Below are 72,089 nucleotides of genomic sequence, written 5' to 3'. Positions count from 1 at the left end.
GACCCTTGGTGCTCGCTGGTTTCTCCCTGAAAACTTTGTTTAACGTGGGCTGGATCTTGGGCCAAGTAGGACGTCTTTATGTGATTTAATTGTTTGTATTGGCCTAATTAATTTAAAAAGCTTAATTATAAAGCCGCATGCGTCCTGTGCAAACTCTGTAAAGTACCATTCAATGACGGCCAGATGAGCCATGCAGAAGTGGCTTTTTTTTTTTTTAACCTAATTAACAAGATAAACCAGAGAGATCCAGAGTACCAAGTGTGGACCCTAAATAAAATAGCTCCTTTCGTCCTAAATTTCCATGGAAATGGTAATAGGAGTTTTATGTTCGTTTCTAAAAATTGTGTTCCTACATAAACATGAGGAAGTTATCATATGTCTAGTTTTCTATTGATTTACGAAAAGTCAGCACCAAGCTTAGTGGCTCAGAACAGTATCAACCATTTTATTTTCCCCTCTCATAGTTCTCAAGTTGACTGGGCTCAGTGGGGCAGTTCCCGCTCGGGGTTTTACGTGTGTGCAGCCATGCGGGGCAGGGCTGGGCTCCACCGACGGCGCTCGCATACGTGCATTTGGCACTTGAGCTGGGAAGACCCAGTTGGCTCCTTAAGCTGGAAAGCTGGGGCCGCTCAGAGCCTCTCCCACCTGCGTGTTGTTCTCACATGGTCTCCTCAGGGCAGCAGCTCTGGGGTAGCTGGGCTGCCACGTGGTGCTCACGGCTCCAAAGGCTGATACCCCAACAGAGAGAGAGCCTGGCAGACACTGCATCACCTTTATGACCCGTCCTCATGTGTTACAGACTCATTTCCACCCCCATTTTACTCGTGGAACAATGACATAAGCCCGTCCAGATTCACTGGGAGGGAAACAGACTGCCCCTCTTTCAGGGGGTCACCAGGACTCCGGACGGGCTTGTGAAGTGGAGGAAAATGTGCGGCCACTCTTGGTAAACGCCACCTACCAGAGCGTCCTCGTGTCGGAATTGTCACGTCCAAATCTCAGGCAAGTGCAGGCAAGACGAGATGGAGGGGGAGCCTACCAACTTGTGATTCACCACCGAGAAAGAAAGAACCCGTCCAGAGTGTCAGGGAGGGACCCCAGCTAACACCAGCCCCCCTCCCCTGCTGAGACCCCGAACCTCTGTAGGAGAGAAAGGAAACGACGGGGTCTGCAGGAGACGGAGGAGGAGGAGGAGGGAAAGAAGGAGGGCACGAAACAAAAAAGGGAAGACGAACAAGAGAGAAGCGAAAGGGGGCCAAAACTGTATTTTAAAAAGAAGCAGAAAACTAGTGGCCTCTAAAAGGTCACAAATCGGGTTGCAGTCAGACTCCTCCTCCAGACGTTAGAGAAAAATCTCACTGATTAAAAAAAACAAAAAAAAAAAAACTAGACAGCCTGAAAGAGAAAGAAAAATAGCATATGATGTCACCTATATGTGAAATCTGAAAAAAAAAAATGAAACAAATGAACTTATTTTCAAAACAAAAACAGACTCACAGACACAGTTTACCCAGGTGGGAAAGGGGAACGTAGGGGGATAAATTGGGAGCTCAGGATTTGCAGACACTGACCACCATATATAAAATAGATAAACAGCAAGGTCCTCCTGTACAGCACAGGGAACTATAGTCAATACCTTGTAATAGCCTATAATGAAAAAGATTATGAAAAGAAATATATATATGTATTTATAGCAGAACCACTGTGCTGTACACCAGAAACTGACACAATATTGTAAACTGACTATATTTCAATAAATATATATATATATATACACACACACAAAAAAAGTGTTATAATAAAAAAGAAAAAAGAAAGTCTATGTGGGCAAAATAAATTCACAATAAAAAATATATATATTTATTATCAAAGAGGCCTAGGGACGGATCTGGGCCCTGCAATTTTCTATCTGTGTGAGAACAAGGAAGTCACTAAGCCTCTCGCAGCTTTTCTCCTGAGCTGCACGTTGTAAATAGCATTCCTACTTGAACTTTATCATCATTGTGAAGATAAGGTGAGACAATACAGAGAAATTGCCAGTGGCTGAGCACAGGGCCAAAATGATGCTCACTGTTCCAGCAAGAGAAGCCAGGTATCAAAAATTCATTTTACCGTTGCAGACTCCGCATGCTAACTTCGACATATGTTAAATTCATACATTCCTTGGGTTTGTTTCTTGGCCATTCGTTATGTTTTCATAACTTTCTGTCTATGTGTCAGTGTCATGCATACTGTTCACAGAATGGTGACCATTATAAACTGTGTGTGCCCCTGTCAGTACAAGACCTTCCACATTTGTTTTCAAAATAATTTCAGTCTATTTTTAGATCACCAAATGTCCAGAATGTGGAAGGGTAAATTCTACTATTGAATCAGTCATTAAAGTAAAATGAAGTTTTAGACCATTTCCCTGTTACCCCCCCACCCCCACTCCCCAGCATTCTACGATTCTAGAAAGAAGTGAAAGTTTGATTCAGTTTCTCTTTGGACAGCGAGAGGCCACATGACAAAATTTAAACTTCACAAGGTTAGACACAAACAGATTACACATCAAATTGACAAAGCATTCATACAACTCAGTTTCAAAGTTAGGAAAATGGAAAAGCAATACGGACACCAGCATATGACTATTATGAATCGGATGAAATTTCTGCAAAATTCCAAGTATGGAGTCCCGAATAGATGCAGATGTCCACCTTCAATGACAGATCAGCCCCGGCTTCAGTGTCAGCATGACCACTACTAATTGCTCGGGCAGTTCGTGAAATTATCTGGCGGGTGGAGTTATTTGGAGTTTTATTTATGAATAAATGACATCCATCAGCTCTTAACTTCTATGAAACAAATTTTCAGAGTACTTAAATTGTGTGATGTGTTTAACCATGCTCGGTATCTCTATAGGCAGCTATGAGGTCCTGGAGAGTGGCCAAGACTGACCAAAAACAAGAGGTAGGAGAGTGTGATGAGGAAAGGGGACCACATTTGAAGAGAATCTTTTCTATGCCAGGCAAGCTTCATAAAACACCCGCGCGTGAACTCTTGTTATTCTCATAATAAAGGTGAAAGAAACATATTTCTTTTTTTACATGACGCGTTCATTTTATTTTTTATTTTCTTTTCTTTTATTGAGTTACAGTCAGTTGACACTGCTGTGTCAAATTCCAGTGTAGAACACAATTCCTCAGTTACACGTGAACATGCATATAGTCATTGTCACATTCTTTTTCCCCGTGAGCTGCCACAAGATCTTGTATACATCTCCCTGTGCTATAAAGTATAATCTTGTTTATCTATTCTGCATATGCCTGTCAGTATCTACAAATCTCAAACTCCCAGTCTGTCCCTTCCCACCCCCCGCCCCTCTGGCAACCACAAGTTTGTATTCTATGTCTGTGAGTCTGACAAAGAGGAAATATTGTATAAAAGGAAACATACACAATCTGCACACGTGTGAACACACACACACCTTAAAGTTACACTTCTTCTCAAGAAGATTAATTACATTTCAGCCCTGAGACGGGCAAGCGAGCTCGTGGGCTTGTTCTGTCGCTGTTCCGGCCGCAAGGAGAGGCTCAGCTAATAATTCTGGGGCACAGTCAACGAGCCACAGCCCAGCTGCTCAGCAGGCAGGGCCGCTCAGTAGGTTTCCTCCCTGCTTCCAGGTCACCAGCAAAGACAGCGTGACAACAGCTCCCTTCTCAGAGCCTCTTGATTACGCCTGTCATTCACGCAGCCATGGTGACAGCGCCCGTGCCCAGGGCCGGGCCTCAGCTGGGCTCCAGCTGAACAGGGCTGGTGAAAAAGTCCACACCAGGGACACCGTTTTTCACCCCCACCCCTCCACCTGCAGGGCGAGGTGCACCAGGAGGACAGAAGTTCCCACAGCGATGTGCAGCGGCCGGATTTAACAAACGCTCCCAACGCTCCACCGCCCTGATTCCAAACGCTGTGTTCCAGCCTGTGTCATGGCTCAGTCACAGGCTGCAGGCTTTCCACCGACTTAAGAGACCAAAATAAATTCTTCCCTTCTGAATGTAAAGGGTTTATTCAAAATTGAAGAGGCACTGATTTAAAAACTGGTCATTATTTAAAACCGAGAGGTCATAAAACCAAGGATGCATTCCTGATATCCATGGTGACTTCTTTGAATTGCTAAGCCTCAGAATTTAATCACCGTAGGTGACTGCTCTGTTCACCATACACGGTGCAAGTTCGGTGGTTTTCCTTTCATTGGCTTGTCTTTTACGTATTAGCACCTAACTTAAAACTACCTTTATAACTTGTATCACACATGAAGTTAAGAAAGTTCATTTTGTTTTTTAAGGCTGAAAAATATTCCATTGCATAGATTCACCATTTGCAAATAGATGAAACTGGACTACATTATGCTAAGTGAAATAAGCCAAAAAGAAAGAAAAAAACTGCATGATCTCATGTGTATAGAATCTAAAAATGTCAAATACATAGAGGCAGAGAGTAGAATGGCAGTTACGGGGGTGGAGAGCTGGGGGAAATGGGGAGATGCTGGTCAAAGGGCAGAAAGGTCTGGAGATATAAAGTATAACAAGACGTCCGTAGTCAATGATTCTGCACGGGGTGTGGAAATTCGCCGAGAGAGTAGATTTCAGGTGCTCTCATTGAAAAAAAAGGTAAGGAGTTGGCTATGTTAGCTTGACGGTAGTAATTATTTCAATCTGTGTATCTATGTATCATGTTATCCAACTTAAATATATACAATTTTTATTAAAATAAAATTTTAAGATGCATTTTCAGTACATTTAATAATCTGCTGTATTTCCTAATAGAGATTTACACAAGTCTAGGGGTTCAGATCTCCTCTATAAGCCATTTTATTTTCATACACAGAATCAAGCTGGAAAACTTTTTTTTTTTTAATTTCATACAGGCTAGTGCATCACCTGTCTAGTGAGTACTCCTGGGCTGATTGACAGTTACCAAAAGAGACATCAGTGTTTTTTCCTTCTTGTTAGTATGTGAAAGTCTCCAAAAGGCATCAGTTGCTAAATGTGCCCGTGTGCACCTGATTCATGCGTAAAACCGATGCCAGTGGAACACTGGTGCGTAATCTGTACGTGCCCAAGCACCGCTCCTCTGAGTTCCTATTTCCTATTTGTTCTATTCAAGTAATTTCATACAAATATGTTCCCACAAAATATAACAGCATTATGTTGGCTTCAAAACGTTCAAAGGCTTTGTTGCTGTTTTTCTTAAAAACATAAGCGATTAAGTATAACACAGGTTTATTTCCACCATCTTACATAATATATGCAAGAGGAATGCCAAACTACGGCACCTGGAGTTTTATTGATTGCTTCTATTCACAATTGGCTCAATCAAGGGAATGCAGAGAGTGAAAAATGACCAAAACAAAAAAGTGATAAACAATCAAACAGCCAGAAACCGTCATTAGTCCCATCTCTTGCTGTTGACTGAAGATCTTACTCTCGTTAACGAGGATACAGATGAATGATACACCAGCAGCTCATCCTTTGTCATTTTTCCAACAAAGCTTTGAGGGAAAAATGCCAACCTAATTATAAAAACTGATGGAAACACATAAGTAGTTGGCCAATTTGTCTAAGCGTCTTTAAAACACCTCAGTTGTCTGGAGCCCGGATGAAATGGGAGTTGGGGGGACACAGCGCATCTCAGAGCCCTGGACGCCGCCTCCATGTTAATGATGACCTGAAACATCTCGGCATCTCTGATCAACCTGATATGTGATGTGAGGAACTGAAAACGAGGCTCTGCCCTGAGGTCAGACTTACTAATCTCTTACGAATTCTCGGGGCACCTCAAGATCAATAGAGCTCAACCCTTTGCATTTTTGTGTGACTATGGACTTGCTCATCCTGTTTTTTTCCTATTAAAAATGTCTCAGTGGTTATAGGTGCTGCTTCCAGGAAACAATTTTAAAAGTCTTCTTAAAGAAGAATTTCCTAAGATCATCTTAGCTTCTGAAAAATCTGGCTTTATGCAAATGAGAAAGCAAAATGCACACATACATACACGCACACATGCAGTCTTTCCCTGAAATTCCTTATATATAAAGAAGAAAAGCTAAAAGAAGCAGCCAGATTTCCTCCCGTCTGCCAGTGTCTTCTCGTCTCCACTAAACGAAGTGAGAGGGGCACACAAAGCCGTTGTCGGCCTGGCTTCGGCTCCCTGTGCCCCGCCAGCAGCACCCTCTCCACGCATCTCCCCCCGCTGGCGGGCAGCGGATGTACCATCCTTGCCCTTTTCTTCCTTTTTTTTCCTTTTTTTCCGCCAGGCTGTGAGAAGTCCCCTCCTCGGCCAGCAGTGTGTGCCCGTTCCAGGAACACTCTCTGCCTGCCTCTTCGAGTCCCGCGGCTTCCGCGTTTGCTGCTCCCTGGCTGCCTCGTGGTTCTACTCTGCTTCCCCAAATGCAGCCCCTTCTCTGTGAAGGGTCACTTCACTGAGCTCTTCTCAGTTAATTCTTTGACTGTGCCCTGTTTCTGCTGGGAATTTGACTGATTGCTTTTTGAAGTTTACTACAACTGTAAACTTCTAAATATCTGCCCAGTATGTTATTCATTCCCTTTATGATACTTTTTAGAACCTCCTTAAATCATCTCTTTACACATTGTTCCCCCACGTTAGACTCTGCGAGTTCCTGATGATCGAGCTCATGCTTTAATTGTCAATATACATTTAGGAACGTACACAACACAATAAATACCACTGTGGTGAATGAATGAATGAACAAATTTGTAACTCCATTCCACGGTGGTCCATTTTAGCTAAAAATTTAAGCCATGTCAGAAGCCTTTTTCGCTTGGTTTAAAATAACAGGGTCATCACTAGCACAAGCGACAATCAGTCCAGAGGAAAGCAGCTTGATACCTGCCTCTGCTAATATTAGAACGGAAATCTGCCCTCCAGGCATCCAGGCCAGCACCTGGGAGAGGCTCACAAAAGAGAGAGGTCAACGCCGGCGTGTAATAATGCTCCGTAGGCTGGGTGCGGTTTTTATCCTGAGCTACGTTCCAGTAAACCCCAAAATAATTATCGTGTAGCTGCTATGTGTCCTCTTCGTGGTGAAGCAATTTAGAGGACATCTTCTGTGTTGCTGGTGGGTTCCCGAGGAGAGGGGCCCTCCTTAAACCTAAGTCAATTCCCACCACACACACGCACAGAAGGACAGGCCGGCTCCAGGGCCGCCAAGCGATCCAGTTCGTTCAAGGTTCAGTGTTGATCCCAATGGTCCACAAGGGACCCCCAAACTCTCTGAAAAGTCTCCAGCTGCTGATGAATCACGGATGCTGAGAGTGATGCGTGGAAGACTGAGAAGAGCTCCACCTGTCCAGTCAGTAGGCGTTGTGGGCATAGCCCCGCCGAGCGGTCACGGCCAATGACGGAAATGAGATCTCTCCTGAGGAGAAAGTCTCCCTTCTATTTCAGGCACCCTCCTTTCCACCCACATCTCGTTCCTCAGAGACGTGTCCCTCCCACCGCCAGTAAGACGAGGGAGAGCAGCCCAGCTGGGCAGGGCCAGGCCTGCCCCGGACTGACCACCAGCAGTGCGGACGCAGGACTTGATTCATACACGAGGCTTTTGTTGTGGGTCACCTACAGGTCCCCTCCCCTTCCAGTTAATTCCTTAAATAACATTGCTTCAAAGAGAGCAGCCCTCTTTCCCGCACGCTGCTCCGTGCCACAGTGGAATTCTGGCTTTCCCTTCATTGCAGGGGCAATTTTATTAGGTCTAGAGTTATTGTCCCTTAAGAAGGGACGGCTTTGCCCTCAGGGACGTTTGACCATGTCTAGGGACCTTCTGGGTTGTCCGCATGGAGTGGGGGACGTGATATATTCTGGATAGCATCCAGGGATGTGGCCAAACCCCTTACCACACGTAGGGCAACTCCTCATAGAAAACAATTATCTGGCCCCCAATGTCAACAGCGTCAAGGTTGAGGAACCCTAGTTTAAAGGCATCCCCATCTTTCTTGCCAGGCGCTGGTTTAAGAATGAACACATGGCTGACGTCTGGCCAGTGGCCTAAGAGGAGACATTGAGGGCAATATTTAGGGACAGCTCTTCCTCACTGGAAGCAAGAACCACCAGAAACAGAGCAGCAGAGCGGAGAAAGATACCAAAGACCTGCATCCTTACAGACGTGCTTCGGTGCATGGCTCAGCCAGTTCTAAAATCTGCCTCACCTTTCAGCCCCTGTTGATGCGAGCTACAGACACCCGATTCCGTGCTTAGGTTTCTGGCAGGTGCATCCGCAAGCATCTGCCCTGTGTGGTGGTTCAGCGGGACTTGTGTTGGCGCCTGGGATCTGCGTGTTCATGTTGAGAAGGCAAGAGATGGGTATTAAGTCCAGAAGGAAGAACCCTATGAAGATACAGTGCTCCTTGGATTAGAATAAGAAGCTGGCGAGAAGGGGCAGCAACGGACTCTCGGGCTGGAGTAGATCTGCCGGTGCCTTTGGGAGGGAGACCGCCTATGTCTAGGATTTCACTTCAGTTACGTTCCCATTGTAAATGCCCAAAGAATCTTCAGAGCCGGCAGCACAGACACCACGGCAGCCCTGAACTATGATTTGCCTCAGGCCTCTTTTCATGGGGTCTTGTCTTATTTCTGTCTTCGGAAGCTGGAGCCTGCTTCCCGACCGGCCTGCTCTGTCCCAGCTTATTTCCAACGCAAGGCATTATTTCCTGTTGTCGCCATGATTTCGAAGGCTGCTGTATTAGAACTGCGGCCTTCTAGGTCATGGCCCCAACCGCTTCGGTTAATTTTAGCAAGTTGTAGCAATATTAGCCATCACCACTATTTCAACACCAGATGTTCCTCAAACGTGTGAGAATGCTCTAGTTAGAATGCTTCTGTAGCACACAGACGTACCTAACAGTTTATGTTCTTAGCTCCTACGGATCGACAATATTAATCAGAACTATGATACAAATTCCTCCACACTTAGGTTCCACAGTCAAAAGACAGCCCTAGCCTTCACCTTACACACACAGAACTTTTTCATAGGACAATCAAAACCGAAGTTCAGGTGTATATATATATGGCCATCTTGATGAAACAAACAATACAAAAGGACTAAAACCTGAAAATAGCACTAAAAACGTTGGAGCAATAATTCGCATTTTTTTTTTAAAAGACAGCACCATTCCTCACTAATAGTTACAAGAAGCACCAGATTCTGCAGTGAGGCCGGCACTGCCCGGGGAGCGATCATCTCAGGTCCTTGACTGAGTTTTACACAAGCTGGCAAATCAATTTGGGGGCTGGGAGGGGGTCAGGCACATCCTTGGCCTTGAGTTATGTCAGCTTCAGGGTTTGGGGTGGATCATTTCAAAGGCTGCATTAGTGATAGTGCAACGTCTTCATTGACGTAGCAGGCAAACTAATTGTGTGTGTGCACGTGTGTGTGTGTGTGACATGTGTACAATTTCCCTTACGTCTGAAACAGCAACTTCAGGGAACTGTACCACTGAGAAGGAGGGGCCTAGTTTCTGGAAAAAAAAGATAAATATATAGGATTTTGGAGGGAGAGTCTTTCCCCAATACTCTAAGATTCCCTTTTTGAGTAGCTAAACTCAGTTCATGTACCTCCTGCCCTTACTCTGTCCAGCTACTCTTTCCAATTCAGGAAGATGAGATGGTTTCTCTCATTGGCATATTTGATACCAATACTTGGAGATACTTGGGTCAATTTTTGCTCCTTTTGGGAGCAAGCTGCCTACAGATCTCCATCTTATAGTCGACTTTTCCACCAGTGGGGTCCTCTCGGGTCCAGCACTGCCTGCTCTGTACAAAGGGTCCAGCTCTGGCCCAACATTGCCCCTAACTGGTCAGTGATCCACTTCGGACCACGAGGGAGCACGCCAGGTACATAGATCCTGAGGGCGGCAGTGCGGAAAGACGTCAGCTGAGAGTCTGGGTTCTTGGTGATGCTGTGCAACCACCTATTTCAAGATGTCTCGAAAGTAAACAAGAGAGGTTGTTTTCATAGTTCCGTCTCCTGGACCTGACTGTGTCCTGTTTAATACAGAAGGACACAGAGTAGATCAGAGACGTCCACTAAAGCCCGTCACGGTGGTCTAAGACGAGTAAGTGGGAGCAGCAGATATTAAAGCAGCCTTCTGGTGGATATAGAGTACAGTCAGCTGCGCCCAAAATACAGGGAGAGAGACTAGGAACATTTCCTCCACGAAACATTCGAGCAAGAAGGACTAGGCTCCAGCCGAAAAAAGAAGAGCCTCCCTCACGGCTGTGAAGGGGAGTGGGGGGCATCGCTATACTGAGAGACTCAGCGTACATGCACGAGGGAAATAATTTAAGACAGTCATCCTCCCCAAGTGACTCTTTAGGGAAAAAATACATTTCAATGTTACACTTTCTTAAATCTTACTTCACAAGTTTGTAGTTCATTTGGAAGAATAAACAAGCCATCCGGAGTAGCTAAGCAAAATCTGTTAAGATTAATATTTTGGCTTTGCTCTGCAAGACATTTAAATTATTTATAAATTGACAATAAGAAGTATTTATAATTATAATATATAATATTATATTATATTATATTATATTATATTATATAATTGAAGGTATGTTATATATAGTACATATATTTATAATGTATTTATATTTCTATATAATATAGAATATAGTATAATATAGTTATAATAATATACATTATACATAATACATTACAAATACATATACATAATACATTATAAATACAAATGTATATTTATAATATACTTATAATAATACACATACATAGTGTTTTATCTATGATATTTGTGAGATATTTAGTAACTTAGTTAAAGACATTAAGTGTCCCAGTGACCCACAACTTTTACATGACACACCTAGATTTGAGCCTAGATAATCTTTTATATCTAAAAGAACCATAGAGTTTACAAGTGGTAAAATTGAAAATGAGACATCAGGGACTTATTTTATTTCATTTCTTTTAATTTTTTAAAGAGTTCCATGTAACAGGAAAGCAGACATGAATGTCAGTATATCTGATGGACATAATTATAATCAGATCCCTTAGGGCCATGGGTCCCCAAAGGTTAAGACCTTAAACGGACGGTGTCCGCATCCTTCCCCTGGCTGATGGCAGCGGACTGCCGACTGGCACTCTGGCCTCTGGCCCCTGGCCCCTCTTCCTGTTTTCTTTTCCCACCCTATTGTTGCCATTTGAACTCTCCACCCTCCCACGGTTCCATCCTCTTCTCTCTGTCTCTCTAAGATGAGATCAGAGCAGTTTGAGGTCAGGGCAACAACTACGCGTTGCCACACGAATGTGAGAGGCCAGTGAGAGCGTCTCCTCAGCCCTGGAGTCGGGGAACGCGCTGACTTGCAGTTTTGCTCTCATTTACAAACAGTCAGAGTTCTCTTCAGATGTTTGTTTCACACTGAAAAGATTTCAGATTGATTCAGAGAGCTTGAAATTTTTTTTTAAAATCCGACTTTAACATACAAAGTCCATTCCCTGTTGCCCGCGCTGTAATCTAATGCCTTTTTCCGGGTTTTACCCGCAGTGAGAGGGCAGTAACTTGCACAATCACAAAGGTGAACACTTTGCTGAAATAGTAAAGTAAACAAGATAAACACGACCCACTGCACATAATTGAGTCAAACATTCTAATCTTTGTAACAGCAAAGTTTTTGCCTACTTTACTTAGGATAAAATTACCCTCCCTCTTCAACTGGGGCTCAACTTAAAATGAACTATAAAATAAGCAATGTTCCTTTCTATTGATCAAGGGAGAAATTAAATATGTAAGGAGGTGTAAGGGACGAGTGGGGAAGAGAGGGAGATGTCATTGCCACAATTATGCAAATGCGTTTCTGTAAAATAATACTGTTGAGGTCATTTTGTTAAGGTCCTGAATACTGTTAATTCTAAATCCATATTACATTTTAATCAGCCTACCTACTTCCCACTCTGTGCTGAGAAATTTACATTCTGCCTGCGTTTCCAGGGCAGTTAGGATCCAGCCAAGTTCTCAAATATAATAAGCATCAGGAAACTGCCCTGAATTATTCATGCTAATTATGCTGAACTAAACATCTTGGACAGGAAAATGTATTTCCCACTGAAGTGTGTTTGCCTTACCTAGATTTCTAAACTGATCACAGTCTCCTTTTCTTGTGATTAGGCCTAAAAGCCCCCAGCATGGACAGAAATTCACATAATGAATTGAAATCCACCCACCTTTCTCAGCACAGTCGGCCTTATCTGAATCAATTCTGCGTTTTTTCCATCGCTTTCATAAATAATCATATCTTAGCCCCAGTCCAAGCCAATTATCAGTCACGGTGGCACACGTCTGCTCAGACTATATGGGAAAAAATATGTGTTTTGGTTCCATTCTGCTTTTGTACATACTGTCCATTCAATACAATAAACTTCAGAGCATATAAAACATATCATTCACTCATTTTTTTCATTTTTTTTATTCACAAATTCATTTATTCATTCAGTTGTTTTTGAGAAGCAAAGATTGAGCAACGGTTGTTCACCAAGTACTGTGTTGGGCAGTTGCCCCTTGTGCTGGTTACCTTTCGTGGGTTGCTTTTAATTATAGTGAGTCTGAAGGATTCCAGGGATTAAGAATCGTCATAATCATCATCCTTATTTAATGACACATTATCATTATTTGATCAACATATCACTCATCCTGCAACTGCACTCCTTTTCTTTTTTATTTTATTTTATTTTATTGAGTTATGGTCAATTTACAATGTTGTGTCAGTTTCCAGTGTAGAACACAATTTTTCAGTCATACATAAACATACATATATTCATTGTCACATTCTTTTTCACCATGAGCTACCCCAAGATCTTGTATATATTTCCCTGTGCTCCACAGTATAATCTTGTTTATCTATTCTGTATATAACTGTCAGTATACAAATTCTGAACTCCCAGTCTGTCCCTTCCCACCCCCCTCCCCCCTGGCAACCACAAGTTTTTACTCTATGTCTGTGAGTCTATTTCTGTTCTATATGTAAGTTCATTTGTCTTCTTCTTTTTTTTTTTTTTTTATATTCCACACATGAGTGACATCATATGGTATTTTTCTTTCTCTTTCTGGCTTACTTCACTTAGAATGACATTCTCCAGGTCCATCCACGTTGCAGCAAATGGCGTTATGTTGTCAGTTTTTATGACTGAGTAGTATTCCATTGTATAAATATACCACATCTTCTTTATCCAGTCATCTGTTGATGGACATTTGGGTTGTTTTCATGTCTTGGCTGCTGTAAATAGCGCTGCTATGAACATTGGGGTGCAGGTGTCTTTTTGTAGTAGTGTTCCTTCTGGATAAATGCCCAGGAGCGAGATTCCTGGGTCATATGGTAAGTCTATTTCTAGTCTTTTGAGGAATCTCCATACTGTTTTCCACAGTGGCTGCACCAAACTGCATTCCCACCCTGCAATCCCATTTCTAACCTCACCAGTTTCCTTACATAGACCCACTCTCTTTGTTTCTACATGTGTATTTTTAATCCGTGGAAATGCTGTACTTCATATTATTTTAGGTATACATATGCTTTAATGTAGTAATTGGTATTGTGCTATATGTCTCATTCTATACCCTACTTTTTCATTCTACATAAATGTTTAATGTGGATTTTTTTTGGTTGTTTCCAACAGCTGTGTGGTATTCCAGGAAAGGCACATTTCACTCAGTTTTTATTGATGTATGATTGAATGAATGGATAATAAACATATGGCATAGACACACAATGGAATATTATTCAGCCTTAAAAAAGAAGGACTCTTGTCCCTTGCTACAACATGGGTGAGCTTGGAAGACGTTACGCTAGGTGGAATGAGCCAGACACAGAATGACAAGTGCTATATGACCCCACTTCTATAAAAGATCTAAAATTAGTCAAAATGCATATTCTACATTTGATGTGATGGACACCAGGCTAACTTCAACTCTGTTAGAACAAACAAATCTGATATGAACACCCCATGGATGGCTCTGTGTGTCAATGTGAGGATTTCTTCGGGTTATACAGATAAGAGAGAACTACAGATACTATATTTCATTGTCTAGGAAGGGCTAGATTCCTTTACAAATTGACCACACTCATTAACAATCCCACCAACATTATGAGAGAATTTTTATTTCTCTGTTATCACCCCAGAAATTGACCATCCAATTTTTTTCCCAGTATAAAACTGAAATGACTTTCAAGTGTTTATCTAATTTGTATTTCTTTGATCACCAGTCAAGTAGCTTGTCTCTTTAGTTCATAGCCCAACTGGTATTCCCCTTACGGGGACTTACTCACTTATATATTGCTTTCAATTTCAATTTTGTCAGAGCTCTTGTATTTTTATTGTTGAATTTCCCATGTTTCTTGGTTATTTGTGGGCAATGCAAGCATCTATCCCAATCTGTCAGCTCACTTGTTTTATTCTTTTTAGGGAATTCGTGACCGGAGGAAACATCCTAGCAGTGTGGGGTTCAGGAGGGCATTCAGTGTCTGTTTCTTAGACTTTGAACCAGTCCTTCTGTTTTTTAACACAATTTTTGTCACCACTTCCAGAGGTCCTTCCGTATTATGACACATTAGAGGATATTAGATTGCTTACTAAACTTCCTTACTTCAAACTTTAGCATTCGGTTTTCTGATGTCTGCTCCTGAGAATGTCATTGCCACCAGGCATCCGTCTTCTAGTTTCTGACATTTTGTTGCTAGATTGTATTCACCAGTCTTTTTCAGTCCTTGAAGATAGACATCTTTTTAAAATACCTTGTCATTCAGTGAGTGTCAGAGGGGAAGAGAGTTCAAAATACTTGTGCAATCTGCCATCTTTAACTAGAACTCCCATCCTATTTCAACATTTTTTTTTAAATGTGTCTCCTGAACTCTTTCTAGTTTATTATCTGTTGGTAGGTTTACTCTCACATTTAAATTCTGCAGAAACTGGCTTCATAACAAAGTCTTTCCCTTAAAAATGTAAGAAATCATGGATTACTCTTTGTCTCACCAAATTCTGACATTTTACTATCCTACAGAGACTCTTCTAAGAATGATGGTGGATGCAAATAATATGACTATGAAAATTATTTCACATAACTCTGTAATGATAAATAAAATATACACAAATAACTACAGTGCAGAGTAGAACACGGCACAGACCCTGTGAGGTTTGGTAAGTTATTCACTCCTATCTCTACCCTTCACCTCACATTACCGGAGGGGATATATGCAAAAAAAAAAAATTTTTTCACAAAACCAAGATCCCTTATCATGTGAGATACATAGTAGATTGAAAAATATTTTTGTTTATTGAATGTACTGGTATCAAACTATTACACAGAAATAAAAGCCCCTAAAAATTATGTGCAATTCTTTAAAGAAGATCCAGCTAATTTTACTCTTTTCTGATTGAGTCTGAGCTTTGCCAATACGAGTGTATCTGGCAAAGTTTCTGAATTTTTCTTTCCTGGAAGTTCTAAATTCAACAAAAATAACCTCCCCTGAACACAATTTCAGCATCCAAAAAAAAAAAACAAAACAAGAAACACGTCCTGGTGCTCAGGGTTTACTGGTATACCCAAGTTTACTCTTCCCTAGGACTTCAATCTAATTAAGTGTTACCCTAAATGATTTAGTCATTAGAAGCAACACTCCTTCAAGACATTGCCAGTGACGTAGTAAAGGAATAAGGCTGGCGGAGGAACGCGTTTTCAGTTCCCAAAACCCAGCTGTGCTCTCCTTCTTGTCAATCTGTCAACATTTGATCAGATAAGAACAACATTTCAGCAAAGAAATCATCAGCTAATTCGTGTCCTGCTTTGCTCTGCAGAATCCCAACAGCTCGCTAGACCCCCATTATGACCATATCCTGGAGACCGTCTGACATAAAAGGGAATCACTACTGCTGTAGGAAGCAGCCGAATACACCTGCTGCCAGATGGAGAGTCTGGCTGCAGACCCTGTCATTTTGATCTGGGTGAACGTTCTGTCACTGAAATAGGCTGATATCTTGAGAAAGCTTAACCCAATGAACACGAGGAACGCCGATTAAAATGTCAAATCCTTACTTCTCATCTCAAAAGGTACAGTTTCCACATGTGAGCTGATAACTATTTTAGATAAATCAGCTCCCTCACATTCCCATCCCCGCAAATGAAGCGATTTTCTTTGATATTATGGGAATCCAAGCTGCTAAGACAGAAGTATCAGAGCGATTCCTTATAAAGAAGTATTTAAAAGCATCTCTGAGCAGCTGATCCCTCAGCAAAAGGAAAATAACAGCTTCAATATAAAAAGGGAAACCCCAACGTTTGAGATATTTGAATATGAAGGATGCAAACTAAGCAAGTGTTTCTCTCCACTGATGCTCACCTGGCCAATCTCTCATCTGTGTTTCCAAATTGAAAAAAAAAAAAAACAAAAAAAAAACGCTAAGTTGACAACCTTCCTCTGATCTTATAAGCCAATGAAGTTTAGGTCTTCCTTAAGTGGTAGGTTCAGTATAAAAGAGACTTTTAAGAGAAATTTTCTGAATTAACCACTAAGATATGGAAAGACACTGTAATGACACAGTTTCAAGCAGGATTCCCAGCCTGGTATGGTGAGAAGCCCACATGGAGCACTGGGCCGGGTAGGTGGAGTCCCGTGGGAGACCACAATCCTGCTGGGCCAGCTGCTTCCCATTTCCCTTAAACACAGAGCCAGTCCTCATGACCAGTGCCACTGACCAGAGCAGCTCAGTGGAACTGTCCACCCAGGGTCTAATTCTTGCTACCCTGTCGCCAAAGGGCAGTGGAGTTTAAGCAGAGTTGGATTTGCTAAGTGAAAGGATGCGTTTCCCACCAAGCCTGACTCCTGGAGAGCTTCGCACGTGACAGCTTCAGGTCCACTGGTTAATATGTTGCCATCACTATCCACGTGGGAAATGGTGACATGATCCTAAATCCTTGAACCAGAGGAGCAGAATAATGTTCTCAAAGGGGCCGTCTGAAGCCTGGGCCAGACGATTGGATGTAGGAGGGTAATGTTGTGCCATGAAACAGGCTCTACCCATTTGTCATCACAGAGGGGAACAGCGTCTCGAAGAACATGCCGGGCCCTTAAGCACCAGCGTCTTGCTCTTATGTTGAAGACGAAAGATGCTACAAAATGATAGTTGTCCTCAAATGTTACTCATGAAACAATTCGCTTATTCAGTGGGCATAACAAACGTTTTAAATAACCAAAATTCATCAAGCTCTACTGGGCGCTAAGTGTACAAATGAGACTAAAAGAAATTCCCCATCATTTTTATGGAGACATGGACTTGTATACAAAACAGTACTTTCTCTATAATACGAAAAGCATTAAATTAGAAATTAAACTCATTAGAAATTAGAGCATTTGTATAAATTTTGAGATGATTAATCCTAAATGTAAAATGTAAAAAGAAATCCCTACATGAAAAATGCAAAATCTAATTTTAGGAAAGACATTGAAAGCATCTGGTGTTGCTAGCTGGATTGTAAATTAATCCACCATAGAACACATGAGGTCAATGCTTCATACAATGCTGTATCATTAAGCCTGTTTCTTAACTTCATTTTTAATGGAGTCACAGTGTACGTGTCCCCCTTAGCCCATGTAACTATTTTGTGTGAATAGTAATGGTGGCAGCACATTTCAACCCATTCTGTTACACTGCACCCATGCTATGCCATCATTTCCTATCCCAACCTATTCTATCCCACTTTGTTACATTCTGGTCATGACACACTAAACTGACTAGACAGCCCCATGACATGCCACAACCTGTGCTCATCTGGAAAGTATTATCCATATCTCCAGTCTACTGACATATCTTTCTCCTGTCACAAGGTCATTTACATCATTCAAACAATCTCTGAAAAATGCAATTTGAGTTTTACAGGAAAGGTACAAGATTGGAGAAGATCAGAATCTGATGGATGCTGACGTCCGCCTTTAAGAGCTTCTTACAGTGCCAGCCATGAACCAAAGTTCCCTGAGGGTCATGAGTAGAGGTTATACTGGAGAGAGTGAAAGGGGGTGGAAAACTAGAAACAAAAGCTGAATTTTAGCAGCTAGTGAGCAAAAACACACAATTGCAAATAACGTCACTGTGAGGATTTCATCTAATGATAATTCAGCTCCGAGCAGGTGCCCTGCATTTTTTTTATATAATATGTTTATATTATGTGATATTATATTATTATTATATATATGCACCTAAACTATGCATAGCTTTGCCTCAGATGATGTATTGCAGTCTCCTAATTATCTGCTCCTAGGAAGTCTGCATTAAGCCTTCCTTTGACGCCAAGCCATTACATAAACAAACCATTACATAAACACTGCATTACAATATTTACTGAATTGTTGTCTTATTATTTGTTTATTAACATTTCACGGCCTTGCCGATGCTGTCCTAACTACACGTTAATTTCTTCAAGGGTAAGAAATGCATCTGTAAGTCCTCCCCTACAATACTGGTGTTCACACGGCAGAGCCTCCAAAAATATTTAATGACTTATTAAGCACATCAAATCATGCAGTTCCACCAACTGAAAGTCAATCTGAGTAATATGAGACAATCAGTAAGATGCAAGATTCTCATTCTATTCTTCTTTCATATCATTCTCACGTTTCTAGACCATGTAATAGTCACTTAACATCTCTTTGTGCACAAATTAACCTTCTCCTAAATTCATTATTTGCAAAATGGAATGCGTCATCTTTCTCTCTGTCTCGTCTCTGGCCCTGTTCCTAATCTCAGAAAAGAGATGTGTCGTCTATCCAGCCGTGCAAACCAAAACACCTGGGTTTCACCCTTGTCACTTCCCTTCCTTTTACGTCTCTTACCTAATTCCCCCAAGTTCTCTGCTTTAACATCTAAAATATCACCCAAAGTCATCCACTTCTCTTCGTCCCCACCAAAGCCACTCTAGTCCAAGCTAATGCTGTGTTTTGCCTCGATTGCTTCTTTAAACGTCCATCTTGTCCATTTCTCTCCATTTCAGCTCTCTTCTAAGCTTCCGTCACTCCGTAGCCATGTCGTTAGCAGAACGCACATTTGACCGTGATCACCGCAGCTTAACGCCCTTTCCTTTATTCTTGGGATGAAAGCCACAAGTCCCAGTGTTCCACGTGTGGCAACTTTGATACATGGAGGGCCACAAAGTCTCATCAAGAGCTGGAGCCATTATTTCCTGCTCCTGAATCTGGGGCTTCTGGGTACATTAGCAGTGACATTATATGTGGCTTCCAAGACTAAATCAGATAAGGTCATAGAGCTTTCTTGTTGGTAAACCTGCTTCTGGAGACTAAGCTAACAAGTAAGAAGATGGACAGCCCTAAGGTGGACATGCTACAGAGGCCACGTGGACGCACCGTTTGACAGCCCCAGCCAAGTCGTTCTTCAGCCGTCCAAGTTCAGTTGCTCCGTATGGGAATAAAGGAACAGTTTTGGGGGTGGATGTTCCAGGCCGAACCATTTCAGCCTCTGTCCATTCAGGTGGGAGGGAGGAGGGCCGTTCTCACTGTGGTTTTTGCATGTGACTGACACACACTCTCCTTGAGATTCATGAAGCCGGTATTAAATTACACCAGCTAACTGGCAGATTGCTGAGGCAACCTGAATGTCCCTGCTAGGTACGGCCCCTATCCAGCTGCTCTGCCCCACCTAACGCTCTAGACGTGAACACGATCTCTCTCTGGCTCTTGAAAGTGAAATGCCCCCTTTCGCCACAGAACGTATTTCTGCCTCTGCTTTCCCCTCTCCCCATTCCCTCGCTACATCTTCACAGCCTCAAATCTCAAGTGAAAAAGAGCGCATTCTCAGCAGAACGTGTTACCTTTCCTCCCTCACTAGCCCGCATCCCCAAACTGCAGTCTTTGTAATAAGCCGCGAACCTCTTTTTAGCACTTCTTAAAATTACAATTTTATACTTGTGTGTATGATTTCTAGGTTAAGTTTGTTCTCCTTTTCAACTCTTAGCTTCAAGAAGGAAGAGATTATGTCTGTGCTAAGCGCTGGGCATCCATTGCTCAAAATTACGTCGCCTGCGACTGTTGCAGAGCCAGACGGGTGAGGTGATCCGCAAAGGGTTCAGTCCTGGTATGTGAAGTGTCAAGCAATTTTCAGAGGAAAGTATGTGTTCCCCGGTTCTAGGAGGGAAATTTGGAAAGGAAAAGAAAACACTACATGTGTGAGTTCTTGCTCCTATTTGTCAGATTTGTTCTGCCAGGCTCTCTGAAAATCCAACACCCTAAGGCTGGGGAATAAAGGAGCACTGCTGATTGTTCTCTCCCAATTCCTTCCAACCGCTTTCGCACTGTAAGACAATGAACTGTCTCAGACGTTCAAGGATTCAAGAATGAAAATCCTTCCCGGGTTGCCTCTCAAGCAGCCTTTCTATCAGCCCCCCAAAGGGCTTAAACTTATTTCACAGATGAGTAGACAGACTCAGAAAAGGGGACAGCTTGCCCGTTGAAAGCTGACCAAGTGGCAGAGCTACAATCTTCCCAACAGCCAGTTTCTTTCTGCTACGTGAAATGTGCTCCAGACCAGGAGGCTGGCAAGGAAGAACAGAAGAGCGTTTCCATGCAGTTAGGAGGAACAGGTAGGGACGTTTGCCCCAGAGCCACCGTGCTGGTCTCTTCTGCCATAACTCTGCAAGAAAGCCAAAAAAAAAAAAAAAGGTTTTGAGGAAACAATGAAAAAAATACTGAAATCTGGTATTTACACAACACCGAATCCTTCCTTAAGTAAATATAAGGACAGAGGCATTCTATGAACACAATTGTAGCAAAGAAAAAGGGCCCTTTAATTTGAGTGTTGTTTAATGAAAAATGGTATCACTGACGTGTGTACAATAGATAAGAAGTTAAATTAAAAGTTCACTCTAGCGGACATACAATTACAAACAGTCAACACAAAAACAAATCTGATAAATAAGAGTCAATTAATTGAAGAAAATTTTGGTATAAAATGGCTTGGCCACATCAGGGAAGATTTTCTCAACATCCAGCTAACGTGCTTGGAAAACAGAGACAAAGAAGACGATTCACATTTAAAATGAAAACTAGAAATAACAGCGAACCTGTTTTCAGAGCCCAGGAAGAGCCTCAGTAACTGGAAAGCCAAAGGAACTTGGCTGCACAGCTCAACCCGTGACCACGTCACCAGAGAGGACGCAAAGCCAGCGCTTAGACGGCACCTAACGAGAACTTCGACGATCCCCCGCGTGTGTGAACCCGGGTTCCAAACCCCAAGAATCCGACAATAATATGCCTTCCCCGCTACTCTACTGCATCGCTGGTGATTGTTGAGGCAAAAAGGCTGTGTCCTTTACTCCAGTAACATCTCTTTTCATAAACAAGTGGACAGAAAACAAAGGAGAAGGCTGACGATGGTAGAGGGCCCACAATTAAAACAGCTCAGGCTCTGGAGACCAAAGGGATGAGTCCTGGCCAGCGCTGCAGGAGCAGAGTTAAGTTTGGTTTGGTTTGGTTTTGTCTGGAGGGCATTTGCTTTCATTAATGTCCTTTAACTGCCCAAAGTGTCATATATGTAATAAGAGGGTGAGAAAGAGAAGGTTCCATCCTGGGTCACTAAGATTATGCTAGATGGAGGCTAACCCTCTCTGCTTTTTCCTGGAAGTGGGAGGTTGGTTGAGAGGTGGGCTTAGATCCGTCTATTCCTAGATGTAATTCTGAGAAGGGGGTTAGAACAGCACCAGATGCACAGAGAGATGCCAAGTGCAAGTCACACGGCCTCTTACGGCTACTGTAGAAGCTGGTGGATCGATTTCTCGTTCTCTCTCTCTCTCTCTCTCTCTACCCTCTGCAGGATGAGCAACAGGAAACATTCACATGCAGAAAGACTCCATTACACGGGAAAGAAAAATAATTCTGAAGGTTAAGAGAAAAACTAGCTCTAAACATGATTTCAAAGAATTTTAATGAACAGTTTTATATTGAAAGCAGAATGCAAGAACATAAGGCCTCAAGAATATAGGGGGAAAAGTAAATTTAAAAAATTAGTATTAAAACAGTACAAAACAAAACCCAAGGACTGTTGATGGACTGTGGCGGCGAGGGGGCAGCCCATCCCCATTCAGCATCCTTTCAGAATTTGGGGGGGTTTCAGGTAGGGATGTCCCCTACTAATGTCCTTCAGGACACCTTCGGGATTCCTGGCAGGTTGCGGCCATGAGGCCCTGGAGTTAAGTGTAGGGCCCTCTCAGGACCTCCAGGGACAGAAGTAGGAGTGTCTCCTACTGGGTCACCAGAGCCCACGGTCCTGCTGGCAGACTAGCCGGCTGTGGCTGTGAGGAAGGAGGAGCTGCATGCAGGGCCTCTCAGGACTTCTGGGGGTGCAGATGGGGTACCTCCTCTGGGTCCTTGTGCCAGCATAACTGGTCACAGAGTGCCGCTGGGATAGGCGAGAGTCCAGCTAAAAGACACTTTCAGAATCTCCAGTCTGGGTTTTATGGTCCAGGGGCTCCCGGACCACAGCTAAGAGGGGCTGGAGCTGGTTCACGGGCCACCTTAGGGTCCACAGTCAGGACAAAGTTGTCTATGTCTGGTCCCCAATGCACGGTTGGACATGACTCTTCGTGGGTCCCTCGGGTATGGGGCTGGTGACAGAATCATTCCAAATGATGCTTGGCCAGGTCCTCGGGGTTACAGAGCTGTTTCCAGGCCTATAGCTGGGACCACAGGCAGTAAGTCAGCCACCTTGGAGTGAACTGCATTCTCAGAATAGCTCTCCTTGGTCCTGAGCTGCATTCAGGTTTAACAGCATCCTATCTGGACCCCATAGCATCCATGAATTCACTCTTATTCACCAATAGACGCCAAATTGTTGCTGTTTGGTGGGGGGAACACATGCAAAGTACGTATATTTTAGTCATTTTTCATCAAACTAATTTTACTTAAATTTTCTCTGTCTTTAAATTAGCACTTTTTGTGATTATTTTTACATAATTATGTATTCTTCAGTAACATCATTTGTTACAATAATTTCATATCTCATTGAACAGATGTCCATTATTACTTACTCAATTCATTTCAGCATTACTTGTTAAATGACCACTATTATTCAGGCACGTTTCTAGACATGAAACATAGCAGGGGGACGGGAATTAAAACAAACAGGCAGAGTATATGAAAACATTCATAAAAACTTAACAGAATAAATTCATTATAATTCAAACTGATATGATACGGAGAAAAATAAAACCGAACAATGAAAATAGTAGTAAGAGAAATGGTGTGGAGTTGATGTTCTCCAGGGAAGACCTTGCTGATGAAATGACGCTTACGATGAAATCTGAAAAAAGTGATGGAGTGAGCCATGTGGGTATCTTTCACGGGGCAATTTCAGGGAAATGGAGGTTCTTGAGATGGAAATGTCCTCAGCAAATCAGAAATGTGAGTAAGGAGCAGAGTGACAGAAAGCGAGTTCACAAAGCTACAAACAGGGTTTATCGCGCAGACTTTCAGAAGGACACTGCTCACTACGCAGTAGAAAAGTGGAAGCCGTCAGAGACGATTAGGCACAGGAGTGGCCTGACTCGACGCATTTTCAAGGAATATTTCAGCTGCTAGATTGAAACTAATTTGAGGCAGATAAAAACATTAAAAAAAAATAAAATAAAATAAAATAAAAGACCAGTTAAAATAATACAATACATTACAGGTAAAAGATAGTGGTAATTTAGACGGTGGAAGGAGGTGCAGAATAGCAAGATTTTGTGTCTGTTTTGAAGACAGAGCCAACAGACTATGCCAAAGGCTTGCAGATGGGGCTTGAGAGGAGGTAAGGGCTAAGAAAGATGAGGCAGGTCGAGGTTTGGAGGGTGTACGAGCTGGAGTGCAGACCACTGTGCTGGAATAAAGACACTGAAGAAACAGTAGTTTAACTAAGAGAGGCTTATTTCCATCTCACACAACATTCCAGCAGAAAGTCGGCTGAGGCTGGAAAGATGGTTCTGCTCCAGGAATCATTATGGGACCCAGGCTCCTTCTAGTCTTACTGCTGTACAGTTTTCCACGGGGTTTTCCTGTTGCTCATGCGCAGAGCTGGCTCACTTCTGTATGTCAAGGCCAGCTCACAGCAAAGGGACAAGGAAATTCCAGGGCATCTTTAAGGAGATGATCTGGAGGTTGAACACAACACGTCCATTGACATTTGAGGAGCCTTAGCTTTGTCTTATAGGAACAATTGGATAAAAGAAAAGGTGCGAATGTAAATAGAGCTCCTAACCACAGGAAATCTTGGGGGTTTCTGTCACAAAAGGCAGACAGGGAGAATGAACGCAGCAGACAAACAGTGGTGTCTATCACAGAACTGCGTAGTGATTTGGAGCACGTTAAGGTTGAGATGCTTGTTAGCTGCCTGGGGAATATAGTGTACAGAAAATTGAGAGAGGGCTAAGTTGAAGGTGTAAAATCAGGAGCTATAAGCTTATAGATAATATTAAAATCAGAACACTGAAATTATCTAAAAAGTGAGTAGAGAAAAAAAAAAAAAGAAGGAATCTGAAGTCTGAGTTCCAGGGCACTACAACATTCTCAGATCAGGAAGATGAGAAGGTAAAGAAAGCAGAAAGTGAAGAAAAAAAAAAGTGAGGAAGAAAGAGAATGAAAACAGTACACACTCAGCAGAAACGCCTTCACTTTTCGTCTGGTTGTGTACAAACTCCACACTGTCCAAATCGTGGTAGCTCTGTAGTAGGTTTTGCTAAATGGTAGAGCGCGCCCTCCTGTCGTGTTTGCGCTGCTCAAGATGGCCGTGGCTTTTCTTGCTTTTTGCATTTCTATATGCAAGATCTTCCTTCAGGCTTAGTTGAATCTGTATTTTAATTTGTAGAGCTGAGTACATCCTTTCTGCCACACCACACATATCAGTGCATCTTCAATCACCCAGCAAGATTATCGTCTCCAAACCACTGCATCACCTTCTTGTAAGGGTGCCGGTTTCCTCTGCCTTTCCGCGTTGATCTGAATGGCAGGCAGCACAGTCACTCCTTTAGAGAATCAAAGACACCAATTATCAGATCAACTAAAAATGTCGTATTTCTCCATAACTACTTTAACAACCTTATATCTGCTAAATAAAAAGGAAGGTCAGCCAAAACACTTAAATATAACCCTGTTGCCTATAATAAAACACTGGAACTGAACAGAGATTATTAATAATAAACCTCTAAAGACATAGTTAATTGCTTAATTTAACGACCCCCATTAATTATCAGACCATAAGCATAGCTGAAGTTGTAACCTGAGTTTGAATCTCCAGAGACAACTTTGACTTCATCTTATTTCAAGATTCCTAAATTAATGACGTGAGCCTTTCTTAATTGGAATATGGGCAAGATGGAAAGTTAGATAAATCAGCTCCTAAGATGGAACGTGGTAATAATTTCATGGGAATATATGAAAATATATTTTTTAACTTTTACTTTGAGATAATTGTGTAGTCACCTGCAGTTGTAGGAAATGCTACCGAGAGATTCTGTGAGCCCTTCACACATTTTTCCCTCATGGACAGCATTTTGCAAAACTCTAGCACAAAGTCACAATCAAGATCTCAACATTGACACAATCTTCTAGGATTGCTGGTGTTGTCTTTTTATATGGTCATAACTACATACCTTTTAGGTCCACCTGCCATGGCCTGAACCCCTGGAAGTTACTAGCATGTTCACCTTTTCTGCATTTTTCTCATTTGAAGAACATTATATTGGTGAAACTTAAAGTGTGTAACTATATATGCATATAGTACATACAGTGTGTAACGTTTAGATTGGCTTTTTTCATTCAACATAATTACCTCCAGATTTAGCCAAGCTGTTGCATGTAAGAATATTTCATCACATTTAACGCTACCAAAGTGGCTATACCATATTATATTCTCAACAGCAGAGTAAGAGTGATCCAGTTTCTCTGTGTTCTCACCAAATTTGATGTTGCCACTAATTGTTCAATTTTAGCCACGTTGATAGTGTGTAGTAATATACCATTGTGTTTTTAATCTACGTTTCCCTACCGGTTAATGATGCTAACCGTTTTCTCATGTGCTTATTTGCCATCTGTTTGTCCTTCTTAGTGAAGTGTTTGCTTTTGTCTTTTTTCCCATTTTGTAACTGGGATTGTTTTTGTTTGTTTGCTTTGCTGTTGATTTTTGAGAGTTCTTCACATATTTTAAATGCAAGTCCTTTGCCGAATATGTGATTTGCAACTATTGTCAGCCGATTTGTAGCTTGTCATTTTATCCTCTCCATAGGGTCCTTCACAGAGCAAACATTTTTAATTTTGTTCAAGTACATAATGTCCTTTAAAATGAGGAACATGGCAATATTCTAACTCTTGGAGATTTCCTGCAGTATTTTCTCAGGTTCTATGAGTTTCCATATTACACTTATTTCCTATGTTGGTATCATTACCAGTAAGCCAAGTCTCCAAGCTGAGGGACATGCAGTCGTCCTCATGGCTCATCCTTGGGGAAAGTCACCTGCAGCAGGTGATTATAAACTTGAATATATTGAATTAACCCTTTGCAGTATTTGGCCATAGCAGCCTGTAAGTTATGAATAGGAGACAAGATTCTCACACGTATAGGGTACCTGGTGATCAGCTTTCCCGTTTTCCATTGTGTACTGTCATGGCTTAGGTCATGCACTTGAGTCTGACAAAATTGGAGCTTAGCTCTAAGATCATGGCAGAAATGTGATACAGCACATCTCTAAAACATTAAGAAGTCCCTGTCCACATATATTGTTGATTCTCCACTATGTCTGTAAATACTGTGAGTCTAGGTGCATGGATACGCTAAGGAATGCTGACCAGGATGGGCAGCTTAATCTGTGGGGCCCAATGCAATTGAAAATGATGAGCCCCTTGTTCAAAAAGTATTTGAAAATTCAAGATGGTGCAGCAGCTGGAAACCAAGCACAAGGCCCTTCTCAGCAGGAGGACTCGTGCTGCTGCACAGATTGCTCGCTCATGACGCTGGCCCTAGTACTGAAAATAGATCCTCCACCGTAAGGTAAGCATCTGCCTGCAGAGCTGACAACAGGATGATGCCAGGGCTGGTACTGCAGGCAAGGAAAGTGTGAAATGTTACAGCAAAGTGTTACAGCAGAGTGTGACAGCAACCTGGATCCTAGCCAGAGACCAAGCAACTCTCGGAGGACTGGAGAACTCGGGTTTATTACGCCGGCGGTCCCAGAGGAGGTAACACTCCAAGCTCTGGACCCCGTTTGTAGGTTTACACAGGCTTTTATAGGCTACCAGTCAAGATTTTGCAGCATTTTACAACATCATATGCAACTGAGGTGTTAGAAATGGACCAATCAGGAGTGAGCTTTGGGAACCAATAGAATCTTAGGGGTAAGTTTCCTTTTCCTAGAAGCAAGCCGTTTTACAGAAGCACAAAAACGAGATAGTGGCAGGGGTCCTGCCAGTCTCTTCTTGGGGCTTCCCACCTCAAAAGAAGTACAAATCTATCAGTGCCTCAACAGCCTTGCACAAAGCAGTATCCTCACCCGTCGGCTTACTGGCCAGGCAGAAAGGAGTGTTAGGACAGATAACACAGGGGGTCAGAGTCCTTCCTGGGGGGAATGTGGGGATGATGGCTCACAGTGCTTTCAGTGACTAGGGGGCTAGTTTTCAGAAAAGCATATGATGGACTTGTGTACGTGTCCCACATCGGGGGCCACCTTTGCCTGACAGACGACATGGGTCAAACTTGCACTGTGACATTACCGTGGGGGAAGCATCAGAAAGCGGGTAGTCAGTCTCCAGTAACTCAGGGATTCTCTCCGTCTGGGTTTTCTAGAAGAAAACCATTCTGTTCACATTTCAGGGCAGCCCATATGCAGAACAAATCTCACCCTACCGGACTAATGAGGCCAAGAAGATGTTCTGACTACTTGAGCGGCTCAAGGAAACAGGAAATGATTGTGATGAGATGGGGTTTGAAGAATAATTAAAGTTGGTTCCACTGAGGCAGCATGATCTCTCCAAGGAAGAGGTGACAGAAGAGCGGTAGGATTAGTGGATTATTGCTCATCTGTCCACTAGGAAAAGGATCTTTTGTCCCTGTCATTGTACAGGAATTTTCCCTTTAGAAGATAGTGGTAGCTGTGGACACAGGACCCGTGACAGCTTTGCACAACCCTCACTTAGGAAAAGAGCCATCATCCTGTTTCCTTTTTCTGTGTCAGCGAGGAAGTTAATTTTCCAATAGTCCTTTCCCTTACAATACTGTCAAATACTCATCTCTTTTACAGTCAGGTGTTTTCACGTAGATTTTTAATTCATGAGCTATCTAACTGTTTAATTTGGAGGAACATTAGTTTTCCCTGAAGCTTTTGCTTTCTTTGATGACTGTCTCCAAACGTTCTGCTATCTCCGGCAACCTACTTAAAGAAGCAGAAAGCCAGGCAACGTTCTGTTTTCTAATGATTCCTTTTATTGAAAGTTCTTGACCATCTGTACAGAAATTGGAGAGGACAGTGGGAATGGCTTTTCCCTCTTCTGGTCTTGAATATTCCTTACAAGTTTAGGGCAGACCAGAGGGTCCCTCAAACCAAGAACAGATTCAGTTTTACTTTATTTATAAGATTAGATTTTGGACCAAGCAATATTAGCTGTTTAGACCCTAGGGATCACAGCAAGGAGGCATACCCTATTGCAATTTCCTTATAAATACATACGTATTTCTCAGTGAATGCTAGATCAAGTGGACTAAATCTTCTTGTGCAATTTAGAATGTGGATATTATGTGTAAGTGTCCCAGGTGTGCTTGTGGAAAAGGTAGAGTCTCTGATTTTTGTAGGATAAGGATTTCTGAATATATTAAATTAAGCCCAGTTACGCTGTGCACATCGTGTATGTGACGAGTGTGTATGTTTTCTTCTTCTTAACCTCTGAGTTGCTGAAAGAGAAGTGTGGCTGAGTGGTAGCTTTATTCATTTCACAATTATGTATTTTGAGTTTACTTTTTAGGTCCTCTAAATATAGAACTTTTATTTTGTTTTTTTTTTTTCCCCAGCTTTCCTGCAGGATGATTGACAAATTAAAATCGTATGTATTTAGACTGTAAATGTGATTTTCTAAAGCATACAGTGTGATGGTTTACTGTACAAATCCACTGGGAAATGATTACCACGATCGTCCATCACCTCCCACGGTTAGCGTGTGGTGGAAAGATAGCTCCTTTTGTGCCTCCTCTCTCTCTGGCTTTTTGTACACTTCATTTTCATTTCTATTTTTCTGACTTTCTGCTGAATTCACTAAGTCCCTATTTTCTTACTATAAATATTACTGCCACAGGTTTGAAAGTTACATACTTCTATATTTAGTCTGTTAGTCGTTACTTCTGAATGTTACCACATATACTTAGAAGGTTCCAAATAAATTAATGCTGTATAGCCTTTTGGGGGGAAAAAAAGATTAGAATATTTTAATTTGGATTGACCCACTCTCAGGACATAGAGACACTAGTAGGCTTGTCTGTATGTTTAACAGTTTCTTTATTCACTCTGGCATCTCCAAGCTTGCTGTCAGGTAGGAATCCCTTTTGGCTACTGGTAACAGTGGCCTGACTACCATGACTTGAACAAATCAGGAGTTTATTTTATCGCGTCAAAGAAGTCTGGAGCTGGGCAGTCTGGAGATGTGCCTCTGGTTCCACAAAGTCATTAGAGACTCTTAAAGAAAAGTAACACTGGACAAGCGGAGGAGACAGAAATGGATTTATTCCGATTCTGTTGCCAGCAATAAGGGGGGAAAGCACAGACCAGTATGGACAGGCAGTTCTGTGAAACGACGGGCAGGGAAGATTTTAAGAGCTGGGGTGGGGGATCATAGGCCACCTGTGTTTGTTAATTAGCGTCACCCACAGGAAAAGCAAACTTTTCCCACACTCCCTGCCAGGAGGTAGTTTAAAGCTTAGAGCAAGGCACCCACTGAAGTGAGGCCCCTGCCCTTCCCCAGAGACTAGTAGAAGGGTTCTATCTTCCTTTGATATTTGCATTTCAAAGAGATGGTTCCCAGGTGCTTGGGACAGATATCTCCTGGATCTTAAAATCTGACAGAGGCTTTTAAGGAAATTCATATACATTTCAAAAGCACAGAGTTAGGAGTTACAATGACATATTGTCTAAAATAAATGTGGTAAGAAAAGGAGGATCAAAAGTCAGGAAGAAACTTACCTAAAGTCTAGTCAATCTGATGGGAACATTAAGGATCCAGAACCTTCTCTTTTTTGCCAACCTGTTTTTGGTGTGTTGTGTCTAATTTCAAAGTCACAGAAGGGCTGCAGGACACCAGCCACAACACCTGCATTCCAGATTGGAAATAAATGGTAAAAGTAAAATGGTAGCCCTTGTGTCTGGGTGAGCCATCTTAAAGAGAATCAGTAAAGCCTTCGCCAGCAGCTTCTGTTTACATTCCTTATTCATTTTACCCTGAAAAAGAGGCTAGAAAATGTATACTTTAAGCAATTAACAAAACCATATCAGAGTAAAGTGAGAATTCTGTTTGAAAGACGAAGGTGAAGTGGGATATTTGGTAGCCATTGCAGGCTCTGTGACAGCCCCTGTGTGACCACCCACATTTTTACATGTCCTTCCTCCATTTGTAAATGTACTGATTTCCCTGCCAAAAGGTAACAAGCCAGTTCCTGCATCTGGGAACTGCATCCAGGTCAAAGTCCAGGTGATGGGCAGCCTTCTTTATCACGTCTCCATGTGCTCCCATGATCTGGTCAATTGTAAATTAAATAAATGTATCTGCTCCCCTACACCAGGGCACATAATATAAGAGGGAGAAAGTATAAGAAAAAATTAGTAGATACAATAAAAACTTCCATTTGGAAAGACAAAAAAAAGGGGGGACCCACACAACCACTGCTGGGCCAGAACAATCAGGCTATCCTGTTTGGCAGAAGTCGTGAGAACTCCTTTTCCCATCAGCAGAGCGCATCCCGTGACTGACTCACCTGCTAACCCTTGGTTCTGCCTCCCACTTCCCTGCACAGCTTCCGGCTCTTCCATCTAAAGGGCGCATATGGCCGTTTTTCCTCATGGTCAAAGCAAGGGGGCATTGGCAAGGTCGCCCTTCCTGGAGTCCACGTAGATGTAGCAGCCTCAGTCCTACGGGTGGAGGCTTGGAGGCAGGAGATTACCGTGGCAATCAGACAGCGAAAAGTGATTGCAAGCCCGCAGGCGGCGTAGACGGTCTTTAGAAACGTTATTTTTCAAAACTTGGTAGATCTTCTGTTTATGTGCTTCTGGTCAGACCACTGCTCAAGCAAATACAGCCAAAAGGGTTGACTAAAACTGTTTTGAACGCTAAGAACTTGTCTTTAACTTTCTGGCCTCTCTGCTGTCTGTTCCCCTAGCTCCTAATTAATGGTGGCTACTTTGAGACGATGTGAAGACAAGGCTCTGTGAGAAGGCAGCACTGTCAATCTGAGCAGCGCTCCTGTGCTGTGGTTATGCTATCAGCAGTCTCACTGCGTGCTCCGCTAGACTCTGAAGTCTTTCGCTTTTAATTATTCCTGTTACATTGTCAATGTTTGTGAGCTGCAGATCCTGGGGTACCTCACCTGTGAAATGCAGTAATCCCAAAATGCAGCCTAGGATGTTGTGTGCTTGGAGGTGACACACACACACACACACACAAAGAGATTATTTACTCTGAGATCCTGGACAGTTGAGAGAGCAGGGAGGAGAGAAAGAAGAAATGCAAACGATTTCCATTTCTAAAAACAATAAAATGTTCTCTTAGAAATCTCTCTTTCATTTGTGGTCCTCTAGGGAATAAGTGAAAAGCACAAAGTTGAATTTAGGTGCTCGGCAAAAAACGATTTCTAATGTGATGATGATGATGATGATGATGACAATAATGACCAAGACAAGCCTCAGAGCCGAGCCTGGTGCTAAGAGTCTACATGGAATGTATCGCTCATTTCTCACGACAACCTGCTGTCTCGTGTTTTGGGGGGTGGCTATCAAACCTCTGATGTGGTTCAGGAATAAAAGATTTAAATTATTTAATTCTGGCACAGTTCTATGCATTTACATGAAAGCCAGGTCTACAGTAGAGAAACACAAGTCATGAAATTAAACATTTGACACATCCTGAAAGGTTTATCATCTATGTCCGTTGTTTGTTGTTATTTTAATTTTAGGCACCCCAGGCAGCACCTTGAGACCTCAGCATTCTCTAAGGGCTTTTTATTAAGACCCATCTAGTGTTGATCCTTTTATAATGGACAACACTGCCTGCTCCGGCTGTCAACGCGGCAACGAGATGTGTATTAACCATGACTTTCAAGCCGGAAAGTTTCACATTTGTTTTGACAGACGACAGTGAATTCTCTACCAAAAGCAATTTCTTGTGAGAGTATTATGAACAAGTCCTTGCAAAGTGGGAAGTTTGGGGACCTTTTGATGTGAGAGCTTGCCTTCTCTGTATGGAATAACATTGCATTATTGACCAAGACTGTGGTCTGAAAATGGACCCATTATATAAATCCAGTTGGTTTTCAGAATGGTAGGTTTAGCTTTCAGAATGCCTTTTCGAGGTTGAGACAGCAAAAAATGGTGTAGAAAAGACAAACAGAATTCTGTGACTTGTAAAGCCTAACCTGTGTCAATGATGTCCTTGTTGCAAATCTTTTTTTGCTACAGGAAATAAAATAAAGGCTGGTAAAAGAGATATTCCTTACTCTCTTTTTGTGGAGAAACACAGCATGAGGATGCAAACTTAGAAAGCACACACACACAAAACGGATATATTTGGCTACACAAAAGGGAAAGGAATGTGTGTGTGTGTGTGAGAGAGAGAGAGAGGGAAAAAAAGGCAATCAATAAATATGAAAAAAAATACTTTCAACACTTCGTGTCAGGTAATTCATTTATTTTTCACGTGTCAAGCACAATACTGAGTGTTCACCACGACCCTGTGAATTAGGTGTTACAGGCTGTACTGTGTCCCACCCCCAAATTCGTATGCTAAGTCCTCACCCCTAGTATTTTAAAATGTGAACTTACTTAGAAATCGGGTCATTAGAGATATAAGTAGCTAAGAGCTAAGATGAGCTAAAATGAGACTATGTGAACCCCTAACCCCAAACCCAGTATGACGGTGTTCTTATAAAAAGGAGACATCAAGACAGAGGAACCGGGAAAAGGCCACGTGGAGGTTGGATTCATGCTGCTGCAGCCGAGGAACGCCCAAGGTGGCAGGACCACCACCAGCAGAAGCTGGGACAGAGCTGGGGAGCAGAGCTCAGAAGAAACCAGCCCTCAGACACCCTGACTTCGGGCTTCCAGCCTCCAGAACCAGGACACATATGGTTCTGTTGTTCAAGCCATCTGGTTTGCGGCCCTTTGCGATGGCAGCCCTTTGCAATGGCGGCCCTAGAAATCAGCATGGCAGGTGTCAGCATTCTCCCCATTTCACAGACGAGGAAACATGTGCTCAGAAAGTTGAAATCATTGTTTCATGGTCCTACCATTGGTACCAATGATTAAATGGGTATTAGAACCAGGTCCCTGTTCTAATCCCAAACTAGTTGTTTTATATAATTTTGGAATAGGTGAAACAATATTCCAGGCAGTAGGAAGGGACAGTGAAAGAAACATGGAGAGAAGCAAAACAAGGCATTTTGAGGAACAGAGGGAGCAATTCCACAGAGAGAGAGATTAAGGTCCAGGGGTCGAAGAAGTGAGTGGAAGAGAGAGAATAATGGGTCTACTTGAGATTTTTTTTTATGAAACATTCGAAGTTGGTTTGCCCATCGTGGCTGGCAGTGATTCTCTTGATAATTGATTCATGTTCTGAGGAAGATTTCCAAAGTGCTGCTCCCGGAGCCACATTAGCAAACTGGCCTGGGCGCCGCAGGGGCCTTGCTGAGAGAGCCCCTTGGCCAGTGACGCAGCGGCCACACGGCGGCCATGCTCATGGATCCACGGCGCAAGCACTGCACGGAGAGTCAGCTGGATTATCCAGTCGCAGTTCCTAGCCTTTGGGCTCTTCACGGAAACCCTCCTCTCGCTTTTATTTTCTGTTCTCATTATTAAATAGCTCACTATATTTATAATTTCTAGGCATAGACATGACTGAAGGCATTCAGCCCTTAGTATCTGCGTAATTAATTCCACCATTAACTGAATTTCTACTTCTTCCCTTCTGCCTTTATGATGTCAGTCTAAAATGCATGCCTTGCCTCCAATCCAACTTTGTACAATTTTACGTGTTTTAAAGTCAGTTATCCAGGTATATTTCTTTTCCAAACACCGCCTCACAGGCAGCTCCAAGTTCCGTTTCTGATGTAAACATCTCTTTGTATGTTCCTCCACTTTCCATAAATCATGATATGGGCTTTATGTGTTCATTGTGTGCCTAATAGAGTGATGTGGCAACAATAAAAACCAGAAAGCACTGCATATATATATAATATTATATATATATATATATATAAGCAAATATTAGGTTGTAGCTAAACTGTCTGTGGGGGAAAACAAAGTATTAAAATGTAGACAAAGGAAGAAAACATTTCTGCAAATAAAAAGACATGGGAGATGATCATTGGTTCTCAAAATTTACTTAATTGCCAAAACATTTAAAACATCTAAATGACCATTTCAACACAAGGTGTGGTAGCAATATTTTAAGTTATTTAAGGCAGTTAATTTATGGTAGATGTCAAGCTACTGCAAGCAATATTTATTCATTCAGTTCAGCACATAAAGGCTAGTCCTACTGTGTTCTCCTTGCTTGCCCCTTGCAATAAACCTTTGTCTGCTTCAAACTCCCATGTTTTAGTTTGTTTGACCTCCCCGTGCATCGAGCGCAGGAAATTGGCTTTGACAACCCTAAGATTCTTTGCCTTGCCGATTCCTCACAAATGTATGAGTTCTTTGTCTAAAAAAGCAGGAAAGCTGCCTTCTTTGCCACTTCATACATCTCATTTCTATCGGTCTTCCATGAGAATGAATTTAATTTTTTTCCTCTTGTCAATCTGTCTTGTGTCCATTTTATTATTATTCCAACCCCAAGAACTCGAGAAAGGCAGAGGTTGAAAGCACCCCCTCTCCATCACATCATTTACCGCCTGATACAGAGCACACGTTGTCCCTTGGACAACATGGGCTTGAACTGTGTGGGTCCACTTGCACAGGGATTTCTTTGAATAAACATGTGCCACCGTACTAGGTAATCCGCGGTGGATGAATCCGCTGTGGGTACACAGAGCCAGCTGTAAAATTATATGAGGGATGTTGACTGTGAGGGGGTGGGGGCCCCTAACCCGCCATGTTGTTCAGTGGTCAACTGTGTATTTAATTCTGTCTCTGTTGCTCACTCAGCCAACGAGAATGTTAATTCCATGAGAGCTGGGGGTTCTATCGTGATCTGCTGCACTTAGAATAGCATGTCACACAAAAAATAGGCCCTTAATTATTATTCCTTGTATGGATTAATCTTAAAAAGTGACAGTCAATCATTCCAAATTAATCCTCTCTCTCTCTTCATTATTATTACATAGCATACATATATATACAAGCCCCAGAAATTGTTCTAGATAGTAAGCTAGACTGTACTGACTCTCAACTAATGACAGAATCAAGACTGTGGTTTCCCCAGCCAGCAAACCACCCCCAAGGCACCCTTCCAGGGCACCGTGCACCAGCATCGCTGCTCCCTGAGTGTCCTCCAGGTCATTCATTATCCTTCAGACACATTCTAATAGAATTTTTTAAAAAATTCTATATTTCCTTCTGAAATTATACCCTACAATTCTGTTTTGTTCCATTTGGGTTACCTTTCCTCATAACATTATCCTTGTATTTTTTACTTTTAATTAAAAAATTATATGTGTGAGATGTAATCATTATCTGTATATTAGCCATAATAATTTTTCTACTTATAAATTTCTGGTGATAAACAATCCCCCGTGAACCAGCATGGAATTTGTATGTGCATGTGTATAGGATCCAGAGGAAAAGAAGAATGAAATTTATTTTTCTTTCCATAGCTATTAAACTAATCGTGTCAGATCTCTGTTGTAACCTTGCAGCTTATTAGCCAAGCTGACTGTGGCTGATCTATATTTCCCACACGATACATTCCTTAGCGTTGAAGGGTGTGGAGAGGGCTCGGTATACAGGAGTTTAAGTGCAGATTCTAAAATGTTCACTGTTTTATTTAGCTTTTTATAGGAACCAGGAAATTCCAGGGTACATGATGAATAGAGGTAGCTTTGAACATCATGTCATAGCTTTCCAACCACTGTGGCTCTGAAATCCTGAAGTGTAATTAAGGGCACAATGATTTGGCATTATCTGGGACTTAGTTTAAATAACTAGACTTGCTTGGCGGCTGTTTTTCCCATGAGCAAGAGCCTGGTATAGCGCACCCAAGGTTGGGCCATGTTTGACGCCGCTCCCATTCGGAGATGCTAGGTTTCCCTTATCACAGACGGTCCCTTTCAGCTCAAACTCACACCATTGCCTCGGTGACCTGAGGCCAGAGCGGCGCCGTCAGAGTGACTTCATCACGTATCCGTGGAATGAACTGTTGCAAAGTACTGCTCGGTTTCCTTTGCGCAGAAGTAGCTCATATGACCTACCCGTCCGTTCAGGACGATCTCCAGGAACTTCTGGATGAGGAAGTACAGGAACAAAAAACAGAGTAAACGTGACTGTCAGACACCTGCGAAGGAAGGAAACGAGGGGACACCTGCGAAGGAAGGAAAAGAGCCATCGCGGAGGAGTTACATTGCCCCACCGGCTCAGCTCGCCTGCTCGCAGAGAGACCATAATCCTGGTCCCACAGCTCCTGAGGGACCTGTTTCTCCAGAAAATTATGCGGGGCCCTTGTCTACCTCATGATGCCATCTGCGATAATAAAGAGGGAAGGGAGAATTGATTTAGAACGGCTGGTCCCACACTTTGCTGTGATTCATTCATTTAATACGTATCTAATAAGGGCCTACTGTTTGCTCAGGTCAGGACAAGTGTTTCCAGTCATCACGTATAATCACAAGGAATTACTTTCTGGCCTAGAGCTGTAACTTGTTAAAAAAAAAAAATTAAAGTTCCTAAAACTAGGGGTGAAAGAGGAAATCTCTTTTCCTGAAGGAAAAAAAAAAAAAAAGACTTACCATGAACTTTTCCTGGAGAAATGGGCACGCTGACAAAAAGAGCCCTTGGCCCGTCCCTCCCAAGACCATGCACCGTGAGAATGGAGAGACCGCCATCTTCCCAGTTCCTCAAAGAAACACATCACCTGTGTCCCTCTCTTCTAGGCCAGGGTGTGCAGCAGAGATCCCTCGCCAGGACCTGGGGCGCGTGGACCCAGTCACCACACTCTCTACATAGACATTGCTATGAATCTTCTGAATTGTAACCTATAATTCAGCAACATTTTTTTTTCTCATGGCAATTAATAGTGATGAAGTCTAGACCACCCTTTGAACTACCTTTAAGTGAGGGAGAAGACTCTTGTCTTTGTTCCTTCCATGGTTGAGTTATTGAAACACGAAAGCAGGCCACTCCTGCCCAGCCACCAAATGTGATGGAACTGACTAAGGCTGCCTTGGCCACAGCCACCCTGCGGTGACACGGCTAATCACAAATAAACTCTCCCATCACACGGCCAACACATCAAACAGTAACTGGCTGAAAAGCCCTGGAGAGTATTTTTAGATTTGGAAAGTGGCTGGCAGCCCCCACACTCACCCTCTCCCAATGTCTCACCAACATACCTCCTAAAGCACACAGTCTTAAGGAAATAGGAAATGTCTCAAACCGATGAGAGAAGAGCAAGTCACAGCGCACAGGATCTTGGAACTGTCACGGAAACGACAGGCCAGCCAGGAAACAAGCACCACTCGGAGGGCTGGAGCGCTCAGATGTATTGCGCCGGCGGGCTCAGAGGGGCTTCTGCTCCGAAGCCCTGAGCCCCTCCGAGACGTGCGCATGAGGTTTTATAGGGTTAAGTACAAGCTTGGGGTATTCGGCCAATAGGCATGGAACAACTTTAGCAGCATCATTACCACAAAAGTAGAGGCAGTGAGGCAGCAAAGCAACATTTCAAGGCCAGATATGTCTCTTTGAAAACCCAGCTGGCTAGCAAAGCATGAATAGGGAATCAGCAAACCGACACTTACTAACTTAGATTTACGAGTTAGCCCAGCAGAACTCAGATCAGTAATCCGACACTTGTTACACTTAGATTTGCGACTTCGCTTGTTAGCCCAGCTGGGCTTTTCCTTCACAGAACAACTGCAAAAAGTATACAACAGACGGGATTGAAATAAGAAAACACACAACGTCAATCCAGCTCTGGCCAAACTCTGTGAAACACCAACTGCTTTAAAGAGGCAGGCCTTTTATTCAGCTGTGAATGCACTACGGGTCCTTCCTGGAGTCTCCATGTTTAGTGCATCATTCCTCCTTACAGGATGCCCCTTTTTATTTGAATTAATTTGGATGCGTTTATGTGCTTTGCAGTCTAAACCCCTAACTAACGCATATTCTTGCTCTTCTTCTGTTTTTAATAGCTTTCACTTAAGAATATTTTTTTAATTCTAGCTTTCTAACTGTACGTGTTGTACGGGCACACACTGGCACGCAGCGCTCACAGCAGCGAAGCTGCGGGACACGAGAATGCCTTTTCCTCCCGTCTTCTTCACTTGTGGGATAACTCTTTTATTCTTCGTGACTCACCTCAGGCATCCAGTTTTCGGGGAAGCCGGCCTTGACGGCCCTTCAGCCGGCCCGTGAGTGTACCGCACGCTGGACCAGCGGCCCGCTGTGCGCACCACGAAATGCCACGTGCGGCATCAAGATCGGTCGCTGGCCGCTTTGCGTGCTTGGCAGGCGCTCAGCAAGGCACTGACTGCATCGCGGACATGACCCCACCCCCTCTTCCCCCCCAGCTTCAGAAAGTGAGGCTATTTCACAGATGAGGAAACCATTATTTCACAGAAGAGAAAACTCAGGTTTCAAGCACTGTACTGCTTTATTTTATCGTCATAATGACAACGTGGAGCTATTGTGAGCCCTACTCTGAAGGTAAGAAGATGAATGCTCGTAGTACTTAACCGCCTGACGCCTTGCGTTTATCTCCCTTGTATCTATTGGAGAATGTATTCAAATGGAAAAGATCTTTTTATGCGTCCTTCTCTCCCGTGACGCAATAAGCCCAAGGATAAAGGCTGCATTTTCTTCACGTTGGAATTCCGAATTTGTGCTCTGTAAATGTCCACTTGCCAATGAATGTTAGTTAGTCCTAAGATGCTCAGGTTTTAAATGCGTTTGAGTAAATAAATAAACACAGCTGTCCCTCCTCTGAAGACACTCTGGCATTTTTATCTTGCCGCTACATTGCTGTCTCCTCTGAAAATGACCCCCCGGCGATCACTCTGGAAACAAGCAGAACCCTGTGCCTTCCCCGCCCCCCATGCAACCCCTGCCTCTTGTTTGTAGAACAGCTGAGGTCTCCCAGGCCTCCCTGAGTCACAGAAGAGCAGGTTCAAACAGCCAAAGATCAGGAAAACAGAGTCACAGACTCGCTGTCTGATGCACAGCCCTGAGCCGCCCTGCAGGCTCTGTAACCGCCACCAGAGGGAAAGCGCCAACTGCACGCTGACCAGACAGCAGCCCCAACATCAGCTGCTCCATATTGAGCGGCGCGGAGTCTGTGGTTAGCACACTTCCAAGAACTGACCTTGGAAGAATGAGACTCACACGACTGCTCGTAGTAATCTGTGTATCTGTGGGTGTCACGATCACTGTAGCTTGCTCCGTCTGCACATGTAAACGGGCAACCAGAAGTGTCAGCGAAGAGGTGCTTCAAACCCATGTCAGTATCGTTCACTTTAAACCCTCAACAGCCCTTCTCAGCATGAAGGGCTTACAGGAGGTGGAACTTCACCAAAAACCCCAGAGAAGTGATGTCTGATGGAGGGGGGGTGTTGTCAGCAGCTCCGTGTAGGAAACCTCTCAAGCAGGAAACCCTTTTTGTCTTGTCACTGTAGCAAAACTATGTTGTAACTAACTTCAAACCAGGCACCCCATGCCCTACTCATCTGCAGACTGAGTACACCTTTCAAATCTTTTGATCACACAATACCTTGCCTAACTTGTTGCTCTTTTTTTTTTTTTTTTTTTTTTGCAGATCAAAAAAGTAGAAATGGAGAATAAGAAATTAACAAATGACCCTGGCTTCCTCTTCAGGAATCTCTCCAACAAACTGTGAACAAGACAGCATCTAAGGAACATTCACAAGGAATTGACAGGCAAGCCTGTGGGCGGTGGGGGGTGACCACAGCTCTGACCCCCTCATCTCAGTGATCAACTGAGGTCACTTCTCTATTTTCCCTTTAAAAACTTCCATGGCTGAGCAGAATCTTGGGAGGTGGTTTTTAGGGACACTGAATTCACCACCTCTCCAGATTGCTGGCATTCTGATTAAAGGCAACTTTCCTTTCTATCAACATTGCCCCTCTCAAGTACTGATTTTTGAGTGGCCAGCAGCCGGACCACATTCTGTAACAACTCTTCTTATAGACGCAGGTGAAGCTAAGGCTGACCACGGCTCATGCCCTTTCACTCCTTAGGGCAGGGACTCTGTTCTGCTGGAAACGAAACATTAGTTCTTATTGCTCTGAGGCCACTAACGGACTCTAAAACCATGGCTCTGAGTGCTGGTTGTCCCCAACGACCCATGCACCGCTTTGCATTTTTGCAGACAAAGCTGTGATGTTGGAGAAGTCGCAAATTGCTCGTGCTGTGGACCGCTCTAAGCCTGCCCCTGAGAGGCTCGGGAAAGCTCACCCCGCAGGCCAGATCTCTTCAGGCCTCTGCAACCTTGGCCTTGACCTCCTCCTCCAAGGACACAGAGAGAAAAAGGACCTCCAAACGCATGCCTCATCCATGTCCCCTGAACACTTCCTTTACAGCACGGAGATGAGCAGGACCAACATTTCTCCTCAGGGCAAAAGGATGTGCCGTTGCCAGGGACCCTCAAAAGGGAATCAAGAATATGTCCGCACAGCCTCGAATTCTTCCTTTTCATCGCAGTCATGTAACAGGGGCAGAAGGTAAAACGGCCCCACCTAAAAGCATATAATGAAAGTTAATATGAAGACTGTGTCATGGGCCACAACCGCCCAGTGGTAGTGGACAAAGGCCCCTTTCCTGTGAAGCGAAAACGTGAGCGATGAAGCACCACGGATGGCACCGCTGTGCTGCGGGGGGATTCAATCCTGTCCCTCACACCAGGCAGCATTAATCCTGCTGCTCCAGGGGCAGAAAACGTGTCCTCAAGCTGTCGGCATGTCACTGAATTTTCCCGAAGTGCTTCTCCTCTCATCTCGATGGAACGTCTAAATCTTTCCTCTACATGATAAACAATAAAACGAATGGATGAAAAATGGCATTAAATCTCTTTCCAGGAACCATGAGCATTATGATCTTATGAATGAAGCCGGTCCCCTTGCGAAGGAACTGATTTATAAATTAACTGGTAACGCATTGATCTCTGCTCATTCCTTTTTCAATAAATCTCTTTTGGTGAGTTATCTGCACACTAACCTCCAAAAGGCACCTCTCCGTGTCTGGAGTCTGGCTCTGTCCATGGTACAGCAGTCACCATCCCTGTGCAATAGATTACTCTGGACCTTTCTGCCCTTCAAATAAATAACCCTAAAAGCCTTTCACACACCTGTCTTATGATTTCTAGGGCACCAGTAGATAATTTAGATGGCTTCAGAAAACTAAGGTGTTAAATATCCTTTGTATATTTAATCAAATATATTTTGCATTATAAGGAATTTTGGATTTAAAGAATATATATATATACATGCTTCCAACAATTGGCATTTGTTATCTTTACAGCCACTTCATCTCACTTCTAAAGTAAATTGTGTAGGGATTTGTTAAGCAGATTTAAACAAAGGCATTACTGCTTTGCAATTATGCAAAGGGAAGACTCAAGCAGAGAGACGTTCGAACTGAGACTGAATATGTCCCTTAAGGAGGTATATTTACACTTTATGACACCACTAGGAAATCCTTCTGGGACTGAACCATCCCCTCTTCCTTCTATTCCTTCTATGAGAAGGAGAGATTAGGGGTTTCCTCTGTCTTATGTATCTTTTCTCTTTGCCTTTTCCTTTTCTTTGTTTTTATTTTTATTTTTTATTTTTAGCCTTGAATTAGGATGTCTGATCCGACAATTGACATGAACACAAGGAGCTCGATGCTCTAGTTGACGTCCAGCAAATGGAATGGGAATGTAGCAGTTCTTAGTAAAGTCCTATATCATAATGGTTTGAGGTTTTTCTTCAATATATGCTTTTTTGGTTTTTTTGCCCAGTGTCCTTGTCTCTTACCATAGATGACCTTTTTTGATTCATGCAGACTATGTTGCAAGTATGTTTGTTTCATTTAGTGAGCTGAAAATTATTGCTTAATTTAAAAAAAATTCAAGGAAACCTCTAATGTTATAGGTTGCTTACTGTTGTTGCTGTTGTGTTGGGTTTTTTTAATTCAAAGATTCTCACAGAGTCAGCCCAGTTCATGAGGCTGGAAATCAATCATTTTAGGCAGATAGATAGGGGAGCATCAAGGTAACGTCAGCACAGAATCCATTCAGCTACACCTCCAAGAAAAGGTGGCAGCTTGAAGAATGATACTTTTTCCCTCTCCTTTTCTTTCCTCCATTTCTCATCTTGCAGATACAGTAGACGTTGCCTAGGAAACGAAAAAGTGATGAAAAATATGTAGGGATGGAAATTAAAAATAAAAACTAAGAAAAACAATCACAAAATTTAAAGGATCACTATTCTTGTTAAAAACGGGGACCACCTCAGGGTGACATAAAATTATAATGAAAAAGGCCAGGAAGCTTTGGAACTTCATCTTACTTTGATGGATGTGCACTCACTCAGTGTCATCCCTCATCAACGTGGGAAAGCCTGGAACACTAGAGTGGGGGAAAGAGAGAGCGGGTGCAGGGAGTCATTTAGCTGCACAAAATATATAAAGGCTAGACATCGGTGTTTGGGGTAATAATTCTACTTAATAATATAACGGTAATTTGTTTCTTTCTCCCTTGTCAAACTTACCAGAGAAAAGATGGCTACAGCCTGAGACAAGAAGGAAGAGACTGGTCCTCAGTGCTGAGGGCCAAGATGCTCAAGGCCACACTTCCAGACACAGGAAAAGACGAGTGGACCGATTCCATCAGTTCACTCAGTCCACAGTGACTTGCTGGGGCCTGTTCTGTACCCAAGATTGATTTGGGTACTGGAGACACAAGCATCAACAAAAGGAGACGTGATCTCTGCTCGCATGTGCTGCTCTGTCAGAAGCTCCAGGCACTCTTCTTTCGCTGTACCAAGTCGATCGTTACCCCTCACTTGTGCCAAGGTTGGACTCAGAAATAAGGAAGAAATTCAAAGGTTTTCTTTAGCACCGGCTAGAGCCTAACACCCTAAAATGATTGGGAGGCGGGGGGTGGAGAGTAACAAGAGGCTGCAAGGAGCCAAGTGTGCCATTAATGACAACAAATCCAAACAAGCTGACTCCTTTCTCAGTGTTAATAACTACAAACTGGACGAAGATATGGAATTAAACCATACACTTCCATGCAACATAATAAAATAAAGTAAAAAGTAAGAAACAAGGGTTGGCAGAGAAAAAGCAGATGAAAGCACAGGTGGAAATATTCATTTCCAATAAAGCTGAGTTTAAACAAAATGCAGATTTGAAAAAGGGAGGATCGTCGATATAGTAACAAAAGAAAACAGTACAAAATAAAGTCACGCGTGAAATTGTACACTTTTAGATAAATAAAAGAAAACGTTGATAGAAATGCCAACGGGAAGTGACAACAATATTATTTTTAAAGGTGCCTGCATCAGTCTTGCTCAGTCCTTAGATCATACACTTAGTCGCTCAGCAAGTAGGTCCTGAAAACACGCTCTACTCAGGTGCTGTGTTAGGCATTAGAGATGCAGTGATGAGCAAGACAGTAATGGCCTCTGCCCCACGGAGTGCAGAGTTTGCGGTCAAGAAATGTACTGATCAAGCAATTAATGAAAAGGTGAAACTGGGGGGTGAAATTTTAAAAAGCAGGGACAGGATATGAGAGAGAGCGCGAGGCAGGCAGACAACGAAGGCCTCTCTAGGGAAATAAAATGTAAGGGAGACCTGCAGGCTGAGTATGAATCACGCAGGCAAAGAGCGAAGGAACTCTCCTCCCAGGAGCAGAGAAGACAAAGTCCACGTGGTCGGAGAGTCGTCGAGAGTGGGAAAAGTGAGATGGGAGAGCCAGACCAGAACCAGATCCCGAAGGCCTTGCTAGACTTTGGGAAGAAGTTATAATTTTACCACTGGTCCAACAAGAAACCACTGGAAGATTGAGCAGATGGTTGAGTTTATACACCGTATATTTTAGTGTCATGCTGCCTGCTGCGCGGGGAGTGGACCAAAATGGAGCAGGAGTGGGGCTGGGGGCACGAGCTGAGGCCTTTTCAATAGTCGAGGCATGAGTTGTGAATGGGCCCAGTTTATAATTTGATGTGAATCAAAAAGACGCGGTGACAGCTCTAATGCACCACGTGAGGGGGACGAGATGCATCGCATCATCTTCCTTCTGAGCCGTGCGGTAGGTGGCGATGCCACCAGTGAGACGGGAATTACTGGGAAAGAAATATAGTGGAGTTGGCGAATCAAGGATTCACTTTTAAACGTATTAATACTGTGATGCCTAACAAAAAGAGAACTGAAACACAGATTTCAAACCCAAGGGAGAGGCATGGAACAGAGATAAAAGTGTATATGTTATCAGGACGTCATTGATACTTAAAATCATGGAAACTCATTACTGAGGAGAGAGAGAAAGTAACATAAGAACGCAATCCAGAATGGAGACCAAGATGCTCCGACGTTTACAATTTCACTAAAAGTGCAGACCGCAAGGGAGGTTAAAGAAGATGATCAGGAAGGTGAAGGGGAAACTGAGAAGCAAGATGATGCCGAGGAGGAGAGAGAGTCAACTCGAGAGGAAGCTTGTGAGAAGTTAAATAAGTTCATGTTAGAAAGGCACTCACTCGCTCTGCACAGGGCTTGAAAAGAGAAGCTGCAGATGATTTCTGGGGGTGAGAATGTCCTCAGTGGGCCAATGATTATGACGAATCCCTTGAAGACTGAGGGCACGTGGGGATCATTGGAAAGGCAGAAAGCTAAAGCCCAAACCTCGCAGGGAAAGGGGCAACTACGAGCGATGGGCGAGTCCTCTGGAGTCCTCCAAGCTTAGAGGTGGGAACGGGAGTGAGCCTCGGAACCATCTAAAGTCTAGCTCTCTGTTTGGTCACCGTGCAAACACAGCTGAGTGACGCTTCACCTGCCACGCCTCACCTGGTTCCAAGAAGCAGGACGCGGAGGCGTCGGCCTCGGGCAGCGCTGACGAGCGAGGGTGTTTGCGGTGGCGTGACAGGGCTGCGTGCTTGTTCCCAGAAACTGTAAAACTCCCGCGACGCCCCAGTATTCCATTTTCTCATCATGAGGACCTGTGAGTACTATGGGCTGTCACTCCCGTGACTGCAATTACGTGGCACAGCAGAGCTGAACTTAAAATAGGGAGAACATTTGGATTATCCAGCGGGGACCCAGTGTAATCACAGAAGCCCTTCAAAACCCAAGACCCTTCCGGAGACGGACGGATACAGGCAAGCTGGAGAGATGCAAAAGGTGGGAAAGGCTCCGCATAGCTTTCTCGATTTGAAGATGGAGGTGGGCCCCTGAGAAGGAATGCGAGCAGCAGCTAGGCTGTGGGCTGACAGTTAGCAAGGAGGCAAACATCAGACTCACGGCCGCAAAGAAGTCGATTTTGCAACAACCTGAATGCGCTTGAAAAAGATTTTCCTCCTGTTAACAAGCTCCGCTCAGAAGACTTCATTTCAGCCTCGTGAGACCCCGAGCAGAAAACTCAGACAAGGCCACCTGGATGTCTGACCTACAGACTGTGAGATGATAAACAACACTGTTGCAGGCCCCCTGCACGTTGTGGCGCTGTGTCACTCCACAGTAGGAAAGGGATGCTGCTCCGAGGCCCCACCACTCCTGTGGGCAGCACGTCCTTCTCCGTTCTGGAGGCAGGCTGCTGCGCACATACAACAGAAGCCACGGGCGGGCGGACGGCAACCTCGCATCCAAGGTGGGCGCACAGTCAAGAAATACCAAACATCTCAGACAAGTCAGCAAGGAAGAATGACATCTAGCTTGAAAATCGGTAGCAGTGGCAGCAGCTGAATAAGAGAGCCAGAAAAAGGACACTCGGAAATAAGTATGATTTTTTAAACTACTCAAGTACAAGAGAGGACAGCGCAAGACAAGAAGAGGTGATTTTAGAGCGCACACGGCAGAGGTCTCGGCAATGAAAACACATGGTTATTGAAGGATTAAGGAAAGAAAATCAAACATTGGACTAAATGTGTCCATTGGATAACAAACAGGTGAACTGAACGATAGGGCCAGGCGATTCTCCTAGAATGCCATGAAGCCAGAAAAAAAAGCACAGAAAATAGAAGATTAGGGGCCTTGAGGATAGCTTCAGGATTTTCAGCAGAGGAAATAGAGAATGACAGGCAAGGTAACAGAGAAAGAAATTATGAAATAAAAATTCTCAGAGTGAAGAAATGCATGGTATTTCCTATGAAAACAGCAACTTGGTTTCATCAAAAAGAAATTTTAAAAAATACATATAAATACATAGAATAGTAACATCAAGGCAAAATTTCAAAATAATAAGATAATGAAACAAATATGGAAAAGCTCTCCCAGCCTGGAAAATCAGATTCGAACCAGATTCGCAGCCGCAATACTGGTTGCAAGGAAACCTTGAATGAAGTGGTAGCTTTAGTAACACACATGAAGGTGGCTTTGCAGCCACAACTGTTCTATGCTTATTTAAGCAGTTGCTCCAATAGTGAGCCTGACTAAAGTCATGGTCAGACCGGCAGTGCCACAAACCTTGCTCCACAGGCCATTCCATGCGGGACTAGGACCGGAACTGTTCACAGGAAGCTCCTGGCTCCAAATCCAGGTGAAACACCTGAGCCCCGCAGCACAAAGGCGGGGACGGGGACATTGCTCCGGCAGGACTAGCAAAGGAAGAATTCTAAGGCACACAGTCCCACTGGGCGCTGTGGCTGTTCTCTAGGGTTTGGGGCTATGATATGGCTATTACAGTATGTGTTAGATTGCCAGTAACAAACGTCTCAAAACAGTGCCTTAAAGAAATTAGTCTCTTTCTTTCTCTGTAGAGAAAGGCTATATATATTCCCATATGTATCTATATGGGAATAGTTTGAAAGAGGAAAAACTGAAGTTCAAAACTTGCAGGGAAAGGGGCAATTAACGGCTGTGGGAGAGTCTCCTGGAGTTCTCCACGCTTACAGGTGAGAAATATAGGACTGAGCTTTGGATCAATCTAAAATCCAGCTGTAAGTTTGGATATCACACTAATTCACCTCCCACCCCTCACCGTGTTCCAAGAAGCAGGAAGCGGAGGCACCTGCCTCAGGTGAAAATAGTGAGTGTATGTAGAGAGGAAGAGATCTTTCTCCCCCTTCTCTCTCTTTCTCTCTCCTTTCCCCTTCTCTTCATCCTCCCCTCCTCTCCTTTCTTCCCCCTTAGCACCCCCTCTAGAAGCATCTTCTCTTGTATAAAAGAGATCTGGTTTATAGGTGGGAGGGGGTGGGCAGGGATAAACTGGGAGTTCGAGATTTGCAGACACTGACTGGTATGTATAAAATAGATAAACAAGTTTATACTGTACAGCACAGGGAACTGTATTCGATATCTGGTAGCTTATGGTGAAAAAGAATATGAAAACAAATATACGTATGTTCACGTATGACTGAAGCACTGTGCTGCACACCAGAAACTGACACAGCATTGCAAACTGACTAAACCTCAATTAAAAAAAAGTATCCCATAAAAAAAAGAAAGATGTAAAGCCTCATAAGTAATTTAAAATGCAGAGTAAACATGACGGTCCCCTTTCTTTTTCTCCCATAGCATCTGCAGACGATGTGAGGAGGTATTCAGGGTTTTAGGTCATGTAAAGGAAGACTGTCTCATACATTTGATGCAGACTTTTTAGAGGTTAGTGCAGAAATGTTTATCCAAAGACTTAGTAAATACAAGCATTTTTAATCTAGAAAATCCACTTCTGGGAATTTATCCTAAGCAAACAATGAGAAAGTTGTGTAAATAAACAAGTATAGAAATGTTTATCAAAACGGTGTTAACACTAGCAAAAAATGGAAACTTCTAAGTGCCCCCAAAAAAGGAAAATATTTAACTGTGGTTTACGGACTCAGTAAAATACAGTATAATCTTTAACAATGAAGTGGTAGACATTTATGTTCTCACTGAAACCCTGATCCAAAAAAGATACACAAAATGTTCATGGAAATTATCTCCAGATGGTAGACTTACAAGAGCATTAATTTATCATTTTAGGGTACGTTTTTTGTACCTTCTGAATTCCCCACAATGAATATGCACCAGTTTAGTAATATAAAATATAACTTTTAGCAAAAATTAACTAATTAGAATTAAACTCAGTTTGGAATAATGCAGCTATTTCAATAACTTTGACTCATGGAAAAGCCCGCTGCCTAGAAAGCTAATTTCAATGTAAATGCTTTATTGAAATAATTCTTTTATTTAAAGAATTCCAGTTTTTATTTGCTGACCACTTACATAAATTTTGATTATTGTATATTTTTTTAGTTTGACATCATGAAAACAGCCTTGATCCAATGATCTTTCATTTGTTTTGTTATATTGTCAGGAAAAAAAAAGTATAATTTATCCCATTTTTTAAACAGAAGCACCATTCCTCAAACTCAAGGTCCTGTCCACTTCATTATTAAGGTTCACAAGGCCCAGAGTAAACAAGGCTCGCATTTATCAGTTATTCTTCCTTTTCCTTGAATGTAACTGAGAAGTTGCTGGCAGGCATTAAATTCTCCTTCTTAAGGATTCCAGAGAGCTCCATAAATGTGTGCAAATTCCCTATATGTATATTTTAAATGCAAATTTCTGTGACAATTTTATGAACAGCTGTAGAGTTCAAAAAAAGTGCATTTCCTAATTCATACTATCTGTATGCAAAATCACGGAAGGCGTCGGCTATGATAGGCTCTGGCCTGTTTCAGGGGATGTAACCATCTGTATTTACAGTGCTCAGCACCCCTCTTTCCCAGCACTTCCTAAACTCAAAGGGAACACGTTAGCCTGACATTGCAAAACAGCCGTCTGCAGGATGAAGTAGTGGCTGCCGCTCAAATGTGAAGCAGCACGCTGCGTCAAACTGAGGGAAAGAAATTATAACCGATCAACTTCAAGAATTTTTTAAAGCCTGAAATGAGCCTAAATTTCGCCGGGAAACCAAAGGCAGCATCACTGAACGAGTATCAGACTGGAAATCCGAATTATGTGTATGTCCCAGCTCTGAAAGTAGGAAGCCAAGCGGCCGTGAGCAAACCGCCCAACCTCGTGAAGCCTCTCCAAAAAACGGAAAGGGAGAAACCTGACCCGCCTCTACAATCCTGCCCAGCTCTGAATTCCACATAGTTAACCAAACTCTTCTAGCATCTCAGCTGGCCTTAGCCCCAGGCATAGGCACGTCCTGATCTCAAGGGCACAGAGTAAAAGGAAGGGCAGTGATGGAGAGGGAACGGCAACCGTTTTCTCTTTGAAATCAATGCAGTGACGGGGGGAAAAAATACTAAAAGGATGAAAGTCTTATTATTGTAAAGAAAAATGTCCCGACCACACATACCCTAGATCTTTGTTTCATTCTTTTTCGTGGCTGAGTAATATTCCATTTCATGCATATGTACACGTGTGAGAGATATATATACATATAGAGAGAGACAGATATGGATACACCACAGCTTCTTCATCCAGTCATCTGTCAATGGACGTTCAGGCTGCTTCCATGTCTTGGCTACTGTAAATAGTGCTGCTGTGGACATTGGGGTCTTTTTGAATTAAGGTCCCCTCTGCGTATATGCCCAGCAGTGGGATTGCTGGACCATATGGTAAGTCTATTTTCAGTTTTTTAAGGAACCTCCATACTGGTTTCCACAGTGGCTGCACCAATTTATATTCGTATTAAGCGTGCAGAAGGCTCTGCTTTCCCCTGTGCACCCTCTCCAGCACTTATTTCTAGATGCGTCGATACTGGCCGTTCTGACCGGTGTGAGCTGATCTTCCTTGTAGTTTTGGTTTGTGTTTCTCTAATAATTCATGATGTTGAGAACATTTTCATGTGCCCGTTGGCCATCTGTGTGTCTTCTTCGGAGAAATGTTTATGTAGGTCTTCTGCCCATTTTTTGATTGAGTTGTTGCTTTGTTGTTTTGTTTTGTTTTGTTTTGTTTTGATATTGAGCTGTATGAGCTGTTTGTATATTTTGGAAATTAAGCCCTTGCTGGTAGCATTATTTGCAAATAATTTCTCCCATTCTGTAGGTTGTCTTTTTGTTTCATTTACGGTTTCCTTTGCTGTGCAGAAGTGTTTAAGTCCCGTTTGTTTATTTTTTTCTTTTGTTCCCATCACTCCAAAAGACAGAACCAAAAAAACAATTACTGTGATTTACATCAAAGAGTGTTCTACCTAAGCTTTCCTCTAGGAATTTTATAATATCCTGTCTTACATTTAGGTCTTAAATCTATTTTGAGTTTATTTTTGTATATGGTGTTAAAGAATGTTCTAATTTCATTTTTTTCAGATATAGATGTCCAGCTTTTCCAGCACCATTTATTGAAGAGACTGTCTTTTCTCTACTGTATATTCTTGTCTCCTTTGTCACAGATTAATTGACTGACCATTAGTGTGCGGGTTTATTTCTGGGCTTTCTATCTTGTTCCATTAAGCTATGTGTCTGCTCTTGTCCCAGTACCGTACTGTTTTAATGGCTGTAACTTCGTAGTACAGTCTGCAGTCAGGGAGTGTGATTCCTCCAGCTCTGTTCTTTCTCAAGATTGTTTTGGCTATTTGGGAGTCTTCTGTGTTTCCATACAAATTTTAAAATTTTTAGTTCCAGTTCTGCAAATAAATGCCATTAGTAATTTGATAGGGATTACACTGAATTTGTATATTGCTTTGGGCAGTATGGCCGTTTTAACAAAATTGATTCCTCCAATCCAAGAACATTGTAAACCCTTCCATCTGTTTGTGTCATGTTCATCAGTGTCATAGTTTTCCGAGTACAAGTCTTTTGCCTCCCTAGATAAGTTTATTCCTAAGTTTTTATTCTTTTTGATGTAATGGTAAACAGGATTTTTCTTTCTGATAGTTTGAACTTAGTGTCTAGAAATGTAACAGATTTCTGTATATTAATTTTGTATCCTTAAACTTTTCTGAATTCATTGATCAGCTCTAGTAAATTTCTGGTGGCATCTTTAGAATTTTCTATGCATAGTATCAGGTCATCTGCAAACCATAAATGTAGCACATTAGTCTTATACAATCTTTATTTATATAAATTGAAATCATGGATTATGGTAAAAGCAAGTTGGCGTTCTAGTGGTTCCTGGTGAATGCTGAAAACTTCCACCCATGAGACACTGAACGAATGAATTTAACTCTAATAAGGTGACTTTAAGTTTACACTCTGGAACAACAGCACATTGTCCCCACTCTGACCAACTGCATCTTAATAATCAAGAGACATAACATTGCATTTAACTCTGAATCCAGTAATTAATGTTCCACTGCTCAATTCTGGAAACTCAGTACCCTGAGGAGGGGAAAAATGGACTCACTGTGTCAAAATACACATGGGATTGTCAGAACCTGACCACTATTGTTCACGATGAGAAATGTAATAACCATGTGGAGCATTAGGGTGTCAGTCCATCTTCCCACTGGAGATCCTCTGCCAGGAATTTAAGAAATGGCTACTGTAAGGCTACTTAGGAAAGATTCAGAATAACAGCAATCAATCTAGCTAACAAACAACCTAGCCCAGACCAACCAGATCCAGCCTTGGCTAGGCTGTTTTCTCTTGCCTGGCAGTGCTGTAATATAACACACTTCAAGTTGCATCTCAGATCTTTTGGTTTCTGGGTAGGATCCTAATCTCTTCAGAGAGAGAGCGCCTATAGATAGTCATCTCCAGCACGACTTCAGCGGCATCTGCCTCCCACGGGCATTGGGACAATCCAAGTAGGACAATTTGGAAGCAAAAATATTTTAAGTAGACCTGAGATGACATATCTTCTACTCCTCAAAACCTCAGCATCCTCACGAATTTTTTGCAAATACTACTTGTACTGAATAAACGCATGTGGAATTACAACGTTTTTGTCATTGTTGGTGGTGATTACATGACACATTTATTGGACAACTGCTCGACATGTGTGTGTTAGCACGTGCAGAAAACCGTATATGAATTTTCTCAGTTTTACAAGTTAAATTTTAGCCAAATCTTCCCCATTTTAAATGTGCAGAACTTAGCCAGTTAATTTTCTCCAGTTAAAAATAATTAGCAGTGGAAATTGTTCGCATATATAATTGTCTTAAACATAAGCAAAAAGAAAGTATTTTAATCTTCTGAAGTTTCGTCTCCATAGATTGTCACATCACTTTGTTTTTTGGTTTTTTTTTTACCAGAGATTGGCAAATGTTTTCTGCATAGTGTAAGATAGCAAATATTTTTAGTCTTTGCAGGTCATACAGTCTTAATCTCAGCAACTTGGCTATAACCTTGCGGTACAAAAACAGCTAAAGGTAATGCATAAACACATGGACGTGACTGTGTTCCAATGTTCCAACACAGTTTTATTTGCAAACATCAGACAGTGGGCTTGATTTGGACTAAAGGCTGGTGGTATACACCCTCACAGAATTATTATTCTTGTAAATACACACATGTACACATACCCATGTGTCCACATACATATGTACATGTTTATGTATATGCTTACAAATATGACATTCATAGATACAGACACGTGTGTGTATCTATACCTGTGTTTGTGTGTGTGTTTACAAAAAACAGGAAAATCCACTATCTATGGGGTCTTGCAAGATCAGATTTTCCCTTGAAAAAATATTATTTATGAACTAGAGTCTCATATTTAAAAGCTGCAAAGTATTAACTGACTGTATCACAATTTATTTTCCTCCCTCTATGTTGTGTTTTTATTCAGTTTGTTGTTTATTTTTTAAATGATTTAGAGACTATCATTGCTTAACCCCTTCTGAGCATCTGACCCCCTAGAGTGACTCCCCACATGTGGAATTATGTGGGGTGAAAACAGTAAATGAATGGGTCGGTTTCCCAATCCCCCGATCAAAATAAGGGTTATTCTCAGCATCGTTTTCTAATTTGATATGTGAAAAGTAAAATGTCGTTTGGACTTTTCATCGCCTTGAGTGAGCATCATTATGTCTTGTCCTTCCTTTGCTGTGCATGTGCCTTGAGAATGGAAAGGACGAGTCATCTTTTTAAAATTGATCTGTAAATTTGCTGTGCGTTTTCCATTGCAAGAAATAGAAACCTAATTGATTTGGCTTAAAGAGGTTTTGTGAATGGTGGGAAAAGTTGTCATTTTAAAGAGAAACGTTCAACATAAAATCCTGTTGCCTCACTGGTCCCACGGTGAACTCAGAAGTCTCTCTCATATCATCTGGGTCCCTCACTCTCGTGTGTCTGTGCAATTTTTCTCTCTACGGATGAGTTTCCTTGGCGGGTTTTTGTTCCTCCGCCTACAATGGTAGCAACAGCAAAATAACAGTAGAAATATTTATATAATAGTTATACATTTTGCCAGGAACAGTTTTAAATTCTTATTCAATCCTTACAACTATCCAAGAAGGTAGGAACTATTATGATCCCCACTTCGAAGACAAGGAAACTGAGGCATAGATGTGTCAAGTAAGGTTATTCAAAGTTGCACTTATTGTAAGTGGTGGAGGCTAGATTAAAAACTAACTCTAGAGTCTTTCCCTTTCCCACCAAACTACACCGACTCTTCAGTTTATTTATGACCAGGACGACCAGAACTTCAACTTTGGCTCCACCTCCATGCAGTCGTACAGCTTGTGAGCCCTTGGAAGTTCTTGTTTGACTTAAAATCTAATTCTCAGTTCCCAATGTCCCAGCAAGAGTCTATGATTGGCTCATCTTGGTTCAGAAGTTGCACAGCCTCCATCATCTCAGAACAAAGGAACAAGTTCATTTAAAAAAATTAAAATTGTATCCACTTAATGTGTAAAACATGATGGTTTGATGGACATATACACAGTGAAATGATTGCTACCATCGAACTAAAATATGTCATATCGTTAGCATATTTTCAGGTGAGAGCGCATAGAATATGTTCTCTTACATGTTTCTAGTGTTCGGTATATTATGATTAACTGTTTCATTCGTGCACATCACTCCTCTAGGGTTATTAACGCGACGTGACTGGAACTTCGGCCTCTGTGACCAACATCTCCTCATTTTCCCCCTGCCTCCAGCAACAAGAAGCCACCGTTCAACTTTCTGCTTCTAAGAGCTGGATTTTTTTTAAGATGCCGCTGACAAGCAGATCATGCAGCGTTTGTCTTTTTCTTTCTAGCTTATTTCACTTAGCATAAATCCTTCACATTCATCCATGTTTCAAGATGGCAGGATTTCCTTATTGTTTTAAATTCCACACACGAGTGATAGCATATAGTATTTTTCTTTCTCTTTCTGGGTCACTTCACTTAGAATAATGGTCTCCAGGTCCATCCATGTTGCTGCAAATGGCGTTATCTTATCCCTTTTCATGGCTGAGTAGCTGTGGAGTAGCAGCTCAGTGGTAGAGGGCATGCCTGGATGCACAATGTCCTGGGTTCAATCCCCAGTACTTCCCTTTAAAAAAAAAAAAAAGATTTTCTGATACTTGGACACTTCCCACAGTCTCTTCTTAACAGAACAACTAGGAAAATCTTTTCACCCAGAGAATTTGCATTTAAAAAAATTTATGCCTGTCTTCAGTCTTTGCACTATTTACTACCTTTGCCTAAAATGTTTCTCCCTCATATGACCACGAGCCTATCTTCCCTACCTCCCTCGTGTCTTTGCTCAGTTTTCCCTTTTCAGTGAAGCCAGCTTTCACCGTATTAATACTATACCCTGCACCCTGAAGCCAGCACTTCCAACCTTCCTTACTTTGCTCCACTCTAATTTTTTTATAGTATGTGTTGCCTTCTGACATATTATATGCATTTGTTATTCATTGGTTTACTCCCACTGCTCAAATGCAAACAGCAGGTCAAGAATCGTCAGCCTTTTTGTTCACCAAAGTATCTCAAGCTCTGGACCAGGTGCTTCCACATAATACACGCTCGATAAATATTTATTGGACATTTGAACAATGGTACGATTTTCAGCTCACCTGGAAAACGCATTTGTAAGACACAACACTGCAAAAAGAAACAATCAAAATTTACTACAGTAATTTAAAAGTTGAGACAATTTAAACATGCAAAAGAGCGTTAAACAAAGTGTAGTCTTATGACGACATGATGAAACACGCCATACATTTGCCCAGAGGTGAGGGTATGAATGGCCACGGTGCCCCTGTGCCCCACCTGGGTTTGCACTGAACACGGAAAAGTCCTAGTACAGTGCTGTATACTCAGGCGTGCAATTTTATGAGAACAGGCATTCATGAGCCTGCATTTAAAACAAACACATTAAGACAAAGCAGAGCCACACATTTCCTGATCAAGGGCGCATTTTCATCGATTCAGGTTTATGCATGGAGATTGCAAGAAAACGTTAGTTCTGAGGTTTTCATAAGACCAATTTCTCCCGGGCACATTGGTAAACAGATTGTTTATGCCCAACGTGTCAAAATACAGCAAATGATGCATTTCAGTGTGTTTACTTTACAATTGGAGACTGTCAAAAATATTAAAGAGAAATGTGAATGAGATACACAATTTTTTTCTTATTGTCTGAAATAATAATCGGCATAATGATGCCTGCTGTCACTACAATCAGATGGGATTTTTAAGAATTTCTTCAACACCCATATTCTCAAAAGTTAGTTTTAAATCTCACACAGAGCATGATCAACTCTGTAATTAGCGTTTGTGCACTTGTGGGTTGTCGGCCAGAAGCAGCAGACGCCGGCGGTGTCCTGCCCATATCCTTCAAATTTCATGTGCTCTGGCCAATTTCCAATGGCCAGGGTCTGCATCCTGCAGCGAGAGGGTTGTTTGTTTTTCTTTTTGTTTTTTCCCCTGCGTCTTGGGGAGGTCCCTTTGCCTTCAGGGACCAAACACAACCAGTGGCTCTCAAGGGAGCTAAGTATCCTGTCTCATCAATGCAGCAATTTCTAACGCATGCACCTTTCCTACACATTTCTCAGTTCCCCCAAAAGAATAAGCTCCTTCTTGGCTTAAAATAACACTCTTTATTGTCTGCCTTACCTTCCAAGTATCACTTGCTTTTACTCTATATGTGTTCCCCGAACATTTCCAGAAAGAAAAAAGAAAAAAAGTGCCTCTATTCAGATACTCAAATTACCAGATAATTAAGCTACAGCCAGCATAAAACACCACCAGGGTTGACTGCGATACATGGAATATTCCCAAAATGAGTTTTCTGTCCAAATGTGACATGTTACAATAGCAGTGTACACATTCTGTCCATTTACATGCAGCAGACGTCTTCATTTCTCCCCGCTAGGTGTGTTTCTACCCTTTTCCGTCTTAGTCGATCCTGCTCCCAGGATGGATTTATGTGGGCTACTTGGTGGGCGCCCTTGACCTCTGGTTTCCGGTAGGTTATAATTTTTTTACAAACACATATTTAAATTTTTTCTCATCCCACAGCACTCAAAACGTAGACATTCTAAAGAGATGTGTTCTCAAGTAACATATGTGTATACATTACATTATTTTAAATAAAAGGGATGACTTTTCTAATGCCACTGGTGTTCTAACTCGCCAAGCCTGGCACAACCACTGTCCTTCAAGTGACGTCATTAATAACCAGGAAACGTTCGCCCTAAAGAGTAAGAAAACAACATAAAGAAAGCGTCATGATCTCTCACAGTAGAAGGTGATGTTTCGGACAAAAGTTCTTCTATGTGTAGCTCATACGTCACCTAGTTTAAACCATATTCTGACCCTAAAATTAAAATTACCATGACATTCAGCAAGCCCAAAGCTTCTACATTTGAATAAAACCGAAGAGAAGAGAGGAATTAAAGAAACGTGCAACGTACAGCCGTGCCCTTAGCCCAGGTGTTTAAAGAGCAGGCTCGCGGCTCCGGTCCCCTCCTCTCTAGACAGCAGCCCCAGCCGCGCAGCCATCCAGCTGTGCACGAAATGAGCACCATTTCCAGGTGGCCTTCATCAATGGAACAGCGTTCAGCGACAATTTAAACTCGCCAGGAAGTGAGACATTTCTCAAATAAGAAGCGTTTACAATGGAAATTCTGCCAAGGATCAGAGAAGGGAAGATTTGAAGCCTATGCGTACCTGGTCCCACAGCGATCAAGCTTCCCAGCATTTTTTTAAATGAGCAAAACCTAATGATAATGGAGCTAATTTTACCACGTCATTCTGGGGGAGGAAGATTCTCTATAAACTTCTGCTACTAACAGCCAGGATATGCTGAACCCATTTACCATTGAGAGATAAGCACAATGAGAGAAGGTAGGTTTTAATATACAGCACAGAATGTGGACGTAAAACTGCTGATAGAGCAGAATCCCAGGATCATAGCGTTTGCAACAGTCAACTTTATAGTTCAGGTTACAACTCAGTTTCGTATCCCTGGTTCACTTGCTCGTAAAAACTTGGGAGAAAGTTCTTCAACATTAAAACTTTTCCTACTTGGTCTCCAAGTAAATATGAACGACAAACATGGAAGTGTTTCCAATTTAATAGAGAATTTTTTTTTTCTTTTTCTTTCCCTAAGGACAATTCTCCAACACAGGTGCTCAGACAAATGGAGTGAACAATAAGAAATTTAAAACATATGAATCTCATAACTAAACTTCAAACATTTCGTGTGTGTCCTTTTGTTTCAAACAACACCTGAAGTTCAAAGAATTTAAAATTTTTCTGACAAAACGCTGGTCCTTCAAAATGAAGTATCTAGATTCCAAAACCGCTGTAATCGCCTGAAACAGTCCTATCTTCACTAGAGAGAAGGTGAGTGTGATTACTGGACGTTCCACAGACTTGGAACATGGTCCACACACTACTAAAATCATATAAAATTACATTTTACTAGAAGACCTGCCCTAGAATGTTCCCTTTCTGCCCAGGGGCCACCCAGTGCGTCCTCGGCCAGGAGACGCTGTGTCTTACCAACAAATCAGACACTTAATGTTTGATAATGCTGCTTTCTTTCTAGCCCCTTCCTCAATAACCTCTTTCACAACGTATCTGTTATCCCAGGAAATCTCAAGCTCCGCTCCCATCAACGATACAAGTCTGCGTTCTAACACCTGCTGACCCCTCTCAAGACCTTCCCCCGACTTCAAGACCACTTCCCCTGGCGCCAAGGAGCCCGAGCCCACCCACCCACGGGGACTTCAGGAAACGTACAGAGATAGTAATTTGGAGTGTAGGGTGTAGAAGGCGTTGCTTGCTTTTGGCGAGTAGGAGTCAAGGGTGTTAACCATGTCGCAGCATCCTGCAGTCGCACAAAGTGAACTGCACCGTCCAAACTGCCAATAGCACCTCCTTGAGAAATAAGGATCTACAGCATCTCTCACATCAAGACATCGATCATAGAGGGTGTTATTCACGCTAGGCCTGCCCGGTCCCACATGTCTTAGCAAACTGGGGTGGTGGAAACATTACACCAACTGCAACACAGAAGGATCTTGAATAAAACCCAAGAAAATGCCCCCAGAATTGAGTATGGAAACATAGAAATGGTTACTTGAAACATTTAGATATTTTGTCTCTAAAGGGCTTTGGCATTCACAGATGAGATGAGGTCAGGGATAAAGTCACCCTCACTCCAGGTGTCTAATGACGTAGCTAACAGAGCACAAAGGTGGTGGGGAAGGGGGGTTGGGGGGTGCAGGCAGCAGGTGTCTGCAGAAAAGGGAACAATCCTATACTCGTAACAAAACTCTGAGGGCGGTGAAAAGGACCTTCCTTGGAGCAGGGACCTTGTCTGACCCCTCCAGGCCCAAGTGCCTTGTCCCACTGCTTGGTATAAATGACACAAGGCAACTTCTTGTAGACATGGGACTTGTAGCAGATGCAGCACAAGTGAAAATATGGAAAGAAAAACATCAAAGACCCATTTGGAGCCACGCATCCTGAGAAAGGCAGAAGCATGAAGGAGCAGTAGTCGGTAACACCGTTTGACGCTTTCCTCCCGGTGAAGTGCTAATGGGGTCATTATTTCCTTTAATTCGCACAACCCTCAAAGGCTTTGTAAGCCGTTTTAAACCTGAACATTTTAAACACAGACGTGAGAGAGGTGAAGTGGCTGGGCCAAGTTTGCAGGAGCTGGTCCGTGACAGAGTTCGGATTTGGACCTGACTTGAAATCAGAAGCTTTAGCCACCATTCTAACCTTCCTTCCTTCTCTGAAAAGATGGGGATGGACTGCCACTGAAAGGCGCCGTGTTACGGCAGTGAGGAGAAAAAACAGCCCGAGGTCAGAGAGGGAGAGAGACCTCCCTGGGCTGGCATTTTGCTGGTGACAATACACAGTCTCCGAAAAGAGCCCGGCTGCCGAGATCCGCCTACGGCCACACCAGGCGGAAAGTCAGCAGGAAGGTGAGAGCTTGTCACCGCCCAGCACAGAGGAGGAGCAGGGACAGAATTCTCTGCGGCCGCCGTGGAAATGCGCCGCTCGGCCTTTCTGAGCCCAACTGCACATCCCACGGCTCTGCTCCTGCAGGACGGGGGGCTCCCCCGCGGGCAGCAGCCTCGGGCCTGAGGACTCTCAGGGTTGGCCTGGCCAAAACGTCCTTAGAATACGCTGCGGTCTGAGACAGCTCCTGGCCAAGCCTCCCTCCTAATGTCTCTCCTCGGCGGGGTCGTCCCAACACTCAGGTCGTGGGTTGAAGGTTTTCTCCAGCTTCATTCAGCATTGCTCCATTTCTCCACACGCATTTTCCCAAGTATAGAGCTCATGTGTCTAACCCCATCCTTCCTGGGGTCTGCTCCCCTAGACCAAGCATTCCATTACAGTGTATCCTGTGGGTGCCCCAAATCCACCCATACTTTTTTTTTTAATACAGCACTTCATCCATGCTTTAAAAAATTCATAATAACATCAACTACCAAAGCACAAATTGATCATCTTCAGGATAAATTAGATACCTCATATTAAAAGGAAAGGGATGAATTTTCTTCAGGAAAGAAGAAAAAGTCAGATCTCATCAGCTCTTATATCCAAGCCTACGTCTGCATCTCTGAAGGACAGCCGCTTCTCCGTCTGCCACCTCCTCTCGTCTTAGCTTCCTCTTCTACTTTGCAAACTTTAAACCTAATGCCGGCAGTGCGTGCTGTGTGAATTAGTTGGGGAAATGAGAGCAAAACAGGACTATTAGCGAAAATGTAAACATGTGTACATCGTACAGAAAGGAAGAAAACACGGATATTTCCCTCTGCAAGACCACAGTCGTTAACACTGTGACTCGCTTCTTCTGTCTGCGGCCATTCTGCATTTCCTCGGCCCTACGCTTGTCAGGGTTCTCTGCCTGAAGAGTTGTGTTAGTAAGGTGAAGGTTCGGCTTCTGTAACCAAAAAAAGCCAACAGTAAGCCAATGGCTTAAAGATGCCAAACTCTATCTGTCTTTTACGAATAGTACAGGGTGTTCATTCATGATGCGCGTCTGGCAACGTGTGGCTTCCAAGACGCTCCGGCCACTGCTCCTCTCTGGTTGGCAGAGGAAAATGAGGGACACTCAAGGCACAGGATTTCTTTTTAAGCACGTAACATGGAAGTAAAGACATCGCTCTCACTCACAGCACGTTGGTAAAGAATGAGAGCTGGGAAATGGTGTCTCCAGTTGCACAATCGTGCATCCAGGGCAAAGGAGAGCTTGGCTTTGGCGAGAAAATTAACCACTCCCATCACATGAACTGATCAGAACTTCATTCCCGAGGGGGTCTGTGCCTTTTGGGATTCTGTCTGCATTTGAAGTAATTTTCCATTCCCATTGTTCCCTGGACAAAAGGAAACTGGAAAGCTTCCCCAGGGGAGCCCCCAGGCTCAGGACCCACTGTTTCTTCACTTCCTTGTGTGGCATCACTGCTTTCTGCCCGCTGATAACCAGGCTCATTTAAACATGCCAGTTACCATTCCCAACTCCTTTTGTCCGTGTTCATCAGGTAGGCAAAGAAACTCAAAGAACTCAGAAGACAGTCTCCATCCGCTAATTCAGCTGAATCACTCCTGCATCCTGTAATGAAAATCTTCTCTTTTTAGGAACCCAGACGCTAAGCCAGCAGAGCCCAAAGGTGCAGGAATTGGAGGTAAAAATTGTGTGAGTTACTTAGAACAATGATGAAAAAAAACTCCCGCTTTCATTTTATGTTACAAAGGACTGCCTCTTCCATTCTCTTGATTTCCAGAGGGGGAAAAAAGCATTTTTTTAAGTCAAACACATACCTGGCCTCTAGCCTCATTTGATAAATTCTTCTACCAAGGGCTTGTCATGCAGTCCATTTGGTTTCCCCCCTTTCCCTGAGCCTAGAGGCAGCAACACAAGTACATGATTTTCTACCAAGATTCAAACGTTCCTCTGGGAGGTTATCCCATGTCCTAGACCAGTCAGTGTGTAAGGACCTAGGCTGCCCAGAAGTTTGGCTCTCCCCACACGTGTCCACCAAGCTAGAGCTCTCAGTCATAATGATGCTGTCTGCTGCTCCATCTGCAAATCGCATCCTCCGTCTTCCACTTGGTCCTCGGGTGTGTTCTACTTCGGGTTATACCAATTCCGTCAAAGCCACTATCATCACCTCTAGTCTAGACTCTCAGACCTCCTTTCACACCCCCACAGCCAGCCACTACTTGCCACCCCCCGAATCCATCCTTCACACACAACCAGAGTGATCTTTTTAAACATCAGTTAGATCATGCATTGTCTTTAAAATCTCCCAGTGACTCCAGAAAACAATCTGAAGGTGTGACAACCCCACCGAATCTCTTGATGTCATCGCCCATCGTACACGTCCTTGGGCTCTTTGCCCTTCTGCCGCCGGCAGGCACAGCCGGTGCTCCAGGTTCTTGTCCCGCCCCAGAAAGAATTCAGAGATAAGACATAGTGGTTAAGAAAGTAAAGTGGGGATTTATTAAAGGATGGACAGCACACCCTCAGGGGGAGGGTGGAAAGGCTCAGGGGAGCGGCTGCCCTGAGTTCCTTTGGCAAGTTGGTCACAGAGGGTGTAGAAGTGAGTGGGTGGAGTATTCACTGGGGAGGGAGTGGTTTGGGGTCATATTCCCTGATTATCATCTCAACTCCACCTTCCCAAAGGGAGGAGGGACTTTTGTCCGTATTTAGTCTGGATCAGAAGTGTCCTGGCGTCGGTGCAGGATGGGTACTTCTGATCTGCAAGGCTAATTTTATTGAAATGAGGGCATAATGAGCAAAAGGTCACATTCGGATCCTGGAGATTCCTGCCTTTTCCCACCTTTCTTTGTTGGCCTCCGGGCCACTCATCACCCCCAAAAGGTGTGACCCCGTATCAGCCCAGAGGTTCCTGCTTTTCTTTCTCTGCCCAGGGACCCCTGGTGCTCACACGATGTGTGGTTTCCTGCATTTGGCCTGTGCCCCTCCTTTCTACCCAATTCCTGCCATTTGGTCTGCGTACCCCTCTGTCTGCTCACATCTAGCTGTCTGCCTGCTCTGACATTTCTTGTTGTTTCTGGAATTAGTTGAACACAATTTTCTATATGACTTTTTCCATTTTCTTCTGCCTTAAGCTCCGTCCTCACAGGCAGCCTGGCGGTTATCTCCCCTGCTTCCTCCAAGTCTTTTCCTTGAATATTACCTCAACAGTGGGTCCTACTCTGACCAAATTGCATAAGCTAACACTTTTCCCATCTCAACTAAGCATTTTTTTCAATTTTTGAACTAGCCTTTCGAAAAAGTTGCCATATTGAATTTGAAATTGTTTTCCAAGAAAAATAAGCTGAAGACAGGGAAGGTAATTTTCACATGGAAATTCTATAAAGATTTGTTTTCTTGTATTTGACTTGTGAAATAGCCTGGATTATTTCATAATTTTCTTGATAATAAAAGTCATGGTAATTTTGTTGGCTATTCTAAAAATACAGTATGTATATATATATATATATATATATATATATATATATATATATATGTGTGTGTGTGTGTGTGTGTGTATCATCTTATTTCAGTAGTTACTTTCAAATAAATAAGGGCTGTGTTTGTGTTTGCATCTCACCATGCATATCGCTCCTCCTAGGAGAACAATTTTAATTTTATACAGAATGTGTCTTCGCAGAGGGTTAGGTGACACCGCCACGCCAAAGTTAGTGGTGCAATTAAAATGTGTACGAGGCAGATAGATGGCAACTGACTCCCTGCAGTTCCCTCTGGTACAGACTCTCTAAATCACGTGCCCTGCTTATGACTATAGCCGTGTGCTGCCGTCTCCCTAACCACCTTCTTCACAACTGCGTGCGCCATGCGGGCGATGGGCTTTTCTTTACTAGCTGTGGGAAAGCAAGATGCAGGACAAAGCTTGAGTGCAATTTTGCACATTTTCTTTAAACGGAAGGGTATACAATAAGATGAAAATTTCAAATTCACGGAAGAGGACAATGGGTGTCCATTGTCAATGGAGTAAGCCTTAGAAAGTGAGATGACTGAGTCTTCCAAACAAGTGGAATGAACTCATTTAGCAAAGGCGAGTTGCTCTGGATATCACGGCTTCATGGAATGTTACCCAGCTGAGCTGTGTCGTTGAGAGCTGTCAGTTCTTAGCAGGAGAAGGCAGGATTGAACGCTGGTAATTGAACATGAGAGCTATAAAGCCAAAACCACAAAGGCAGAATATCGAAGCTTTGGTCTTCAGAGAGGAAAGAACTTTGGGTAAATGATTAAGAAAAAGTATCAGTTTTTACTAGAGTTGTGCTAACATATGATGTAAGACTACGAACATCCATTCCCGAATATATATGAATAATAGGTATGCTGTTCAGAGCAGCATATTCGTAACAGCCAAAATACTGAGAACAACTTAGACATGCATTCACAGTTCAGAGAGAAATAGTGGTGTATTCGGGCAATAAAATTATATATAGCAATTAAAATTCATGAATTAGAGCTACATACAACAATACGAGTGAATCTCTCAAACACAGTACTACGGAAAAGTCATCAGATATAAAACAACCCCATCCTATACGGTCCCACTTACCGAAAACTGCAAAACAGGCAAAACTGCAGTGCTGGGCGTGTGGACAGGGGCCGTCTTTTGGGCAGATGTAATGCAGCGTGCTTGAGACGGGTTACGGGCAAGTCTTCTGCATCGATGCCAGTGTCTGTTTCTTGACTTGGGTGATGTGTTCAAGGGAGTTTATTTCTGTATCATTTAATGACCTGTACATTTATTGTTCTGTTTACTATTCTTTATGTGAGTCACACTTCAATGAGACCAAGGTCTAAAAATACAATGCGTAAATCTGTTTGAAAAGGCAAGTGAGTAAAGTTCTAGCTAACGGAAAGTTTATGGTAGTCTTATTTAATTTCAATTATTGCTAAACAAAAGCCACAGACAAAAAAAAAAAAATTACCCTCCTAAAACTGCATTAACATAAAATCACAGACAGGTGGGTATCTTTGTGACTGCACTTCCTTTTGCCTGCTTGGAGAATGGAAATTCCTGTCTAGGAAAGGTACCTCATAGTGGGAAAACAGGTGGCTGTTCTGGATGCAGGAACTGAGGCCAGCGCTGGGTGTGCTGTGCAAGAAGAGAGCAAGGGTGAGCTGAATCGCCCTTCTTTGAAAAACACCAGGAACGGACTTGGGGGAGTTTAGAAGCTGGTGGATGAGATGGAGATAAAGTGAGAGCTACACCTGGAGCCCTTGTCTCTTCAATGATGCACAGGACGCGCTCTGTTTCCACCTAGGGTGATATTAAACAAAGAAAAGGAAACAGTAGCAAGAGGTATGGGATAGTCAATACGAAAACCATAAACACACACACACACACAAATGGGAAATGACAGAGAGCAAAAAGTTAACTAAGAGCAGCAGAAGCCTTCGCAAAACAACAGCACCAACACAACAACAGAAAATAAACCACAGTAACAAGGAGATTGAAGTGAGTGGCCCTTCTTACGTAAGACAGGATTTGGGCCATTTTATTTTCACAAGACAGGGCGATCCCAGCAAGGCTGGACGATTTAGGGACGTCTCGGTTACATAAGCATCCGCACAGTTTCTCTGTAGAGTAACACTTCTTACATTTCATCCTCACCATAATCCTGTAAGGTGGTTGCCATTAGCCTTATTTTATGCCTAAGGATATCAAGGCGGGGGCCAGCTAAGAAAGTCGCCCCTGTCCATGGTGCTAGTAGGTGGCCGAGGCAGAGATCAAAATAACTCGAAATTCTGCCCACTGCCTTCCATTACCTCCAGAAGGCCAATCGTTTCCTAAGACTAATTTTATGTGAACTAAATTTAGCTGTCTTTGATCACTGCCTTCCATTACCTCCAGAAGGCCAATCGTTTTTCTAAGACTAATTTTATGTGAACTAAATTTAGCTATCTTTGATCTGCGAACACTTTCCCTATTTTTAAATTGGATCCAGGTGTGCTACCAATTCTGTTTCATTGTAGCTTTTTTGAGAATACCTTAAGTCCGATGTTTTCAAAACCCAGAAAATAATTTAAACAATAAATGAAAATGTATTCATTATGTTCATAACTTAGAGATACTTTATAAACTGCAGAGAGAGAGACTGGATTGTCTATCAGTCTGGGTCGCAGCTTCCATGATGTACTTTCAAGAGAACGGGAGAAAACCCCACTCTTTTACAAGGTGCAACTACCGAAGTTCTAACTTAGTGAGAACATCAGTCCTTCACATGTTAAATCGTTAGAACATTCACACCCCCTTGGACGTGGTAACAGGTTCAGTGAGTAGTCATCTTAGTAATGAGGGACTTGAGCGTTTTTTAGCAACATGGAACAAGGTCCACTTGGCCTGGGGAGAAACTGACTTGGTTTGGAAGGCTGGTTCAAAGGGCAGTCTGCGTCCGCTCTCACCTTAGGCCAAAGCTGCAGTCTCCTTAATAATAAAAAGAGGATAAAAATAATAATACTTACTTAATATAGGTCTGAAGATTCAAGTTTATAATGTAAAGCAGAGTAACACAATACAAAGAATTGCTCAATAAATACTTCCTGTAATTGAACAAAATCATGACAGTGTCAGGATCCTCTAGGCTGATAAACTACTGCTTGCAGAAGAAATCTGGCCCACAGCGTGCTCTTGTAAATAAAGTTTTATTGGAACACAACCAAGTTCAGAGTGTATGTATTGTCTGTGGCTGCTTTCACACCACACAGCGGAGCTGAGCATTTGTGACAGGGACCGTATGACCCACAAAGCTGAAAATATTTACTATCTGGCTTCTTACAGAAAAAAATTTATTTCTAAGGTATAAGAAAAGAATCTTGGCTGCTGGATCCTGAACATATTAGTCTTTGAAGTTAGAATTTTGCTTATAGAAGGGGTGATGCCATGTAAAGTATCCATTTATATTGTCCTGTGTTTTTTTAAAGTTATTAAAATTTGAAATAACAATAATTACTCTATCTGGCCAGAGTTCTTGCAAATTTTGGCAGCTAGCATAAAGAGAGTGAGACATTAGTTTGAATAATTAAGCAAAGTCATTATTATTACTGAAAAAATTCCAAAACTACTGAACATGGAAAATAGTCATATAGGACGTTCTTTCTATGAAAACCATGAACTTTGCGATTAGACTGTCAGATTATTATTAGCGAAAGATGCATCATGAAAATAAAGATTGTCTCTCATCATTTGCTGACATAAAAACATTTAAAATATGTATAAAATTTTTCAAAAATCAACTTTTGTCACTACTGTTTGCTAGCAATAATAGTATTAACTACAAAAACGTATTAAGAGCTTACTATTTGCCAGCCTCAGAGTACGTAGTAACCTCTAATTCAGTAGATTATTATTCATTCTGAGAGATGATTACTGATATTTATTTTCTTTATGTATATTTATATACTGGAATTTTCAAAATAAACAGAGTACTTTATGAAATTTTCACAGCGGTCCTCTGCATTTTATAATTAAGAATAAACCAAAGCATTTTGTACAAGCGGAAAGGAAGGCAAAGCTAGCTACCTGAACTCATTTAACTTAAACCTGCCGTAACTCTGGTCATTGAAATGTTTCGGGGGAATGCTAAAAAGAGGCAAAGACAATAAAGGATAAAGGAGGCCAACCATGGAGTTACCAGTGAGGAAAGAGGAACGGATACAGATAAAAACAATTAACTTAAGGAAGCAGGCAGCAATAAGCTAAATCATCATCATCATCAAGCCAAGAAGGCCCCATGTAAGAAAAAGAAAGGGTTAGAAGCCCTGTACTATCTCAGGGACAATAACCAAGTAAGAAACGGAATGAAATGAAAAGAGAATTCATACAAAGCACAGTAGGTTTGAAGAAGGCAGCCATGGAAATACATTTGGCTTCATCAACAGGGGCAGCAAAAAGCGAAATGAAGGCAGAAGAAACGATTGTCTGCAGTCGTCTTAGTGAGGGCATGACTGATACAAGCAATCTGAAGTCGGAAGGGAAAGGCGTTATTTCCCGTGCTTGTGTTCCAAGAGAGCCGTCACGCGGCTAGAAGAATGGGATACGAGATGTGGAAAATATAATTGAGAAGAACTCTTAGATTCTGTACGTGTGAGAAAGGACTGAAAGGAAGGTGGACACGTTGCATAAAGCATCATCGAAGGCTTTTCATTCTAATGAAACCGCGTGTGGCTTCTCAGAAGTTGACAAGCGAGGGGAAGCAGGTTTGTACTAGCCAGCAGCTCAAGTGGGGAAATGTCACATTCACACTGATGAACCAAAGAAGGTGAAGGCAAAACGAACGTGGGGGACTGTCATAGCTTTAGCACTGAGACTGTTACCGAATCCAACTTGCGTCCTCTGGCCCGTGCACAGTAAAGCTGATCTGCTGGCGATGGGCTGTGGTGGAGGAAAGGGCACCTTTTACTGCGAGGTGCCAAGCAAGGAGTCTGGGGCAGCCAATGCTCAAAGCTCCTGAGCTCCCTGATGGGTAAGGGGAACACTTGAAAGGCAAGGTGAGGAAGAGGTGCTGCAGGGATGTGATGAACTCGCGCACAGTCCTCTGACGGGTCGTTAGCTGCATCACAGGGCGGTGTCACGGGGGGTAGCGTTACCAGCCCTCCAGACGATCTGGAGTCTACCTGCTCACAGTCGTCGTGTAGTTAACTTATTCCATTCAGTGGGTGTTTCAGCATCTGTGAAACAGCTCAGGAAATGTGCATCAGGTACTGCTGTCTGTGTATTTCAGGGAGGAGCTAAAGACTCGGTGACTGCGCCATGGCTCATTCACCGTGTGAGTCGTTGCCAGCACTCCTTTTGTCACCCCCGTTCACATCCTCACAATCATTAATTCTTTTTTTTTTAATTAAAGTATAGTTGATTTACAATGTTGTGTTAGTTTCTGGTGTATATATATGTGTGTGTATATATATTCATGTACATATATATTCTTTTTCATTATGTTTATTACAAGATATTGAATGTAGTTCCCTGTGATATACAATAGGACCTTGTTTATCTATTTTATGTATAGTAGTTTGTATCTGCCAAACCCAAAGTCCTATTTTATCCCTTCTCCACCCTCTTTCCCCTTTGGTAACCATAAAAGTTTGTTTTCTACATCTATGAGTTGGATTCTGTTTTATAAATAAGTTCATTTGTATCATTTTTTAAAGATTATACACATAAGTGATATCATATGATATTTGTCTTTCTCTGTCTGACTTACTTCACTTAGTACGATAATCTCTAGGTCCATCTCTTTTGCTGCAACTGGCATTATTTCATTCTTTTTTATGGCTGAGTAGTATTCCATCGTATAATATACCACATCTTTATCCATCCATTTGTCGATGGACATTTAGGTTGCTTCCATGTGTGGCTATTGTTAATAGTGCTGCTGTGAGCATTGGTGTGCATGTATCTTTTTGAATTAGAGTTATCTCCTGATGTATGACCAGGAGTGGGAATGCTAGATTATACGGTAATTCTATTTTTAGTTTTCTACAGAAGCTTCATACTGTTTTCTATAGTGGATGCACCAATCTACACTCCCAAGCACAGTGTAAGAAGGTTCCCTATTCTCCACACCCTCTCCAACATTTATTATTTGTAAAGTTTTAAATGATGGCTATTCTGACAGATGTGAGGTGATACTTCATTACAGTTTTGATTTGCATTTCTCTGATAATTAACAATCAATCACTATTCCTAAGCCAGTCTTTTGTGACTCGGGGCGGCTGGAAGACGACAGCTTTTCTACAAACAAGAGGCGTGAGGGGAGTGGTCTGTCACAGGAAGGCCTCACAGGGGCCTGGTCTGTTATAAGCATTCCACTAACCCTCATCCCTGGCAAACCCTTGGTGGTCAAGTCCTACCAGAAAAAGTGAGAAGGGACATTAACTTCCAACACCCCTACTTAGTCTCAGCAAAGGGATCCACTCAGCAGATCCACTCAGCTCGTTAAGAGAGTGCATAATCCACAAAACCTCTGAACCTTAAAGCCCAAACGTAACCGGTCAAACACCTTCTCTTCTCCCGCGCAGAGGGAGGGGAGCTGAAGTTCCCGTGGGCATGTCCTTCTGGCCACAATAATCTGGATGAGAAGGAAAGAGAGATTGGCAGGTAGAGCCAGTGAGTAAGACAGAAACGACCTTCCCTGGGGGCCTTTTCAAGCACCATTGAGAACATTTCAACTTCTTCCTTCCAACCTTAGAGAGAAACACACACACACATGCACACACATTTTTTTTTCAATTGAAGAAAAATGGTAAAACGATTGTCCCAGGTTCCACACACAGCCGAAGACCTCACCGTCCTGCTGACTTCCTGCCCGCTCCGGCTGTCAGGTGCATCTTGGCGGCAGAGAGCCTTCGGAATGCTCCCCAGCAAAACGGCGGCCCAAGGAGGGCTCTCGCAGACTTGGGGCTGTTTCCTCTCTTCAGTCCCGTAATACTGCGTCTTTCAGTGACAGTCTACGTTATTTCCTCAGAGAAGGAAGGTTAGCGTAGTGGCTAGAGCTTCAGACTTCAAGTAAAAAAGACCTGGGTCCAAATCTTAACTCTGTTATGTACTAGGCACAGTGACCTTTGTCAAATTGTTTCATCTCCCCAACCTTCAAGATTCCTGTGTTGACGGTGGCTCACAAAGCCTCTTAGGGTTATGGGAATTAAAGGCAATAATGAATGCCTTAGCTTCACACAGAGTAAGCGTGCAAAAAGTGTCCCCAACTATTGCTCCCTAATGTTCCCGCTTTTCTCAGGATGAGGAGTTCCAAACACGCCTTTGGCCTGTCGCTCATGCTTTCACTTATACTGCGTCTATTACAAGTGCCATTTCTAGAAGGAGATGCCTAATGTCATTTATATCAAGCAACAGGACAAGGGACTTTTCTGACATGTTTCCAATAATCACAAATATTTTTAGAAGACAACATAATGTACTTTTTGTGACTTCCTGTTCACCTCACTTTTCAGTGCATAAAATAATGAACTGAAGTTGCATCATATTTTCGTCTTTCTTTACTCAGAAAGCAAAGTTCTGAACTCAGTCCACTCCCACCTGTGATTAGCTAGAACCAGTAATGATGACCAGGGCTATTTGGTAAAGGCTACCTTCATGATTTCATTAATACAAACACATACACACGTATAGGAAAATGTGTTTATATAATTATTTGCTCTTGACTGACAAGGAGACTGAGGCTTGAGGAGATTAAGGAATGTGCCCACCTTTCACCGCTCATAGAAGCAGAGAGTTTGAATCACGTCTCCCTGGCTCCAAAACCACTCTCCCTCATCGCTCTGCTTCACTGTCAAAAGGAAAAGCAGAAATGATACTTCTGCTTTGTAAACAGGGATTCTTGGACACTTGACCGAGTTTTAAGGAAAAAAAAAAATCACGGAAAGGACTTCTTTCCGAGGAGCCTTGGGCTTCTTTATAAAGTATTAGCGTTAATGGTACTCAGTGATTTATTTTCTAAAGGCGAAAATGAGGGGGATTTAATGCTTTTATTCTGTGAGAGGTAGAGCTCATTACTTGCTAAAGAATATGAAAAGCATCACTGTTCAAAAAATGTAAAAGCACTCTGGAAAGGAGTGGATTCTAATTTAATAGGATATGCCAGGCATGTACTAATAGGAATCATTCTGTTTCCTTCACTCAAGAATGATTGACTATCTGACCAATGGTACATAAAAGTTTGTTTTCAGTGAAGCACTTTTTGACCTACAGTCTTCAGTGCTGTATTTACCACGGTAGGTAGACAAAAACATGACATGTGTTTTTGCCTGGAGAAAGCTTGTAACCTAGTCAGGAATAAAACATACCTGAGGAAAGCCTGAAAAGCAACTTTGAGAACATGAAAACGAATATATGTATGTTCATGTATGACTGGAGCATTGTGCTGCGCACCAGAAATTGACAACAGTGCTGTAAACTGACTATAACTCAATTTTTAAAAAAGCAATTTTGAATCAGTCATATAGGTAAGACCAGATAATCAGAACACATAATATAGTCCATATACTAACTGAAAAAACTTTCAAAGTAATCATAGCATAATTACCAGCACAACGTGAAATTCTGCAAATATGACCTTCTGTTGTTTACCAAGTCAATGACCTGCCGCAAAATGAACGGGGAAGAAAACTGACCAGATCGTGTTTCGGT

The sequence above is a fragment of the Camelus bactrianus genome, chromosome 28 (genome assembly GCF_048773025.1).
Source record: "Camelus bactrianus isolate YW-2024 breed Bactrian camel chromosome 28, ASM4877302v1, whole genome shotgun sequence".
Lineage (NCBI taxonomy): Eukaryota > Metazoa > Chordata > Mammalia > Artiodactyla > Camelidae > Camelus > Camelus bactrianus.
Note: the sequence above shows the minus strand (reverse complement) of the source record.